The following is a 72089-nucleotide window of genomic DNA, read 5'->3' on the forward strand; positions in this document are numbered from 1 at the left end:
TTTTAGTAGAGACAGGGTCTCACCGTGTTGGCCAGGATGGTCTCGATCTCTTGACCTTGTGATCCACCTGCCTTGGCCTCCCAAAGTGCTGGGATTACAGGCCTGAGCCATGGCGCCTGGCCCCTGTTTTTCTTCTTAATGTGTATCAGATCCAATCTATCATTAGAGATGCTGGAAAACATCAAAAGGAAACAAACAAACAAACAAACAAAAAAGCAGGGATCAGATGGTGCAGATGTAGCCAAAATGCTATAGACAAGGCAATCTCAAGAAACTCTGGATGCTGTTAATTAAGAAATTAACAGCTGTCCAGACTAAGAATTGGCAAGACCCCTTGGATGAATATACATAGGTAAGAAGAAAAAGAGCCACCTCATGATCACAAATAAGGACCAATAACTAGTCTACCCCAAGCAGGTGTGGTGTCTAAATGCAGCCCTGGACTCAGTCTTAGGGCTCTGGAATGCTCTCGCTTCAGGACCAGGATCTTCGATTAGAAGGTTGGAAGGTTACCAAGGCAACTCCCAGATCATCTTCTAACCTTGGGCCTGCTCCAAGCCCCAGACTCTTAGTCCAGTTTAGTCATACATTATGGACAGATCCCTAGACTGTACTTGACCCCTCTGAATATTGACTATATTCTGACATTCGGTTCAGGGCATTATCAAAAGTCTTAAATGGCCTTTTCCTATACCTAGAAGAGTAAATTTCCCATTCACTCATCCTTTTTTTTTTTTTCATTCATCTGTCATACATTTGTGGAGAGCCTCATGTCCCAGGCACTCTTCCTGGTGCTAGGGATGCAATGATGGTTGAAATGGACAATCCCTGCCTTTGTGGAATTTAGAGGCTAAGAAGAGAAATAGAAGTTAATTAAAAAACCTCCTGACCCAAATGTAAATTCATGATGATAATATGTTAGTAAACATTTGCTAAAGACCAGGAATTATGCTAAAATGGATTGCCGAAATGGCACTCAAGCCTCTCCACTGTCCTGGGAAAACTAAGGTTCAGAGGGATGATCCAGCTTTGCCAGCTGGGATTCCAATCCAGAGTCACCTGATGCAAAAAGTCCACACATTTGACTACTTTCTTATATCTCCCTTGGCAAACGATAGATCTCATTTCTTTTCCAGTTTCTGTGAGGTCTAGATTTGGGCTTGTGGAAGTTCTACTTTTTCATGTAGCCTTCGACAAAAAATATTCCAGCACCTAAAATGTGTAATTCTTTGGGGTCGGGCAACTTATTACAGACAAGTTTTAATACTGAGAAGCAACAACAATTTGCTACGTGAAGGATACCTGAAAACCAGATTACTAGCTAAGCCAAAGTTAAAACAGTGTTCCGCACAGACATTTCCGAATGTTTTGGATTATTAATACAGCAATGGCGCTCTCTGATGACTGCTGGTGTGTATTACATGTCTCTTGAATGGGGAAGAATACATTTTGGATGTTGTGGAGGCCTCCTATTCCACGGTTTGGATAAATAATAAACTTCCCTTCAGCTTGGTCATCTTCATTCCTCATCCCCTTCCCCTTTTATCCCTCACCATTTACTTCGATTCCAGAGGGAAGGTCATGGATACAGAATGCAGCCTCTTGTCAATGTTCAGAGACCCAGCAACCAAGACAGAGGTCCCCATGACAGACAGTGAAATTGTCACAGTGTGAACCAAGTGCAGACAATCTCCAGGATCACTTACCCATTTAAGTCACCACAGATTCATCCATTATCTCCTGCTAGAATGCTCCTTCTTTTCTGAAGATTATGGCCACACATAATCCTACCCACGCACTCTGTGATGCTATCCCACAGCTTTAGGAAACAGACAGGAATTTATACATTCTCTTTGAGCTAAGAACTATTGTGCTAAGAGCTGGAGACACAGTGATGAACAAGTCATGGTCCCCATTCTAAATCTTACACCCTATCAGGGGACTCAGGTGGCCAATTTGTCTGTAAATCATTCACTTCCAATTATAATAATTGCTACAAAAAATGAGGCTTTGAGTGTCTGTAGCATGGAGGAAATAGCTCATTGGATCTAGGGGTCAGAAGAACTTTCCCTGAGGAAGGAGAGTAAGGTGTGGGGTGCCAAAAATGGAGAAGGGACTAGTCAGAGTGATCAGGGGCTTGGAGAAGAAAGAACCTGGGGCTGAGGCAGCCTGAACTGGGCTTCTCCTGGGGCTAAAGGTGAGTGATCAGTGTGGAGTCAACCAGTAGGAACAGACATTAGGTAATCTCAAGGATGGTGAGCTATTAAGAGAGAATGTTTGTCATTAACTGACCCATTGTGAATGATTGAGCTGGTGTTAGAGGATGCGTATAATCCAACACCTGAATGTTTCTTTTGAGGGTTAAACTCTCTTGGCCAGGTGTGGTGGCTCACACCTGTAATCCCAGCACTTTGGGAGGCTGAGGCAGGTAGATCACTTGAGGCCAGGAATTCGAGACCAGCCTGACCAACATGGTGAAACCCCCGTCTCTACTAAAAATACTAAAATTAGCCAGGCATGGTGGTGTGCACCTGTAATCCCAGCTACTTGGGAGGCTGAGGCAGGAGAATTGCTTGAACCCAGGAGGCGGAGTCTGCAGTGAGCCAAGATTGCACCACTGCACTCCAGCCTGGGTGATAGAGTGAGACTCTGTCTCAAAAAAAAAAAAAAAAATTAAACTGTCTTGAGTACTAAATATTGGCGTGGAGAACATCCTGGATCTTTGCCAATTCTGCATCTTCCCAGGAGCCAAGGATATTGCAGAATTTGCTATTTACATCCCCTCTACTGCTTGTGTAAGATGAGGAACTAACAATAGCAGACATAATTGCTGAGGTTGGGAGAGGGAGTTGAGCTAACAATAGGCAAAAGATGAAGGGAAGAGAGGAAAATGGTGGCAGCTATGGGATTCCAGTGGTGAATTGTGGCTACTCAAAAAAATCAAGATATAAAGCCTTACCTATTGTGGGATACCAACTAGCTCTCAGGATACCTCAGGCTAAAATGCAAGATTTAGATCCTCAAAACCTGGGTTCAAATCCTACTCTTCTACCTCTAGGTATGTGATTAGGTTAACAAACTTTCTTCTGCCTCCATTTCTACGTCTGTAAATAGCAATAATAGTAGTATGTATCTGCTTTTTAAATTATTGTGAAGAAGTGCGTGTAAAGTGCATAGCATCGCGGCTGGCACTTTTCAATTATTCAATATTGGTTTATTATTGACAATATTTAATATTTGGGAGGAAATCCACACACACACATAAGAGAGACTTAAGGAAAACTTTTATTTTCTTCTTCACACTTTTCCGTTATTTTCCAATTTTCTAAAATGAGTATGCATTGCTATTAAAACCAAAAGGAGGGAAACCCACAAATTTCTGAACAATATAAGTTTGACTGTTCCACTGTTTCCGGAATTTCCCGGAACATGTTGTTCAAGAAGGACGTGGGAGTGTACGCTAAAAGCACAGATTGCTAGGTCTCGACCCGTAAATACTGGATCAAAATCTTTAAGAAATAATTCTGGTAATCTATACTTTTAATCAGCTCCACAGATAACTGTTATAATCAGGCACTGCTGGGACGTGTTGATTGAATGGGAAGTCAGCAGAGAGTGGGCGGGGAAGGCCGGGCGGGTTGCAGCGATCACGAGGCCTGCGCCTACAATTCCCATATTGCCCCGCGAAATCGCCACGAGCAAGCCCGAGATCTGCCGGGAGTTGTAGTTTCCCTCGGCTAGGCCGCTACCTATAAAGAACGCCGGAGATGGCCACAGAAAACTTCCCGCCCCACAATGCAAAGGTCAATGGTGATGCCATCTGGGGAGCGCCTGGAATCCAACAGGCCGTTTCTGCCGCGTCCACCACCACATCTGCTGTACCACAGGGGGCCTTCGCCGCCGCCGCCGCCCCCACCACCACCCCCGCCGCCATCGCCACCGCCGCCGCCACCACCACCACCGTCACCTCCGCCGCTGCCTCCTTCGCCACCTCTACACATTTCAGGCCTTCTGTCCTGGAAAAGAAGCTACAGTCGGTCTCCCTTGTGGGCCCGGGGCGCAGCCATGGCGGACGGCGGCGGCGGCGGGGGAACTGGCGCGGTGGGCGGCGGCGGAACGGGCCAGGCCTCTGCCGGGGCAGCGACTGGCGCTACTGGGGCCAGCGGGGGCGGTGGCCCCATCAACCCGGCCTCGCTGCCTCCTGGCGACCCGCAGCTCATCGCTCTCATCGTGGAGCAGCTCAAGAGCCGGGGCCTTTTTGACAGCTTCCGCCGGGACTGCCTGGCCGACGTGGACACCAAGGTAGCTGCGGCCGCCTGGGCGTAGGGGAGCGGGGCTGCACGTGAGGCCGCCGGGTGGCAGCTTTGATTTTCCAAAGCCGAGAGCAAAAGAAAAGATAGCTTAGAAGTCTCAGCAGTGAGGTGTTACACCAATTGGGGCAGTAGGGAGAGCTTTCTGAGCGATGCACACGTGGGTTCCCGCCTGATCATTTACTACTAGTTGTGATTTTACCCAGTTGCTTCTCCGAACTTGGGGTTTCAGTGTGGGTTTTAGAGCCTAGACCGTGTCATTCCCAAGATGGAACTCTTCTAAAGTCCTTAATAACAGACTTCGAAACCAAGTAGATAAGCAAGCGTGCTTTAGAATTTCCACGTGTTCCGTACTCACCACTGAGAAGCTGGCGTTAAACACAATGATTTGAACACACAGTCATCACCATTTTACAGCTGTTTATTCCTTTTCTCTAGCTCATTGTTTTGCAGACTAGTACGGCGTTGAATTAATTGTAGAAACAGCACCCTTATTTTGCACTTCATCATTGATTAAAGGAGATTTGGTGCCTAGTTTAGATCCTAATGCCATAGGTCAGTCCCACCAGTAAAACACTATTTCACTTTACCTACTCGTCAGGGTGGTTTGGATTCAATGAGATAATGGGTGTTAAGTATCAGACATACAGTAGTTGCTGGAATGTTCATTTTCTTCCTTTTCAAAACTCGTCTAACCACGACTATGGTTGTAGGTTGGGAGACTCTGTCACTGGACTCCTACAGGGTAGTGATTTGTCCTGCCAGAGCCTGTCATGGAAACATTTTGCTTACCTCACAGCAAGACCATGAGCTTAGAATTAGACCTTAAGATAGGGAAAAACGTAGTGTTTATTCGTTGAACGTTTATTGGCCTCTAGGTGCCAAGCTGTGTGATTACAGGAATAAGTCACTACCCCATCCTCAAAGCTTATAGTCTAGGATAGAAAACTGACATGTAAACCAGGTGGTAAATACGGATGTAGAGGGAGAAAGTGGTATACACTGTTCCTTCTCCAAGATGAAAAGCCCAACTAGAAGTGCTGTGCTTGAAACAAAGTAATTTAATACATATACATCCCAGATATGTATTGACAGAGCTTTCCTAGGACAAGTTCTCCGTTCATATTTCTTATATTCCGTTAGGGTTTGTGTGTGATTTTAAAACAAAAACGACTACAGTAGCCCGCCCCATCCAAGGTTTTGCTTTCTGCTGTTTCATTTACCCAATTGTTGCGGTATGGAAGTACTTGCATTCAGGTAACCCTTATTTTACTTCGTAATGGCCCTCAAAGAAATTCATCCGTAGTGTATATAGGGTTCAGTACTACCTGAGGTTTCAGGCACCCACTGGGGGTCTTGGAACGTATACCCTGAGGGGGAGGGGACTACCGTCTTGAGCGGCTGTTGAGGGAGAGTGGTTGGAACCTTCCCATGTACAGCTCCTTAGCTGTTCCTTCTGAGAATTCCAGGTTGTTTTAATTCTTGAAGATAGTGTTTTTTCAGTCATATCGTATCTGAGACCTTTGTTGCTTTAGCCCAGTGGTTCTCAAAGCGTGGTGCTTGGATTAACATCAGCATCACCTGAGAACTTGTTAGAAATGCACGCTTTGGGCCCCACCCCAGATTGCTGAAGTATTTAGGGGAAATTGAACAGATGTCTGTAATTTGCTTTGCAATGCATCCAAAAACAAATAGAACTGATAAGTGAACAGGTGGAGGGGTTGGTAGTACAGTAAAACGTTATGAGTGGGCTCATGAGTTCCTTTGACTTCTTGAACTGAGATGATTCTATATCGCCTGGGTTTCTTACATGTTTTGGTGGTGATGTTCACTGTCCTTTGTCCTTTTTCAGTAAACAGTTCGTATCATCTCAAACCAGGTGAGTTATTTTGAGTAGAAGGTATGGTATCAGGATTTATGCTTACAAGGGACAAAAATAATCCTAACTGCTTTATGCAAAGGTGAGAATCTGTTGTCTCATGGAATCCAAGGAAGGATTGAATGAACAAACTCTCCCAGAGGGTAGGCATGCGTTTGGAACCAGATATTCCCCATTCGTTCTATGTCTCTTATCTCTGTTGATATCTGTTTTACTGTTGCTTCAGAGTGGAGTCATCCATTTGGTTACTAGTATCTCTTGATTACATTTTACAGCTTCTTCCTCTAGAGAGAGGCTGTCAGCTCCAATCTGGGAAATCCCAGGGAATGTCTGCATTGTCTTAGCGTGGCTCAGGCACCCACTCCTGTGGCACCCTCTGCCCTTGTGAAGAGAGGAAGACAGTTACTAGAAAGCAGGCGTTACTAGGCAGATAGCACATGGTATCTGTGAATTTTACTCCTCTGCCCCCATTTCCTTGCCTTTCTCTTTTCCAGGTTTAGTGGAGTCTTTGAGTTTGCTCTCTCAGCCTTTTGGAAGAGGCCAGTCATGGAATTGAGGCCTGCTGGTTCCTTTGTCAACTTCATTTCCCTGACTGTTAGCAAACTTTGCCACAGTAATGCTGCATAGCAAACTGAATCTCAGCAGCTTATAACCAGCACTTGTTCACATGTTCATGGGGCGGCAGGTCTACCAAAGTTCAGCTGAGCTAGGAAGGCTTCAGCTGGTGGCTTGGCTGCAGGCTGCCCAGGTGTGGGTCCAGGCTGTGGGTTGATGTCAGGCCTGCTGCGTGTAAAACTTCTTAAAAGTAAATGGAATAATGTAAGTAACGTGCCTGGCATTGTGTCCACCCACCATCAAGTGGGCATTTATGTTAACCATTAATTCCTGACTGCCACACTGCATGGTGATCTTCATGCACAATGGAAGTGTATTTAGACTTAATAACATTTCTGTGAAAAACAATGTTCTGAGAGACTGAGTTCAAAACTTTGGTGCATATAACTTCTGACCTTGCCTCCTCTTTTTAATATTTTAGCCAGCTTACCAAAACCTGAGGCAGAAAGTGGATAATTTTGTGTCAACACATCTGGACAAGCAGGAATGGAATCCTACAATGAACAAAAACCAATTGCGAAATGGTCTGAGGCAGAGTGTGGTTCAGTAAGTAAGCAGAATTTAAAGCTTTTGAAAAGGCAGTCATCACAAGTGTGATGTGAAGGGGTGGCCTGCCCCTCCACACCTGTGGGTGCTTCTCGTTAGGTGGGACGAAAGACTTGAGAAAAGGAATAAGACACAGAGACAAAATGTAGAGAAGGAAAAGCGGGGCCCAGGGGACCGGTGCTGTGCTTACAGAGGACCCACACCGGCCCCGGCCTCTGAGTTCCCTTAGTATTTATTGATAATTATCTTTACCATCAAAAAGATAAGGGAGTGACTGGACAATAGGATCATTGTAGGAAGGAAATCAGCAGTAAGACATATGAACAACATCAATAAGTTTAAAAGAAAATGCTGTGCCTTGAGATGCATATGCGAACCTCTCCATAAACCTTTTAGCAGTATTGCTCCAGCAAGCCCCACCTTATTCCTAAAGGCGGTTTTCTCCTTACTCAGTAAACAAAGCACACAAAGGGTTTCACCTGGAGATGTTCCATCTCCCAGGGACGGGCAGGAGGCAAATGTTTTTCTTTTTCTCTAGATTTAAGAGAATGGTGATGACCTTTAACCATAAGCAGCCTTTAGGCACTTGTTTAACAAAGCACATTCTGCACCGCCCAAAATCCTTTTAACCTTAAGTCACCACAGCACATGTCTCTTGCAAGGACAAGGTTGGGGGCAGGGTCACAGATTAACAGCATCTCAAATACAGAACTAAATGGAGTCTCTTATGTCTACTTCCTTCTATATAGCCACAGTCACAGGCTGATCTCTCTTTCTTTTCCCCACATTTCCCCCTTTTCTTTTCAACAAAACTACTATTGTCATCACGATACTGAGATTACATACTTCACAAGGTAATAGAATATCACAAAGCAAGTGGAGGCAGGATGAGTTCACAGGGCGGTGTTAAAATTGAAATTAAAATTGACAACGAAATTTTTGGGCACGCATAGTCATTGATAACATTTTATCAGGAAATAGGGTTTGAGAGCAGACAACCTGACTGGCCAAAATTTATTAGGTGGGAATTTCCTCATCCTAATACGCCTGGGAGCACTACAGGAGGCCGGGGCTTATTTCATCCCTTCGGCTTCAACCGTAAAAGGCGGCACGCCTCCTAGGGGGTCGTTTATAGGCCTACCCTCAGAGCGCATTCTCTTTTTCAGGGATATTCCTTGCTGAAAAAAAAGAATTCAGCGATATCTCTCCTATTTGTGTGCAAAAGGAGAAAAGATATGGCTCTGTTCTGTCTGGCTCACCGGCGGCCAGTTCAAGGTTACCTCCTTTGTTTCCTGAACACCGCTGTTATCTCGTTCTTTTTTCAAGATGCCTAGTTTTCGTATTGTTCAAACACGCGTCCTCTACAAACAATTTGTGTTCATCACAGGGTCCTGAGGTGACATATATCCTCCTCAGCTTACAAAGATGATGGGATTAAGAGATTAAAGTAAAGACATAAGATATTACAAAAGTATTAATTTTGGGGAACTAATAAAATGTCCATGAAATTATCATATTTTATGTTTTTCTGCTGTGGCTTCAGCCAGTCCTTCAGTTCAAGGTCCCTGACTTCCTGCAACATTCTCCTTCCCTTTCCTTCTATATAAATGTGCCATGGCGATGAAGGCTTGTTCGTTCTCTTGATTTTGGCGCAGGATTCTTCGACTGGTCCGGCACACTAAAACCGATTAAACAGAGACACATAATTCCAAAATTTACTGCAGTAGAGTTTCCAATAGACTTAATCCAAGTCGTGGGGTTTAATCCATAAAGATTTTTTGCCACTTGATCTAACGCCTCAGCTCCAGGCACAATATTTAAGTGACTCTGAGAGGCTTCAAAAATTTGTTCTTTTAATTTAGAAATGTATCTTCTCTTCCCTGTAAATGGCGTCTTACCATGTCCCAGTGATGTCTAGACTCATTATAAACTTGGGGTGTAATACAAAAATCTGACGTATTCCAGTCACACTGTAACTGGAAACGATGTTCCAAGCTCATGAGCCTATCTCCTATCCAAATGACAGTTTGTCTAAGGTCATTAATTTGATTAGCCAATTTTTGATCGATACCAGATTGTGAATTCCACAACCTTGTGGAATTCTTTTGCCAATTGTCAACAAAGCTTACTGTCTGAACAGAAGAGTGCAATGCGACTCCTGCCACAGCGGCTGTAGCTGTGACTGCAATCAATCCTATAATCACTGCAATTAAAGTAAAAATGAATCTTTTGGATCTATTTTAAATGCCTTTTAATACTTCAGTCAAAATATGAATGGATGGCGAGGCCTCCCATGGTCGATCCATGGACACAGGGATCCACACGCCTTCTCTTGCTCTCACAAGCAGAATACGGTGCTGCCAATCAAAAGTCGAATCAATGCCAAGTAAGCAATCTGCAATTTTCACATGTTATAGTTTGGGAGTCTGGTTTAATAACTATATTTCCTATGACTGACATATAAGGGGGTTTTACACAACTTAGTAAAGGAACTGTTAGACTGGAATTTAGGTTGATAGAGTAAAATGCTTTATAATCTCTTGTTTCTATAGTTTGGTTCCTAGACCAAATTCTAAGGTGGTATGAAGCCACAGTAAGCCTCCATAATTCTGGATGTTCAGGACCAAAAACCGGACTTATTATTTTTGGTCTTGGAGTAGAGGTTCCTTTTTCTCCCCATTTCCAAGGGTAGAAAGACTGAAATTTCTTGTACCTATGTTTGTCTAAATTTTCTGTTAAGTCACTATCAACAGTTGGACTCACTAGTGCACTGGGACAGAATTGAGTTTGTCCTGTGCAATCGTGGTAGAATTGACCTCGAGGTGCCCAATCTATAACAGTTCCAAATGTGTTGTTTTGTAAAATCACGGCACTATCGGCCACACATTCTTCCCAAACTAAATCTTTTGTTTCTATGGAAATCTCCTTGGGGCAAGGTCTTCCTTTTGGCCTAAAATTTAATGATCTTTGATAAGAGAAGTCTTGTAAATAGTTTACCTGTGGTTTGAGTGACATACCGCTTACCATATGATAAGTAAATCTGCTGGTGGGATTGAGAGTAGGTACTTCTACCAACCAATTTTGGATAGCAGGCATTAAACATCCTGGTGCTCTCCCGAGACATATAGGAGGATAACGATACCCAATGGAAATATTTATCATCATTCCTTCTTCCTCCGGTTTTGCAGGGCAACGATCATCTGTGGGACCAGCTACCCACACACTATTATTAACATATACTTCAATGGGATTATCCATCCAAGTGACTGCCCGAATTAAGGGCGGGAAAGGCACATAGGCCCAGTAGGTATAATTAGCTGCAGCTGCTCCTGCAGGCATGGGGAGACTTACCACCGTTGATACAACCATTAAAGCTGCAAACAGCATTTTTTCTGAGGTTTGTGTCACCTTTGTGCTAGCTAGGCTTTTTCTAGCTAACAGTGTCAGCTTCTTTAACTGTGCCCAGGTTGGCAGCTCTGCCTTCTTGGTGCGTGGTGACTTCATCTGTTTTTCTAATATCACCACTTGTTTCATCCTGCGAGTCAATGGTGTCCCATTGTGGTGATTCTGTCTCCGTGGAGGCGCTTTTCTTTGCATCTCTGATGGGTTCATTGTAGAACTTCAAATGTCTAGTGGGTATCCAAACAGGAAGCTGATTTTCTCCTGGTGAAACACAAGCAAAACCTCTTCCCCAGGTTATCACCTTCCCTATCTCCCATGTCCTATTTTTGTTGTCTTTCTACCAAATCAGTTTTCCTTCATGTGGACTGTTCTTTTTACCCGTAAGATGTTGTTCTGCAGAAGTAGTAGTCTGATCTCTATAAATGTTTAAAAAATTTAAATTATAGAGTGCTAGATTAAGCTGCATCTGAGGAGAGGTACACTCCTTACTGTCTCCCCCTTTTTTTTGTTTAACTGAGTTTTGAGTGTTCTATTAGTTCTTTCAACTATGGCCTGTCCTTGGGAATTATAAGGAATTCCTGTTGTATGTGTAATATTCCACTGATTTAAGAATTTTTGGAAAGCTTTACTACAATAACCTGGTCCATTGTCAGTTTTAATTTTTTCTGGAACTCTTATCACAGCAAAACAAGATAATAAATGTTTTTTAACATGGGAAGTACTTTCTCCTGTCTGGCATGTTGCCCATATGAAATGTGAATAAGTATCAACTGTTACATGAACATATAATTTTCCAAATGAAGGTACATGGGTAACATCCATTTGCCATAATGCGTTAGGAGATTAACTCCTGCCTCTTGGGTGGGCAGGTGTAGTACTTGACACTGGGTACAATGTTGTACAATATTTTTTGCCTGTTTCCACGTGACATCAAATTTGTTTTTTAACCTTGCTGCATTTACATGAGTCAAAGCATGAAGTTCTTGTGCTTTTATGAATGCAGAGGATACCAGTAAGTCAGCTTTTTCATTTGCTTCAGTTAAAGGTCCTGGTACATTAGTATGTGCTCGAATATGAGTAATATAAAATGGGAAATTCCTTTTTCTTACAGTTTGTTGTAACAAATTGAACAGCTGGTTTAATTGATCATCCATGCTATATTTAATTAGAGCTGTCTTAACATCCCTTGTAGCCTGTACTACATATGCAGAATCTGATATAATATTAACAGGTTGATTAAAATCTTCTAACACTGTAATGACTGCAATCAACTCTGCCCTCTGAGCTGATTGATATTGAGTTTTGATTACTCGCTCCTTTGGCCCTGTGTAAGCCGCTTTTCCATTGCTGGAACCATCAGTAAATACTGTCAGAGCATTTTCTAAAGGTTCATGTCTGGTAATTTTAGGTAAGATCCAAGTAGTCAATTTTAAAAACTGGAAGATTTTTGTTTTGGGTAATGATTATCAATAATTCCTAAAAATCAGCAAGGCCAATTTGCCATGCACCAGAATTGATAAAGGCTTGTTTAACTTGTTCCTTGGTTAAAGGAACAACTATTTTGTTACCACACAATTTTATTATTCGTAATCTTGTCTGACCAATTAATGTAGCTATTTGGTCCAAGTACAATGTAAAAGTCTTAATTGTACTGTGAGGAAGGAATGACCACTCCACAAGATCAGTATTTTGAACAATGATGCCTGTTGGAGAATGTGCAGTGGCAAAAATTAAAAGTTGGAGTGGAGCTAAAGAATCTATTCTATTTATTTGCGCTGACTGAATTTTTTCTTCCACTAATTTAATTTCTTTAGTTGCCTCTGGGGTTAATATTCTTTTACTATTTAAGTCTGGATCTCCTCTAAGGATAGAGAACAAATTTGACATGGCATAGGTAGGAATGCCTAGAGTTGGCCGAATCCAATTAATATCGCCTAACAATTTTTGAAAATCATTTAGTGTTTTTAACGTGTCTTTTCTTATTTCTATTTTTTGTGGCTTAATTTTTCTATTTTCTATTTGCATCCTCAAATAATGAAAAGGATCAGAGGTTTAGATCTTATCAGATGCTATTGTTAGTCCTGCGTTGGCAACCTCTGCTTGCAGAAATGTGTAACAGTCAATTAATTTGTCTCGTTTCTGCAGCACATAAAATATCATCAATATAGTGAATGATATAACAATCTGAAAATTTGTCTCTAACTGGTTGAAGGACTTGGCCTACGAAAGTTTGACAAATAGTTGGACCATTAAGCATTCCTTGAGGTAATACTTTCCACTGAAACCTGGTGGCTGGTTCTTTATTATTTATGGCTGGTATAGTAAAGGCAAAATTTTCACAATCTTGCTCTGCCAGAGGAATGGTAAAAAAGCAATCCTTAAGATCAATTATAATTAAAGGCCAGTCTTTTGGGATCATGGCCGGAGAGGGCAATCTAGGTTGGAGAGGCCCCATGGGTTGAATTACAGCGTTTATGGCTCAAGTCCATTAACATACGCCATTTGCCTGACTTTTTCTGAATTACAAATACAGGAGAATTCCAGGGTGAGAATGAAGGCTCAATGTGTCCCTTTTCTAATTGTTCCTTTGCTAATAAGTATAAAGCCTCCAGTTTTTGCTTTGGTAGCGGCCACTGATTTACCTATACCGGTTTTTCTGCTTTCTAAGTTAATGGAATGGGTTTAGGAGGCTCTACAGTGGCCGCCCCTAAAAAGGATACCCTATTCCTTTTCTTTGTAGATTTTTCTCAGTCTTAATTGGGACTTTAATGCCTTTTTCATTTTTTCCTAATCCTTTCCCTGGTATATATCCCATCTTAGTCATGATTTTTTGACTCATGGGGCTGTATAATGGAGCGGGCATAATGATTTCTGCACCCCATTGTTGTAACAAATCTCGACCCCATAGATTAACAGGAATTGAAGTAATCATTGGCTGAACAGTACTTTCTTGATTATCTGGCCCTAAACAATGTAAAATCATTGTACTTTCATACACTTCTGAAGCTGCGCCTACGCCGACAAGTCTTGTTACAGCCTTTTGTTTAGGCCAATTTTTTGGCCACTGATTTAAAGCAATTACAGAGATATCTGCTCCTGTGTCTACCAACCTTTCAAACTGTTTTCCTTGAATAATGGCCTTACACACAGGTCTGCTCTCAGAGACCAGACTTGCCTAGTATGCAGCCTTTCCTGCCAGATCAGTGCTTCTGAACCTTCCTGTTCTTTTTATCTCACTGTTTCCAATTTTAATATAAGGTAGGAGTAATAATTGAGCGATCCTGTCTCCTGGACTGGCACTCCAAGGAATAGAGGAACTAATAACCAATTGAATTTCGCCTTCATAGTCTGAATTAACCACACCAGTATGAATTTGAACTCCTTTTAGATTTAAACTTGATCTTCTTAAGATTAGTCCTACAGTCCCTTCAGGCAATGGGCCGTATACTCCTGTGGGGATTTTTTGTGGAGGCTCCCCTGGAAGCAGAGAGACTGCTTGTAAAGTACACAAATCTACTGCTGCACTGCCACTTGTGGCGGGGGATAATTGCTGTATTGTGATAACTGTCTTATTCCTTGAGACACTTGCGACAGTGGGGGTTGTTGTTCCTGAAAACCCTGAGGAACAAAGGGTTGAATTTGGAACGCCCCAGTTTGTTGCGGGGCCTGAGGCTGGCCCCTCCTCTCGTTTCCTGACAGTGGTTGCCTATTTTTATCAAATTTAGAACGACATTGATTACCTTAATGTTTTCCCTTTTTACATCTTGGACATAGGCCAGGTGGCCTTTTATCTGTTGTTGTAGTAGCTTGAGTAGTTACGTTTGGCTTATTTGTGACTAGGCAATTCTTTTTTAGATGACCGATTTGACCACAATTATAACATTTTCCCCCAAATGTTTTCACTTGTCCTCCTAAAGCAACTCCTGTGATTGCCTGAGCCATAAGCATAGCTTTATGCATAGCTCCTCCAATTCCATCGCATGCTTTAACATACTCTGAGATTACCTCTGATCTTGCGGGAACCCTTCCTTTTAATGGCTTAATGCCTGATTGACAATCCGGATTGGCGTTTTCATATGCCATCAACTCCACTATGACTTTACGGGCATTCTCATCGGTAATTGACTTTTGAGCAGCATCTTGAAGTCTTGCTACAAAATCAGGGTATGGCTCTTTAGAGCCCCGTCTTATCGTATTAAAGGAAGGGCAGGCGGTTCCTGGGTCTTGGATTTTCTCCTAGGCCCTAAGGCAGATAGCCCTGATTTGCTCAATGGCCTCATTTGGCATTATTGCTTGTTGGTCAACAGTGCTCCAATTTTGACCTATTCCTAATAGTTGATCTGCATCTATGTTAATTGGAGGATTGGCAGTCCTATTTCTTCGGACCTGTACTTGTGCCCCATCAATCCACCAAGTCTTAAATTGTAAAAATTGAGAGGGTGAGAGTGATGATTTTGCCAGAATCTCCTAATCATAAGGAATGAGTCTATGTCCATGAGCAATGGAATCTAACAATGTTCTCATGTAAGGATAGTTGGGTCCATACTGTTTTACTCCTTCTTTCATCTCTTTTAGCATTTTTATAGAAAAAGACTGATATCTGGCTTCAGCTACGGGAGGCTCTCCCTCTTGGGCCCCTTCTCCAGGTGGTCTTGCTTCTAATATTACTGGGAATTGCCACGCCTCAATATCTCCCTGTTTTCTTGCCTCATCAATAATTTTATGTATTGCACTACCTTGTGTACTAGGCGGTGCTGTAGGATTAAGTCTTATGGTGGGCGGCTGAAGATATGGCACCCTGCCCTGTGGCACTGGAAATGCTCCTGGCTGTCCATACAGATTTTCTGGAGGCTGCCGATACTGCAGTTCAGCTGGCGGCCAGTATTGATAGGCTACTGGCGGCTGGATCTTACTTTCTACCTGCTGATATTGTGGACACTGTATTTGGATTGGCATTGCCGTGACAGAGACTCTATCTTTTTCTACTTGATCTTTTTTTGGAGTTTGTACTTGTTTAACCTGCATTTGAGGTTCTAAGGTTGCAGGCATCTGAGCTGTTGTAAGAGGAGTTGGCCCTCGTGGTTTAGACTCTGATGGCTCTGTCAATTCTGGATCTTTTTCCTCTAATTTTAACGTTTCAGGATATATTACCTCCTGTAATTGATTATTGTCAACATTTTGCGTTGACCGAGCCATTACCGGCTCTGCTACACATTTACAGCGTGAACTTTCTTTTCTTTTCCGGGACTCTATCCTTGCCTCTTTTTCACAATTTACTGCACAGCTTTTAGGGACATCGGAAACTGGAACGCTATCTTCTTCTGTTTGCAGCGGTTCTAAAGCTACTTTAATAATGACCCAATCATTCCATACTGTAAGTGGAATGATTTTACCTTCCCTACTTGCTTGTTTTAATTCTTTGCCAATTTTTTCCCAATCTTTTAGATCTAAAGTTCCCTGTTCTGGAAACCGTGGGCAAAACTGTTCTATTGTTTGAAAGAGTGTATTTAGATTTTTGGTAGACACTTTAACTCCCCCTCTTTTTAAGAGAATTTTTATAAAGCTGCGATAAGAGGCATATTTACTTTTAGTTTGCCCCATTGTTACCCTAGGTTCTTCCAAGCGCACAAGCTTACCGCAAGGCTGGCTGTAGACGTACTCAGGAGTCTCTCGTCGACTTGTCCTCAATGACCACGCTCCAGCGTACCTTCACCTTAGAGAAAAGCGCCTCCACGTTGAGCGCCAGAGCCAGATGAAGGGGTGGCCTGCCCCTCCACACCTGTGGGTGCTTCTCGTTAGGTGGGACGAAAGACTTGAGAAAAGGAATAAGACACAGACAAAATGTAGAGAAGGAAAAGCGGGGCCCAGGGGACCGGTGCTGTGCTTACAGAGGACCCACACCGGCCCCGGCCTCTGAGTTCCCTTAGTATTTATTGATAATTATCTTTACCATCAAAAAGATAAGGGAGTGACTGGACAATAGGATCATTGTAGGGAGGAAATCAGCAGTAAGACATATGAACATCAATAAGTTTAAAAGAAAATGCTGTGCCTTGAGATGCAGATGCGAACCTCTCCATAAACCTTTTAGCAGTATTGCTCCAGCAAGCCCCACCTTATTCCTAAAGGCGGTTTTCTCCTTACTCAGTAAACAAAGCACACAAAGGGTTTCACCTGGAGATGTTCCATCTCCCAGGGACGGGCAGGAGGCAAATGTTTTTCTTTTTCTCTAGATTTAAGAGAATGGTGATGACCTTTAACCATAAGCAGCCTTTAGGCACTTGTGTAACAAAGCACATTCTGCACCGCCCAAAATCCTTTTAACCTTAAGTCACCACAGCACATGTCTCTTGCAAGGACAAGGTTGGGGGTAGGGTCACAGATTAACAGCATCTCAAATACAGAACTAAATGGAGTCTCTTATGTCTACTTCCTTCTATATAGCCACAGTAACAGGCTGATCTCTCTTTCTTTTCCCCACAGTGATGCACAAGAAGGTTGAGGTCTCTGTTTAGTCAAGGTTGATGGGACTTTATATCAAGTATCACTTAGGAGTTGCAGCAGTCTGCTCCTTTATTAAGGTTAAAGTAAGCAAAGTACTCAATTGAAATTCCAGTTTCTGCAGCCTGTGAAGGCCTGTGTGCATCTCTACTGGGTGCATCAAAAGACATTCCAAATTGTGAGACATGTTCCCTGCTCTTTGAAGTTTCAGTGTCGTCCAAACATATATGTATGAGTTTTATACCAAGATATCAGGGTTTGGATCTTGGGCAAGAGGAGTTGGATCTTAATTCTCACAGGTGAATGTGAGTTAAATTCTTTGAGTCCACCAGGACTGCCACCTCTAAAGAGTAATGGTGACAGCTTTCAGGAAGGCATAGTCTTAATAAAGTATTGTACTTCACAGTAACAAACTGAACCTTAGTTAATAAAGGTGCTATTGATAGCTTATCTGAGTGACTTTTCACTGTCACTGGGCACAGAAGTGGAGGTGGAGGAGGGTACAGAAATGGGAGAACACATTAGTGATTGCCTGGGGTTAGGGATGGGAGGAGGAGGTGAGTGTGACTTCAAAGTGGTAGCATGAGGGGGAACTTGCGATGGTGCAGTTAAGTATCGCTGAATTGTGCTGTGCTCATGTGCAAACTCGTATGGTAAAGTCACACGGGGCTACACACACAAATAAGTGCAAGTGTAACTGAAGTCTAAATAAGGTCTGGATTGGACCAGTGTCATTTTCCTGGTTTTGATACTGCACTGCAGTTATGCAAGGTGCTGACATTAGAGCTGGCTGGGTGAAGGGTGCGTGTGGAACTCCCTGGACACTTCTTCACAACTTTCTGTGAATATGCAGTGATTTTAAGATTTTTAAAGTTTTTAGAAGTGTTTTACTAACAAGCTAGTACTTCCAATATGGCTGAATGCTGGGAAGAAGCCTGATAGCAGAAGATGCCCAGTGCCTTGTCATTCTGGAGTCAGTACCGAGTGCCTTTCCCTTTCTCCAGAGAGCAGACTGGTGGCACCAGGCTCTTTCAGAAAGAAGGGGACAGTAGCTGCCCCTTGCTGAGCCGCTCTTTATTACATGTCTGGCACTGGTCTTTACATGTAGCACTCATCCTCACGAAAAGCCTGTTTCACAGCCAAAGTCACTTGTGTTTACCCTATCTTGAGTAAATCAAAACACTGAACATTTTGAAACATTTGGAAAGTTGCCATGATTGTATGAATGCTGTTAACATTCCTTTGATTTCCATAATAAGCATGGATGTCATTCTAGAGGTATGCATGTGGCACTTCTTGCATTTCTTCAGTAGGAATTGTAATACCGAAAAGTGCACAGAAGTTCAGTAAAACAGATAATTAGAAAATCCCTTGATCACCCAGGTCGAGAAATGGACTCACACCCCCTAAAACAGCCTAGCTCCGGACATACCTTCCTCCTTTCAGAAGTTTGCCATATTCCTGACTTTTATGCTAATCATTTCCTCTCTTCATAGTTTTTACCACCTCTGTGAAGTTGGTTTTTTTTCCTGCTTTTTGATTTGACTTAGAATGTGTTTAACCTGAAAACATGAACTTGGCTTTAATACTGGTACATTTCTCCACAATTCTTGCTAGCATTTTGAATTTGAGGCAAAATCTACTGAAGCTTTGAAACACAGACGTTCTGCTTGCCCCCAGGTGCTCTCCCTAGATGGACACTGCTGGCCTTCAGAGCATTGGCTCACTGGCCTGGCTGTTCTGGCCCAGATGCTATAACCCAGTGCCACAGCCTAGAGGGTTTAACAGGAAATTAGCCTGTACTATTGAACTGAATTATGACGAATAACTCTTTTAACTGTACAATATTTGTTCATTCCATCTTCCACGTTGGGCTCCTGACAAGATTTTATGTTTTCCTCAAAAGCTTTAAGAATCTCCAGGAAAGTGAGTTCCACTCCCTTGGTACTTGGTTTCCCCTGATCAGGGGTATTGGTCAGTTGGGGATGCTTTAACAAGGCGCCATAGACTAGGTGGCTTGTAAACAATGGAAATTTACTTCTCACCATTCTGGAGGCTAGAAGTCCAAGACCAAGATGCCAACATGGTCAGGTTCAGGGGAAGGCCTTCTTCCAGGCAGCAGACTGCCAACTACTTGTTCTTCTCATGTGGTGGAAAGAGAGCTCGCTAACTTCCTAGAGTCCCTTTTGTAAGGGCATAAATTGCATTCACGGAGGCTCTGCCCTCATGACCCAATCACCTCCCAAAGGCCCTACCTCCAAAGGCCATCACATCAACACAGGAAGTCTGGGGGACACAGGCATTTAATTGATAATATCAAGCTTTTACATCTAGTAAAGGCCCCTGTGAATCCAACTCAGGAAGTGCTTTGGTAAAGTTGGAAAAGTATTGGCTTGTGACTGAAGAGAGGTGGCTTTGCTTTGTAACTGACCCATAGCCGGATGCTAACTTTGCTGTATTTAACGCTGCTCATCACTAAGGGCAGATACTGTCTAGTGCCTGGTCTACCTGAAAATGTGCCCTTCAGTGTTCTTAATGGTGGTGTATTTACATCTAGGCTTCCTGTCGATAAGCTGTTAGTTACCATTGAATCCAGGAAGCACTTTACACACTAATCATCTTTCCCAGTTCACAGCCTGTTTCTTGTCTTCTTTGTCATGATGTACATTTACTCATGTCTTTCCTTTGCTGTACCCTGACAGACCATTTGCCCACTTGCTGCCTGGCCTATTTTTACCCAAAGGCTTAAATGGCCTCTGAAGTCTCAAGTCTACAGGAAAATAAGTAAAACCTGGCCACATGCTTGTGATGGTATTGGAATATTTCAATCCTTTGAGAAGAACACTTCACTTTGAACCTTACAGGCTGTTTTCCAGACTGTCCAAATATGATTTATTTCCTCTCACCATCATTTCCAGTACCCTGTCCTAAGTGTTTGAATACAGACATTGATATGCCCTGATTTTTGCTCTACTTCAGAAAGTATTGGGGATGTAATTTAGCCCTCTAGGAGCTTGGAACTAATTTGTTTGTCTATTTCTTGTTTGCCTCCAAGTTGCTTATTATATGTTACAGGTAGCAGCTACAGCTGAAGGCCATGGTGAATTGCTGGTGATGTAAATACTCCCAGCCCTGACTGATTGGCCTTGTTTAAATTTTGAGGATTAGTAAACAGGTTGCTGCTGGAGCTACTTCTGCTTAGCCTATGAAGAGAATAAATGTTGAAGAAAATGGAGTCAAATTCAGGGCTCACTGGCTTTGACAGTACGAGGAAGCTTTTCAGTGCCACACGTGTCAAACTCTTTCTCACCATGCTGTCATTTGTTTGTTGTTTTGGAGCAGCTCACTTAGTTTTGTTTTTGGTTCCTTTGTACAAGGTTGGGTGATTGTGGGTGAGATTGTGCAGTAGGAATAACAGCTGCTGGTTGAGAATTGCCCCTCAAAAGTGAAAATAGCTTGAGCTGTATGTGGTAAGTGGATTGACCTCTAAACTCCCTAGAAGGGCTGTAGCTTCGAAGGTGGACATTTATTGGGCTCCCACATGACATTTATTGGGGCTAAAGATGAATCCCGAAGGAACTAAATAACAGAATGATCTGTTTGTCTCCACAAGGTCAGGCATGTTGGAAGCTGGAGTAGACAGGATTATTTCTCAGGTGGTGGATCCAAAACTTAACCACATCTTCAGGCCACAAATAGAACGAGCAATTCATGAGTTCCTGGCGGCCCAGAAAAAAGCAGCTGTGCCAGCACCCCCTCCAGAGCCCGAAGGCCAGGACCCTCCAGCTCCGTCTCAGGACACTTCCTAAGGTCCAGTATCCTATCTTCTGTCCAGGAGTATGCATCTCTGGCTTGTAGATATGTCAAATGGATAGGAATGGGGTAGGCCGTAATTGAGGATCATTCAGAAAGTATTTACTGCAGATGGACTTCACCTACTGTTATAAGTCACTTTTTACTGAGAACTAACTAGTAGCATTTTCCTGTGTCAGTGACTTTCTGTTCCACCAGAGCTAAACATGTAAGCTATGGATAGATGCTTCATTAGAAATCAACTGGAATGATTGACGTGCATAAAGGAGATGTAAATGAAAGTCTTATTTTGCTGAAATGTTTAAATGAGTCTCTCCCCTGGACATGAGTTAACTTGGGCTTGCAATTGTATTTAAAATCAAGCAGTGCCTTCTGAAGTGGTATCCTAATGGGATTCAGAGTCTGCTTTGAGTGTGACTCGATTTCCATGAATTTAGAAGGAGTTTGTTTACCACTATCGATTACCATGGGATTCTTCTGTTAGGAACACTCCCCCTTTTTAAATTAAATTTGGAATTAAATGTAATTTTAAACAGCTGTAGATGTACAAAAGAATGCTTTTTGCAGGTTTTGGGAGACATTAGTATGAGCAGTGATGAAGCTAGCAGTGGACTTTTAGCCATTGTTGGTGACTGTTGGGGTATATTTTATCCCTTCATTCTGATTTGGTGTTCTCTTTTTGAGATTCTCTGAGATGCCTATTATAATCAGTAAGTGAAGTGAATTAACTAGGGCGTTTTGAGCGTCAGTGATGAACAACGCAAGAGCATCAGGATTGTCTTTTTGTGCCTCTATTGAGAGAAGCCCTTGAGTCCAGTATGGAGTGTAAAACATTCATTTTAAGTCTTTCTTTTTAGTTGTAAATTCCTTTAGGAACATAAAAGTGAATATAGTCTCTTATCAATAAATAACATTTTGATATGATTATCTTTCCTTTTTAGAATATGCCGGACACCTTTTGAAAGCTAATTTTTGGTGAAGAAATGGATTCAGTTACGTAAGAGTGCAACTTCAGACTGAAGATAGGCCAAGGTTGTCACTGATCTCAAGATTTCAACCTTGACCATGGGCAGTGACCACATTAAAAGGGGAGCAAGTTCGGCAGTGGGAGAGTTGACCGTGTCACCCCCTGCATTGTGCTGCCATTTGGCCAGCCTGTCCGAGGGCATGACACCAAGTAGACACTACAGAGAGAGAAACACTACAGCAACCCAGGGTTGTCCTGAAACAGACTTTTATACTCGAACATGGAGACTACGCATGGACTTTAGGGTTTGTGCTGTGGGATAAACGGAAGCTACAGTGAGAACATAGCCAGTCCCAAAGACAATTTCAAAGAACAATGACAGTAAAGGTTAGCTGGGAGTAGTCTTTGACAGTGCTTATTTGATACTGTCTCTCAGAGTTCGCAAACCGGATTGTACAAGTCATTAGCGTCAGATAGCTTTAAAGTTGTGACCTTCTTGTACATGAATCTTCTAGCCAGTTTCCTTTCCTTTGTAATAAGTAACGAAACATGAAATCCTAGAATGTGTGAGAAGTTCAGACATTAGGCATAAGGAAACTCGTTTGCAGGCTCTCTGTCCAGGGCTGCTTCCTGTCCTGGAGGGGCCAGTGAGTCTTAGGTATGTTTATTTTATTCTCACATTTGTGTTTTTTTTAGAAAAGTGAATGGTCAATAAATGGCTTATCTTTCATAATAAAATCAATTTGATACTCTTACTCTGAAGCTTCAGCTGAAGCTTAGACTTCAGGTCTGTGAAGGGCAACATTTGTCCTCTGCCTCTGTGCAACACACATGATCTAGTGGCAGTGAAGATTGGTACATATAACTTGGAACTATGAAACTAGTAGGTGTAGCTAGAAGCAGGCTGTTTCTCTCCTCCCTGAGCCATTACTGACACTGGTCTTTAGTTGAGGTAGTCCGTGGTGTGTGTGTTTGTCAACCTTGAGTGTGCAGAATTAGCACCTGGGGATTGGGGAAAATGCATATTCTGATTAAGAAGTTCTGGGGTGGGACCTAAGAGTGTTTCTGACAAGCTGCCAGGTGATGCTGATGCTGCCAGGCCTCTGAACATACTCTGTATAATAAGCCTTGGATAATATATCCAAGATTATGTCAAACTAAGTCTGTGGTTCTTGGTTGAGTGTACTGCTGCATATTGCTGCTAATCTGATCAAAATTTTAACCAATTCAGTTGGTTCCCTGTTAAGACAAAGGCTCCGCTTCCACCTTTACCATGAATACCCCTATATTAGGACTGCAGTGCCATATTCAGCAAGATGCTTGGTAGCATGTACCCTAATTTTAAAGCAAACTGGCCACATGTTTAAGGCAGGTGCCAGTTATATATCTGAAGTGTTGTCTGTTCCCACCTGGTAGGTGCAGTTCCATTTCAAGCTGCCTTACAGTTGCAGGAGTCAACAAAGTTCTTAACCCCAGAAAATGGGCCCTCCATTCCTCTCTACTACTAGGCAGACATGGAGTGGCCAGAATTGCCAGTACTGTGCTTGCAGAAAAGCTGCTCAGACTAACTGGAGTGTCTTCTCTTCAGGACCACATAGCTTTAATGGGAAGTTCCTTCCCTGTGAGGCGTCCTTCTGGGAGGGAGATCTCCACGCAGCTACTTTGTGTTGACCCTCCCAACATCTTGCCTATCCCGCACTGACCTCAACTAGCAACAAAGAGGGCAAAAGCCCAGAGAAAGCTTCACCCTTTCTGCCCCCAAATGCTCAATTAACTGCATTTTATATATGTTTTTTGGCAGACAGTTTTTGGTTCATCTCAGTTCTCTTACTTTGCTGCTGCTTTTACTAGAGATGACTGGACCAGTTGATGAGAAACACCCTAATTTTCACAGAATGTTAAATGTGCCAAATACCAAAGAGTTTCTATTTTTTTTTAAATCATTCTGTTATATCCACCAAGAGTCACCTAGATTAGAGATTATTTCATTTGAGAAAAATGAAGCAGGACATGAGATTATAGAAGTAACTGGGCACATCATTACTGTTGGGACGGATGATGGACTTTTTGGCTCTTAGCAACACTGAAAGGGAAGACGTGCCTAGATTGGTTTGGGTAACCATATTCAGATTGGCATACACAGGAAGGTGAGTCAAGACAATAGCACTAGAAGGGTTAGGGGAAAGAAAGCCAGCCTCTTCCTCCTTAGGAACTGGTCAGCAGGTAAGTCTCTTTGCATCCTCAACTGAGTTCTCATGTTTTAATTGGGTTTGTGATATAGAATCTAGAAAAATTGTGTATGTTCTGAGATCCAGAGGAAGACAAGACCACCAAAAAATTCAACCTCTTAAACACACCCTTGCTTAGCTGAGTCCTGAACAAATTAGCTGTCACTGACCTCAAGCCAGTTAGCCCTCTCTCTCTCTAGTTGGGAAAACTGCTATTTGCAAAAGCCCAGTAAAACACAGTTAATACATGAACAAGTATTACCAACACTTGCAAGCAGATTGCGGTCATGAGTGTCTTAAGAGCCCCGTCGTGTAAGGTGGGGGTCAGCCAAGGCGGGAAGAAGGGTATAATTTTGAAGCCCAGTTCTTTTGTCTGGGATGGCGTCTGTGATTGCTGCTGGAGATCCTTGTTTCTGGCATGTTTCCAGTTACCACCTTAGATATTTGGTATTGCCAACTCGTCTCAACCCAGTCCTGATTGTTTTAACTTTGGCCTTTCGTGAGGTTTGTGGCTCCTGTAGCAAAATTTAAGGAATGGTTTTATCCTGTTTCCATCATTTTGCCTTAGCCTCTATTTACTCATCAGGTGGGTGGAGGGTAAAGGTTTCTGTGCATTCTGTGTCAGCCACTAGCACCGTGAACTGAGTAAGTGCTGACAGATCCATTACAATAGTGGTTCTGAACTTACAATCCCCAACCAGCAGTATCAGCATCACCCTGGGACTTGTTAGAAATGTGGCCCCCACCCCAGACTCAGAGATGTGGAGGGCCCCAGCAAGCCCTCCAGGTGATTCTGGTGCACGCTAAAAATCACGATTGCTTAGGAAACATTTTAATTCATAGTTGTGTGTGTGTCTAACAGCTCCTGAAGGGCAAGACTAGTATGTCATTGAAAAAAATTCTTCCATAGTCCCTTGGAAGTGCCCGGAACAAGAGGAGAATCAAATATGGGTGAGTACTAGAAGTCTATCTTAGCCTTTCTGACTGCCAAATATATGGTGTATTTTCCCCACAAAGATACTCATCCTGCCCCATGGAAGATGATGCCAAAATACCATCTAGTCACTGCATCCAACCCAAGGTTCAGGACATCTGTACAGTGGGGACTAGGCAGCTCCTCGGTTAGACCTAAGAAAACTCAGGTTGTCTGCCCAACATCCCACCTGATAAGCAACAGGAATAATTAGAACAGGGAGGAATGAGAAACCTTGCCGTTCCTGGCCCATAGCAATTCCAAAATCCCAGTAGGCAGCTGCTGTGAGGCCACTTCACCTAGGCTGGCAGATGTTGCCTGTTTAGGACTGGGTTCCATTCTTTAGCAGGGGTCTCCCCATTCCATTGTCCTCTGTGGCCTCTGGCTTCACCCTCTGCTAGGTTCCTTCATTTCCATTATCCTCCCTTTCCATCCTCCTTTTCAGCCACACCCAAAAGAGACATGCAAGAATTTGTTTGACATTGTGCAGCCTTCTCAATCCTCATCCTCCAGGAGATTGGAGACCCAAGGAATATTTTAAGTTTTCAACAGAAACTTCTGGAAACCGGGCTCGTGAGTTTGTTTTGTTTTTGGCAGAATGAGCTTCACAAATGTAGTAGGAATTTTAACCTGGTTGATTCCAATCAGTAACATGGGCCAGAAGCCACACTCAGTTCTTTTTTGTGACTCAGTTCTCAAATCTGCTGTATTTCTTCACTCCCTTACCCTATGCCTCTCTAGATTTAAACTTTGAGTCTAGATTTAAACCTGTGGGGCTTCTGTGAAAAAAAAAGAAAAAACCAGACTATTTTCCCCCTGAGCCATTTTGTCCAGCTGGAAAATTTGCTTGGGTGCCTCCTCCTTAATCATCACACTGAGGCCTTTGTCATCCCACTGTTCTCTGCATTTGTTTCTTGTTGTTTGGAGCCGAGTCAGGTTACTTATTCAACATTATAGGTCCTCGAATTATCTGGACTGTCCCTTAATTTCTGCTGACAAACTGGAAAACTTGTCTGTGGGCTCATTTCTTTCTTGTAAGATCTTTCCAAATACAGTCAACCACCCATACCATTGGCATTCTGCTTTCCACCTCTTCCCTTACAGCCACTGGCTCATTAGGTGCGTGACCTGCCCCGAGTTACTGCTGCCCAGTACATACTGCTTCTACTATGTTGGTTTATTTGCATTTTTGCAGCTTGCAAGTAAAAGATGTCCTGACCGATTGTCTCATAGCATTTGTTTGATTTACCCATTAATGATCCTCCAATTGGTAGATGTTTTCTTCAGCTGACAGATCAGGTTTGTACTTCCTGCTGTATTTAAAATTAAGCTTTTTACATGTGAATAACTGAAGATGCACATGTAGTTTTTAAAAAATAATAGACTGTATAAACATTGATATTTACCCGATTTCCCCAACGGTAATGTTTCGCAAAAAGGTGGTACAATATCATAGCCAAGATTGCTTTATTTAAAAACTGATGGCCTCTGCCTTTATTTCTGGCTATGTGCACATCAAGATGTCTTTTGTGAGTTTGCAAGTGCTATTATTGAGACTACTTTTGTGTTAAGGTTGGTCAGGAGGTTTTGTTTTGATTTTTTGTGTGTGTGTGTGTAATGGTTTGTTCATATGTAATATATGGCATAAGTGTGCCAAGCAATGCACTTTGCCATAGGACTACAGCAGTGGCCAGGACAGACGTGGGCCTTTCCCCTAATAGTGGATACATCTCACTGGTTTCTGTGAAGCTAAGGGAAATAGTGTTTGAAATGTCAAAATGCCACAGAGCAGACAGGAAGATCAAGGGAGAAATTCGTTGAATTTATCAACAAGGGCAAGAGCAGTTTGAGTGGAGAGCTGGGGGCTACTGCAAGGTGGCAGTGGGCTGAAGGGTGTGAGAGAAGGGGAAAGGGAGGGGTCCCTCTGGCAATTTGATTATTGTGAAAATTGTCAGAGTCAAAACAGAGTCACTTATGTCAAAAACCCATACACGGCCAGGCGCAGTGGCTCACGCCTGTAACCCCAGCACTTTAGGAGGCCAAGACGGGTGGATTGCCTGAGCTCGGGAGTTCAAAACCAGCCTGGGCAACATGGCGAAACCCCATCTCTACTAAAAAAAAAATTAGCCAGGCATGGTGGCAGGCACCTGTAATCCCAGCTACTTGGGACGCTGAGGCAGGAAAATTGCTTGAACCTGGGAGGCAGAGGTTGCAGTGAGCCAAGATCGCACCACTGTACTCCAGCCTGGGGTGACAGAGTGAGACTGGCTCAAAAAAAAAAAACAAACCATACACATAGAGCTGGGGAAGGCCATGAAGGGAGAGGTTCTCATGCCAGAATGCCTGATAACAAAAACTATCACAAGACTGCAAAAACCACAGCTTTGCACAAAGGCCACTGCAGCCTTATTACCACACAAATTCTTCTGCAAGGACAAGAGCCCAGCAACCGCCTGTCCAACCTTGGACTGACACCACCCTTGTTATTGGTCCGTGTTGTTGTAGCCAAGGATAATTATCTCGATGCAATTCTCTCATTTTTTCTCTAAAAAACTTTTTCTTTACCTGCCCCCGAATACACACATAGTTTACTATGGCATGCGTATTCCCGTTGCAATGTCCTGAATCATGTTATTTTCTTTTTGATAGACTGTTGTTTAGGTTGACACTATCCATTTATTTAACTAGATAAGCTTGTAGTGGAAACACGTTCAAAGGGTACAAATGGGTTTAGCAGTGAGAAGTTTCTCATCAGTGTCCCTCCAGTCTCTCAGATACCCTCCCCAGAAGCTGTTACCAGTTCCATCCTTTTCTCCAGAGACTTCAGTGCCTGTAAATTTTTACATACGCCTTTAGGTGGGACACACTTCACCTCTGTCTCTGGTAGAAGTTCCTATGGGGGACAGGATAGCAAGTCCAGACTTTGGGTGGCCAGCAGTTCTTAAAGATAGGAAGGGAGGGCACTGGGGAAAACAACAGCAGCCTTGCTGAGCTCTGGAGTCCGTGATGAGCGATGATAAGAGGAGAGCACCCAACATGAGTGCGTGCCGGGTGTCCACCCCAGCCCCCACACTCCAGGGCTCCCTGCAGGAGCTCTAGCTATGCACCACAGAGACAGGCTGTCATCCCCACTGACAGGCACTTGTCAGTGACAAGTATTAAAGCTGAGAGTCCAAACCAGGGTTCACTTCAAAGCCTATTCCCCACCCCCCATTTTTAAAAGAACTATAAGATACACATCACAAAATTTACCTCTTAACTATTTTTATGGATACAGTTCAGTGGTGTTAAGCTCACATTGCTAAGCAACCATCTACCACCGTCCATCTCCAGAACTTTTTATCTTCCCAATCTGAAACTCTGTACCCTTTACACAGTAACTTCCGATCCCCTTCTCCCTCCAGCCACTGGCAGCGACCACCGCTGTGCTTCCTGTTGCTATGAGTTCGACTACTCGAGGCACCTCATATAACGTGGAATCATACAGTATTTGTCTTTTGTGATTGGCTTGCTGCACTCGGCAAAATGTCCTCAAGGTTCATCCGTGTTGTGGCAAGTGTCAGAATTTCCTTCCCTTTTAAGGCTAAATATATTCCATTGTATGTATGTGTCATATTTTGTAAAGCTAGCTTTTAACGACAACTCTGATCTAAGATGCCCAACTGTTAGTAGACAATAACTTTTTGAAAGCTTTTTTCTTTGAAATCATTTCAAATTTACAGAAAAGTTGTAATACAGATAAAAATGACTTTTTCCTGAGCCATTTGAAAGCAGTTGCCGACCCGATGCCCCATCACCCCCAAGTACAAACAAGGATGGCCTCAACACAGCCACAACAAAAGCATCGGGAAAGCAACGTGAGCGCGTCGCTACCATCGAATCCTCAGACCTTATTTCCATTTTGCCAGTTGTCCCAACTACGTCCTTTTTAACAAAAGGATCCAGTTCAGAATCACACGTGGCATTTAGTTGTCACGTGTCTTTTGTCTTCCTCAGTCTAGAACAATTCCTGGGGAATTTTTTAAGACTATGGGCCAGATCTTTTGTAGAATATCCCTCAAGTTGGGCTTGCCTGAGGATTCCTCATGATCCAGTGCAGACTTTAGACCTTTGGCAGGAACGTCCCGGATGCGACGCTGTGCTCTTCTCACTGCGTCCTGGCAGGTGCATTGATTTCTTCCTTTGCTGGTGAGGTTAACTTTGATCAGGTGATTCACGTAGATAACGCTTTTGCCCCTGTGTAATTAATTAGTGTTATGCAGGGAGGGACTTTAAGCCTTTGCAGGTATCTTGTTCCTCATTAAACATTCACACCCATCAATATTTCTTGGTTGGATAAAGTATTACTATGATGGTGGCCAAATGGTAATTTCCCAGTTCTATCATTCCTTCTACATTTATTAGTTGACATCCTACTGTAAGTAAAAGCTTTCTCTTGTCTCCGTGTTTGCATGTATGTGTGTACATAAGTATGTATGCGTGTATTTATTCTGAGACAGAATCTCATTCTGTCACCCAGGGTGGAGTGCAATGGTGCATTCTCGGCTCATTGCAACCTCTGCCTCCTGGGTTCAAGTGATTCTTGTGCCTCAGCCTTCTGAGTAGCTGGGACCACAGGCGCGTGCCACCACATCTGGCTAATTTTTGTATTTTTTTGGTTGAAACGGGGTTTCACCATGTTGGCCAGGCTGTCCTTGAACTCCTGACCTCAGGTGATCCACCCACCTCAGCCTCCCAAAGTGTTGGGATTACAGGCATGAGCGACTGCACCGAGCCTTCCATGTATTTATTCACCTATTTGTTTCTGTCTGTATGGACCTATGGATTCCTATTTTATCCAGTGGGTTCTAATATCTGGTGTTACCGTTTTTCTTTTGATGCCCAAATGGTCCCAGATCTGGCCACTGGACAGCCCCTCCTTCCAGCTGGGGTTTGCATCATTTTACATCTCTCCATCTGTCTTGAGCTCTTGCTTACTTTCTGGCACGACAAAGTGCTGCAGGCTCATCTTGTACTTTCTCTACCCCAGCCCCGGATCTGCTGTTGCTCCAGGGAGCTTTGGTTCCTTTGACTGGTATTTAAAAATCAGTTCTGGGTGCTGGATGTGCCATTGTTCCCAGGTCCTCTTGAGGTTCGTTCTAATTGCCTCCCATCCTTTAATTCTCTTTTTTCCAGCAGTCTCTCATCATCCTCTATACATTTATATTGGATCAGTCTCCTCTATACAAAGCCAGTCTCTGGTTACCACCACCCCAAGCCACAAAGATGTCCCCTCACCCCGTTTGGGCTCTGACACCCCTTGCTGGTCCACTGCTGGCCTCCATCTCCATGGACACTACCTTGCCCAGCCCTACCTGGTGACTCAGAAACCAAGGGTAAGCCCTTGATTTGATCACTACTTAAGGTCATACAGTATGAGCTGCAGAATCAGCTAGAATCAGCACCATGTGACAGGTGACAGGAGGCTCAGCTGACTTAAGGCTTGGCCACAGAGGAAACAGTGGGCCACCACCTGGGCAGGGTAGAACAGCAGAAAGAGGGGAGGCTATGCAGCCAGGCTCATCACACTGTCTTCTGGTCTCCCCTGCCCCTTCTGCTTTAGAGGGCCCCTGTTGTGGCTCATTGTCAGCCATTCGGTGGGACCCTACCTGTCTCTGATGCCTGCCCAGGGCTTACTCCTCATACACCAACTTAGACCATCTGGAACATACCTACCAAATTTGGTGAAAGTCCATGCAACCATTTTCACAAGCTGTGGAAACCCACAGAAACGTATTTGTATTCCATAAGTTATTAATAAGCTAAGATTTTACTGGTTTCCATTCTCAACACAAATCTCTCCATAAACACTTGGGCCAGGGGTGATAAAAACACAGGGTACATTATTGGATGAAGCCCCCATAAAGGGAGTATTGTAATACGGCACTCTGCTTTTCCTCATTAAGTCTACGCTGGGAACGTCTTGTGGTTTGCAGTTGTAAAATAGGGCTCATTTGACTTGGAGACCCAGGACCACTTCTGTCCTGCCTTGGCCCAGCTTCCTACTTCCCCACAAGTCCCCGAGGAAGATGTTTGCACAGGAGATGCTGGTAAAGTGGCTCTATTATCAGTTGAGACATTGGCCCCAAACCCTGATACACAAGTCCAGGGGGCAGGCTGGACCACACAGGGTGTGTTTGCCCAAGCCAGTTCCAGGATGACGTGGCCTTGAACCAAAGCCAGCTTTAAGAAGGCAGCTCAGCCTGTGAACCCTGTCTAGACCCAAGTCTCGGAACTTACCCCTCTGGTGAGATGCAAGGCCTCTCCCACCTGGGGCAGAAGAAGAGAGCAAGAAAGATGGGCAACAGGAGAGGGGCATGGTCCCTGAGCCCATAGTGGAGCCAAGCTGAGGCCTGGAGCATGTCAGGTGGCGGAGGAGGACAAAAGGAGATGGAGAAGGCCTTTCCAGAACCAGTAGAGTTTAGTCACACCACTTGCCTCCTAAGTGGAAAGAGAGAGAGGAGGATCCTTCCTCCCCAGCCCCCCGAGGGAGCAGGGCCAGCTCTTGTGCCCACCCTCGTCTCACAAGATGGTCATCAAGAGGGGCTGCCCAGGAGTGTTGAGCCTGTGCATGACACCACCAGCCCTGTGGCCCAGCCAGGGCCCTGGGATGTGGCCGACCCCACCAGGGCTCGTTCTCACAAGCAAGTAGGATCTCCTTAGTGGGATCCATCCCTGGGGGTGTCAAGGGGAGGTGGGAGCTGGCCTTTCACAACCTGTCGAGGAAAGAGGAGGTGAGGAGGTGCATGGTTCCCAGCGGCTGCTTTGAGGAAAGTTTTTCGTTGTCCTCTTTGGGGTCTGACTGTGGACTTGTGGCCCATCTGTGAGGAGGAACATAGCCACATCCTTGAGGGATCAGGTCACCCCCCTTAACCTCTGCCTCTTTCATCCTGCAGCTTTGCTTGTTCCCTGGGCTCTGAGGCATGGTGGTGCTCTCATGGCCAGGTCCCTTGGGAATAGAAGAGGGATGGGATGGGATGGGACAGGATGATTGAGGGAAGGAAGGAGGGAGGGAGAGGAGGGGATATAAGACAGGGTATTGGAATGGAATGGGGAGGAAACAGCAGGCAACAGGGACCTCTACAAAACCAGCATCACTTTCTCATCTCTTTCCACCATTTATGAATTGAGATGATGCTGCCAAGCACTGGCACGTACAGGGCACAGAATAAGCCCAGGAGTACCAGGAGTTGTTGCTGACTCCTTTGACCATCGTGACACCCCAGAATGCAGAGCAGCCATCATCACCCATTTCACAGGTGGATAAACTGAAGCCCAGAACTGTGATGTTACCTGGCCAAAGTTGCCCAGCCAGCTGAGGGGTGGCACAGCCAGAGCAAGAGCTTGTTCCCTGCGGGAGGCCACATGAACCCAGCTCAGGACATGGACTTTATCTTACAGGGAACTAGAGCAGGATCCAAAAGATGTGGGAAAAGGGGAAAGAGAGGTGGAAAATAGTGGGCGTGGACACACCAGGGGCATGGAAGGGAGAAGAAACAGGAGAGCTGGGGGAAAAGGAGGTTGGAGGCAGGCTTACCTGTTGGAGAGGGTGCACCTGGACACTGGTGGAAAGCCAAGGCCCCTCAGCCATTTGGAAGATGTGCAGGAGGGAGGGAGGCAGCGGCTGCCTGAGTCGGAGCTCTGGAGTGAAACCCCCCTGCGCTTTTATCCTCAGCAGCCAGGTGACCTTTGGCAAGTCATTTGGATTCTCTGAGCCTTCACTTCCTCGTCTGTAAAACGAGGAAGATGGTAGTACCTGCTTCACGAGGCTGCTGTGGGAATTAGCGAGATGATGTCACTCACATGCACAGCTCAGAGTCACCACCCAACCAACAATGGCAGTTATCATTGATGCGAAGAGTGAGGCTGAGCCCATGGCAGGGGTGAAGGCCCAGCCTTCCATCCTCACGTGCACTGCGGGGTGCACTCCATGTTGTCATGCCAGCAGAGGAACCAGCGAGGCTCCACCTATGTGGCAGGCCAGGAGGAAGACACCCTGAATTCTTACTAGAGGAAAAGTTTCCACCGGAAGAGCCTCTTGGCCTGACAGCCAGGCTCCTTCCTTCACAAGATGGAGGAGCTGGGTGATGTGTCCCAGCTCTGTCACTTCCTACCATACACAAGTCATGGGTCCTCTCTGAACCTCAGTATCCTCATCAGTAAAATGGGCTGCTTTGAGGATTATAGAGAATCCTCAAACAAACAGTATTGGTACTAATTTTAATCAGGGAGGCAAAATTAAGTGGAGATAGCCCAGACTCTGATCTCAGCTAGATCAGGGCCAAAAAACCCCAGCTCCCCCAAAAGAAGCTGAGCAGCCATGGGCAAGAATCTCAGCCTCTGTTTCCTAATCCTTGTGGAATAAACAACTGAGATGGATGCAAAGCCCTTAGTTCGGTCTGGGATGTAGTAAGCACTTTTAAAAATGGTTGCTGTTATTACTGCCTGTCTGTTTCACTCAGCTGGAGCCAGCCCCTGGCCTGACCTTGCTTCCTATCTCATGATGCTCATGTCCCTAACTTTCCAGCCCAGTGTGGCCTGAAAGCTGTCTTTGTGGGGCAGCCACCCAAGCCCAACCGCAGCGTTTGTCCCCTCAGTGCCACTGCTATAAACAGGACTGAGGCAGTGTAAGTAAACACCCACTCCCTGGTGGCCCTGGAGGCCACCTGCCTTGCAGGAGGTCAGTTGGAGGGGGGCAGCTGGTTTGATGGAAACAACAAGAGAACCAGGGAAAGGGCGCACCACCAAAGACCCTCTGCGAGCAGAGCCACGGTGGGGGTGCTGAAGCCAGAGGGCATGTAGCCTGCGCCCCTGCTTCTGCCTCCCACACCCCTGCTGAGCCTGGCCGGCACCCTGCCCTGGGTTCTTTGCTCTTCTTCCAATTCAGCAGTGACCCCCTCCAGAGTGAGCACTTGCCTCTCTGTGCTCACGGCGTGCCTGTCCTCCAGGTGAGGTCACAACGCAGCATTGGCAACCGGATGACCAGGCACCTCACATGCACTTTTGCCTTTAATACGCCATCCCATGTGATCACAGATCACAGACAAAGAAACGGAATCTCCAGGAGGTAAATGGTTAGCCCCAAATCTCAGAGCTGGTAAGACACAGGGCTGGGATTGGAATCCAACTCTGGCTCCAAACCTCAGCTCTCACCGATGCTTCTCGCTGGAAAATCACTTCTGCCAGCCCTGGAGCCAACCCTCGTAGCTTCCCAGGCTCCAGTTTACCCCTCTTTGGCCAACACCCCCAATGAAATAGAGCATGTTTATGGAATGACTCTACGAATGGATACAGAAACAAGAATTTGAGTGGGAAAATACTCTGAAGGAGGAGATGGATGGAGTACATATCAGGACTCTGCACGCTGCTTTACAGTCATTCATTTCACCCCCAAACCACCCAATAGGGCGAGTGTCCTGATTTTCATTTTACAGTGGAAGAAACAGAGACTAGAGATTAAGAAATGTGCCCAAAGGTCACACTTAGGAGGCTGATGTGGGGGCCTGGGGCTGGAATGCTGGCACCTCACTCTGCCATGGTCAGGAGCACAGGATGAGACTACTCGAGTACAGGCCCCAAGTGCCTTCCGCTCTGTGCGGCTGACACCCCGTGAGACCTGGCACAGCATTGGTGATCACAAGTTTGGCCAGTGAATGAACACACAGGTAGATAAAGTGATGACCAATTAGGCTTCTTGAACTTCCAGAAGCATAGTACCTGTGTTAAAAGCATGGACCCTGGAGTCACATTGCCTGGATTCACAATCCTGGAAGCCCCCTACCAGCTGTGTGTTCTTGAGTGAGTTACTTCATTCTTCTGTCCCCCAGTTTTCTTATCTGTAATATGGGGTTATAGTAGTGCCTGCCTCATAAGGATAGGAAAATCCAATGAGTAGTCAGTATTCGTAACACCTTAAAACATTTCCTGGCACAATTCATTGCTGGCACAAAATAAGTGTCAATAAGTGTTTGTTAAAATCTCTCTTACATATTTATTTAAGAATTTATAACTCAACTCTATAGCTGTCTCAATTTGTTTTTGGAACAAATCATGATTGAGTGTACCTTTAAAATTAGGCATTTATCTAAGCTAGTAGCTGACCAAGCTGATATAAACATGGTCTCTTGGTTGCTTCTGGATTTGGATACATTTGCACAAAAACTCTTCATTTGTTTCACATAGTAGATAGACATCAGGACTCCATCATGAACGTTTGGTGGGGTGGGGCAGGGGTGGGTGTCGCCAGTTAGACTTGGCCTGTGAGTCAAAGCTTTGCTATCTTTCTCTTTAAGGTGAAACAACATGAAAGGAATAATTTTAAATGCCAAAGCTTCTAATATTCTGTGTTGCTAGGGAAAAACATAGAGCAGAGCTTCTCAGAAGCCCCAGGGTGAAGACAAAAATGGAAGTGACTAGTAGGTGCTAGAAAAATGTCATTCCCAGGAGGACGTTCAGAGCATGGTTGGGGTGTGGGGTGGCCTGGGGAGCTGTCCCACCATGAGAACAGGGGAAGGACCTGCAGACCTTGCCACAGGAGCCAGCAGAGACCCAAAGCAGCACCCGCTCATTGATCCCACACAGGCACATCATCTTACCTCTGGGATCCCAGCCCTGGTGTGATTAAGTGCCACCCCAGCCTTTAAGGAACTCAGGATCAGATGCAGAAATGAAATACCGCAGCAACACCTCATGGGCACACTATGGCCCTGCTTCTGCTTCTGCCATAAAAGGATGAAGAAGATGTTCTCAACCAGGATCTTCTGAGGGAGAATATATTTTTTAAAAAATTGAAAAAATTATTTTGTTAGAATGATTGGGCTGGAAGGTAAGAGCCTAAGAACATGTGCACATAAAAACAGAAAAGACAAAATGGCACAGGGACTGGGAAATAAGGAGACAAGGAAAGGGAGGTATCTTTTCCCATGGGGAAGGGAAGGAGAGTGAGGACTGGCTAGGAAATGGTGGCCAGGGAAATAAGGGCACTCTAGAGGCCCTGCGGTGAAGGACCAGAGGGACAGCCTGCTGGGAGATGACCAAGGAGAATATGGGTACAGAACTTTCAGAAAGGACACCTTTAGGCTGTATGTTGTGAGGCATGCAATGCAACCCCAGGCCTCTGGCCCACTTCCTAAAACATGAGTAAAGTCCACTCTGATCACCACTGCTTATGTGTGAGTAGATGGTTTTGAGGTCACTCAAGAGAGGCTGAGTTTTATTTTAAAAAATTAATTTCTGCCACATGCTGTACATTATTCTTTGTGCTTTCCATGAATTGATGCATTTAATCCTCACCACAGTCCTATGAGGCTAGGCCTATCATTATCACCATTTCCAGATGAGGAAAGTGAGGTGCCAAGAGGGAAATATCCTACCCAAGGCTCACAGTGAGTGGATGGCAGAGCTGTGATTTCAAACCTGGGCAAAAAGGATCCCTGCCCCAGGCTGCTCACATTAGAGGGCCTGATACTGTTCCCCCTCTGGACATGCCTCTTTCCAGGCAGCAAGGGCCAATGGATGTGCCCACCTGCATCCCATTTCCTCCACCCTAACTGGATACTTGGTACCCCAGAATTCTCTACCCAGATGGATCTGTCAGGTAAGACCAGGGTGACCCTATCAAAGTACGGTGGGAGGGAGGGACACAAAGCACTGCACAGAGAAACTCACTGTCTTAGTCTGCCTGTGCTGCTGTAACAAAATACCACGGACTGGGTGGCTTCAACAACAGACATGTACCTTCTCTCAGTTCTGTGGGAACTGAGAAGCCCAAGATCAGGGCACCATGGCTGGGTTCTGGTGAGGGCTGTCTTCCCGGCTTGCAGACGGCTGCCTCCTCACTGTGTCCACACATGGAGGGAGAGAGAGCACACATACAAGTTCTCTGGCATCTCTTATTAGGATACCAATCCTATACAGCATCAGGACCCTACCCTTATGACCTCATTTAAACTTAATTACATCCAGAAAGTCCCCATGTCCGAATACAGGGATTAGAGTTTCAACGTATGAAGGGACACAAATATTCTGTCCATAATACTTGCCTCTAAAACACGTAAGTGTCTAGGTCAGTGGTCACTGATTTGGGCTCAAAACCTAATAGTTGATGGAGGTGGTAGCCCTAGAACTATGATAGCTGAAGCTGAAAGCTACTCAGGATCTCATTTGGGGGAATAATGTCTGAACATGAACCAAGGGAGCCAACTTTGGACCCCAAATGTGGGACACCACTGCAGAAACCACAGAGATACAAAAGAGTGAAAATCTCAGCAAAGCAATATGAATGTCCGTGGAGCTCTGCAGGACTGGTGTTCAACAGTGCCACCTTGTGGTGAAGAGAAGCAGGCGCAATGGAAGGCTGATTGCAGTTTTTCTCTACATCTGGTATTTCAGAAATAAGACTAAGTAAGGCCCCAGGGGCTATTGGAAAATTCAAAAGCAAGATATTAAACTTTATAATAACAGTGTGTGAGGGGGAGAGAGGACTCAGTGATTAATTAGAATAAAACAGAGATATGACTAGATTTCATACCCCAAGCTATAGGTCAGACCAGTTGTACAGGAAATGAATGTATCTGCAGAGCTGTTAAGCTCCTTGGTGATAAAAGCTTTTCAGCTGTTCAGATTGGCTGATCTTAATGTATCTTAATGTATCTGCAGCACGTAAAAGCATAGGCACACCTAAATATCCACAAACTAGAAGGCAAGACTTTAGGGTTCTCTCACAAATGAAAATGCCTCAAATACTTTCTAAAAAGTGAAAAAAAAAATAAGGCCTACCTGTGGTAAATTACCATGTTTGGATTTGCGGGAAAATTGGGATTTTTTTTAAACCATCTTAATACTCTGTTGAATTGTGTACTTTTAAAAAAAGTAGTAGAAATGGAGAACAGGTTAGCTTTTTAAGAATCAAGAGCAGGAGGTCTGTGTCAAAAGAGGAAATCTATCCTTCCTCATTTACTATTTGTTTTTTGCAATATGCTATTTTTCAGTCATTTTGCATATACCACTTCACGTCATCTCTGCCTGCAGTTAGAGAAATTGACCGAGAGATTACAGTGATAGATCTGGGATTCCCATCCAGCCTTGTCTTACTGCAAAGCCACAGCTGCCTTGGCGCCGCTCTGCCTGTCTCTCTGTAAAGGAGGGAGGCCTGCAGCGAGCATGGGTGAGAAGCGCCAACTGCATGCTGATTTCATATGTCTCCTAGGAGAGCCATGGCTCTCAGGCCCACTTATCTGATACTTCTCAATTCAGAATGCAGGAATGCAGGGATCTCAGCTCTAAATCTGTCTACAGACAATCATCAGAGAATATTTTCTGTCCAGTTTGAAAGGATGTGTGCACAGGGCATGTGACCTCAGCAAGAAACTCTCCTCTCAGTGCATCTGCAGAGAGCTCAAGGACAGAATGACCCAGAAGGCAAGGTCCCCTGTGGCCTGCGTGCCGGTGTGTGGGCGGCAGCTCTGGGTCCGGGACAGCTCTGAGGAAGGATGGCGATGTGACTTTATCAAATGAAACCTCAGTCTCCCCTTCTGGAAACAGACTTTAATCCTCAGGGGACACCAACTCAGTTGGCAGGGACTGCTCAACCTTGGCTGTGGTCTCCCTGAACTCGTGAAACATTCACCACAAATGGGCTCCACAGTCAAAAGGATAGACACTTAAGTGCCCCTAAAATTCCCCGGGGGCCAAACAAACTTTGGCAATTGCAGCATTTCATTAGATGGCTTGCTCTCCGCAGTAAAAATAACCCTTTTATTTTGTAGCCAGATCTTGTTTTTCCCAAATTGCTTTTGCCTTTCATTAAAGATCCCAAACTAGAAGAGTTCTTTCTTACCTCCCAGAGTGGAAAAATTCTTGGTGGTTTTTCCCCAGAGCTGGGACCTGTTCACGAGTCCCAAGGGCCCCATTTCTCCTGACCAGGTGATGCTGGGGTATTCTCTGGGGAACATGTTCTTGAGGACTTCCCTTCAGGAGGTCTGGGCACACAGCTCAGCACCAGCCACTCATTCAGAGAGAGGAGGGAGGAGGAGAGACACTCTTGAAACAGAGGATTTTGCTGTGGTCTTGTAACCATTTGACTCTTTTTAAAAATAGTCTGCTCAGAACAAAAGAAGGAACACTTTTCCACTATTGTTTAGGAGGCTCACCAATATATTATTTCAGGATTCTGGGCTATGTTAATGGGATCTGAGGTACAGTTGAGACAGCCTGGGCGGTGACATCAGTGGGCTGCCCAGCTTTCACTGTGCTGGTGAGCAAGCAGGAGGAAGGCACAGCCACCACCTGCATGTGCCCTGGCTTGCGAGTTCTCTTTCCTCTTTTCTCTTTTCCTTCTAGATTTGCACCATCCCTTCATTTCCCTAAAGGGTAGAAGAGCAATTCCAAGCTTGGAGACATTTCTCCCTCATGCCATCCCCATTGCCCCCTGCTTTGGTTTGTAACAGATTTTAAGTGAATGGTTCAAATATCGCATGCAGAAGAATTCCAAATAATCAGGGAGCTACTTAATGTAGCCATCTTCAACCAGGAAGAACATGACTCCCACTCCTTAAATATTGGCCACGTATAGTGACTTCCTTCCAAAGAGTACATATAGAAAGGGGGGCAAAGAGTCACTTTACAATGGAGAAACGACAGACACTACCTCAGCCAGGTGATCAAGGTCAACATCCACAGTGATAGGTCATGCTGATAGTCTGTACCCTTGATAGAATGTGATGTGAATGGAACTTAACCTCTGTGATTCTCCACCCCCAAACCTATTACCCCAGTCTAATCATAAGAAAAATAGCAGACACGTTCTAGTCGAGGGACATTCTACAAAATATATGACGAATACTCCAACAGTGTCAAGGTCATCAAAACAAGGAAAGTCAAAGAAACTCACAACCAAGAGAAGCCCAAGGAGACATGGTGACAAAATGTGGTGTGGAATCTAGATGGGATCCTGCAACAGAAAAAGGACATGAGGGAAAAACTCAGGAAGTCTGAATTAACATTAATTCCTAACATTTACCAATGTTCGTTCATTAATTGTGACACATGTACGATAATAATACAAGATTTTAATAGTGGGACATGTGGGAAGGCGTCTGTATTGTCTTTGCAATTTTTCTGTAAATTGAAACTTTGCAAATTGTTTTTTTTTAAAATCAGTGGTTTGATTTCATCTTTGCCTTACTTCTATCATATCTTTTTTTTTTTTTTATGAGACAGAGTCTCATTCTGTTGCCCAGGCTGGAGTGCAGTGGTGCAATCTCGGCTCACTGCAACCTCCACCTCCCAGGTTCAAGCAATTCTCATGCCTCAGCCTCCCAAATAGCTGGGATTACAGGCGCCTGCCACTATGCCCAGCTAATTGTTTTTTTATTTTTAGTAGAGACAGGGTTTCACCAGTTTTGGCCAAGCTGGTCTCAAACTCCTGAACTCGTGATTCAGTCGCCTCAACCTCCCAAAGTGCTGAGATTACAGGCATGAGCCACTACACCTGGCCACATCCCCTTCTTACCAGCCTTGGCATCTTGATGATGATAAACTTATTTTGCTCTCCCACTTTAGGGGTATTTACATAAGATGTGAGGTAGGGGTCTAACTTTATTCTTTTGCATGTGGATATCTAGCTATCTCAACACCATATGTTGAAAATAGTCTTCTTTCCACATTTAATTATCTTAGCAAGTTTGTAAAAAATCAGTTGACTGTAAATTTGAGGGTTTATTTCTGGAGTTTCAATTCTATCCCATTGATCTGTATGTCTGTCCTTATGACAATATTACACTGTCTTGATTGCTATAGCTTTGTAGTAAGTTTTGAAATCAAGAAGTATGAAGCCTCCAATCTTGTCCTTATTTTTCAAAATTGTTTCAACTACTTGAGGTCCCTTGCATTTCCATACAAATTTTAGGATCAGTTTGTCGATTTCTGCAAAGAAGCTAACCGGGATTTTGATGTAATTATTTTGAATCAATAGATCAGTTTTGGGAATATCACTATCTGTATTAGTTTGCAAGGGTAGCCATAATGAAGTACCACAAACTGGTTGACTTAAACAACAAAATATTATTCTTTTAAAAATATTATTTAAAATATTATTCTTATTTAAAGTTCTGGAGCCTAGAATTGTCAGGTCAAGGTGTTGGTACAATTGAGCAATGTGAGGAAGAATCTGTTCCATGCTGTTCTCCTTTCTCTTCGGATGCTTTACTGGCAGTATTTGGTGTTCCTTGGCTTTTAGATGGATCAACCCAATCTCTGCCTTCTTCTTTGCATGGTGCTCTCCCTGTGTGCATGTCTGTCTGTGTGTCTAAGTTTCCCCTTTCACCAATTATACTGGATTAGAGCCCACTTTAATGATCTCATCTTCACTTGATCAGCTGCAAAGATCCTATATCCAATAAGATCACCTTCACAGGTACTAGGGGTTAAGACTAACTTCAACATCTTTTTGGAGATCACAGTTCAATCCATGGTACCATCTTAACAATATTAAGTCTTCCAATCCATGAATATGAGATGTCTTTCCATTTTTTTAGGTCTTGTTTAATTTCAATCAACAATGTTTTATAGCTTTCAGAGTATGTTTTGCACTTTTGTTAAGTATTTTCTTGGTGTTTTATTGTTTTTGATGTTATTATTGTAAATTGAAGTTTTTAAAATTTTGTTTTTCTTTTATGCATTACTGCTGTATCAAAATACAATGAATTTTTGTATATTAATCTTGTATCCTGCAACCTTGCTGAGCTCATTTATTAGTTCTAATAGTTTTCTAGTGCATTCCTTAGGTTTTTTTTATCTGCAAGTATGGATAGCTTGCTTCTATTCTGATGTGGATGCCTTTTATTTCCTTTTCTTTCCTATTAATTTTCTTTTGTCTTGATTTCTGTATCAAATTTTCTTTTTCTTCATGTGGTACACATTTGTGTAAGCCATCCCAAATTATTTTTGGAACAAGGTAGGATCTAAATTAACACACTTAAAAAATAGAACTTATGCTCTATTAATATGGTCTTTTTTCTCTCAACTAATTCAGAGGTATTGAATTTTGACAATAATTTTTTTCTGTGAAGAAATTTTAGGGAAAAAATTCCTGATGTTCTAGTAATTTAATTATCTACAAAAATGTTGATAGCAACCATTATTCTTCAAAATGCTGCTTTGGAAGAAGGATAATATATAAGTAGATTTCACCCTGGAAATAAAACACTAAATATTTAAATATATATTATAATAGTATCATGTTATCATATTATCATTAAGAAGGCTACAGAAACTCCAAGTTCATGAAGTGTTCTCTGGCACATGGTGAGTGTAAGTTTATTGTTTAATTTTAATCTTTGCCTTTCCCCAGAGACAAGACTGTGTCTGACTTTATCTCTATCCCTGATGCTGGTACTATGCCTAGCATGTAATGGGTATTTATCAAATATTGATCAATTTTAATTCAACTGAGCCACTTTTGCTATCTCTTGCTTATTAATTATATTTTAATATATTTTTAATTTGAAATTATTTTAACCCTGACAACATATTAATATTTCTACATCAATTTTAATGGTGGCTAAATTGACAATACCACAGGGTATGTGGCACTTCTGAGCTGTGGGACTAATAGATAAAAGGATCAATCATCTCCTGCTGCTTGTCAGCTCTGCAGTACCTACTCTGGTTATTCTCAAAAGCTGCTCTGGCCTCTCCACCATGGGACTTGGATTGCATGAATTGAACTGAGGACTTTCTTTCTTGCCCAGAAGAGTGGCAGAATGGCCCAGTTCCTGGGACCCTGGTGCAAGGAGCAGACTGCCCTGTACACTTCTATGCTACCAAGCCTCATCATTGCTCAGTGTGAGGCCTCTCATTATTTATTGCCTTTTCTTCCCATTCGGACTCTCTATTGCTTGACAACAAAGTACCCTGATATGGTTTGGCTTTTTTCCCCACCCAAATCTCATCTTCAGTTGTAACTCCCACAATTCCCACTTGTCATGAGAAGGACCCATTGGGAGGTAATTGGATCATGGGGGCGGGTCTTTCTTGTGCTGTTCTCATGATAGTGAATAAGTCTCATAAGGTCTAATGGTTTTATAAAGAGGAGTTCCCCTGCACAAGCTCTCTCTCTTTGCCTGCCACCATCCATGTAAGATGTGAGTTGCTCCTCCTTGCCTTCCACCATGATCATGAGGCCTCCCCAGCCATGTGGAACTGTAAGCCCATTAAACCTCTTTCTTTTGTAAATTGCCCAGTCTCAGATATTCTTTATCTCAGTGTGAAAATGGACTAAGATAATAAATTGGTACCAGTAAACTGGGACACTGCTGAAAAGGTACCTGAAAATGTGGAAGCAACTTTAGAACTGGGTAACAGGCAGAGGTTGGAACAGTTTGGAGGGCTCAGAAGAAGAAAGGAAAATATGGGAAAGTTTGGAACTTCCTAGAGACTTGTTGAATGGCTTTGACCAAAATGCTAATAATGATATGGACAATAAATCCAGGCTGAGGTGGTCTCAGATGGAGATCAGGAACTTATTGGGAACTGGAGCAAAGGTGATTCTTGTTATGTTTTAGCAAAGAGACTGGTGGCATTTTGCCCCTACCCTAGAGATTTGTGGAACTTTGAACTTGAGAGAGATGATTTAGGGTATCTGGCAGAAGAAACTTCTAAGCAGCAAAGCATTCAAGAGGTGACTTGGGTGCTGTTAAAGGCATTCAGTTTTAAAAGGGAAACAGAGCATAAAAGTTTGGAAAATTTACAGCCTGACAATGCAATATAAAATAAAAGCCCATTTTTTGAGGAGAAATTAAAGTTGGCTGCAGAAATTTATTTGCATAAGTAACGAATGAGGACCCAAATTTTAATCACCAAGACAATGAGGAAAATGTCTCTAGGGCATGTCAGAGACCTTTGTGGCAGCCCCTCTCATCACAGGCCCAGAGGTTTAAGAGGAAAAAATGGTTTTGTGGGCCAGGTCCAGGGTCCCTCTGCTGTGTGCAGTCTAGGGACTTGATGCCCTGTGTCCCAGCTGCTCCAGCCATGACTAAAAGGGCCAAGGTACAGCTCAGGCTGTTGCTTCAGAGGGTGGAAGCCCCAAGCCTTGGCAGCTTCTATGTGGTGATGTGCCTGTAGGTGCACAGAAGTCAAGAATTGAGGTTTGGGAACCTCTGCCTAGATTTCAGGGGATGCATGGAAATGCATGGATGTCCAGGTAGAAATTTGCTGAAGGGGTGGGGCTCTTATGGAGCACCTCTGCTAGAGCAGTGCAGAAGGGAAATGTGGGGTCAGAGCCCCCACACACAGTCCCTACTGGGGCTCTGCCTAATGGAGCTGTGAGAAGAGGGCCACCATTGTCCTCCAGACTCCAGAATGGTAGATCTACCAACACCTTGCACCATACTCCTGGAAAAGCTGCAGGCACTCAACAGCCCATGAAAGCAGCCAGGAGGGAGGCTATACCCTGCAAAGCCACAGAAGCAAAGCTGCCCAAGACCATGGGAACCCACCTCTTGCATCAGCATGACCTGGATGTGAGACATGAAGTCAAAGGAGATCATTTTGGAACGTTAGGATTTGACTGCCCCACTGGATTTCAGACTTGCAATGGAGCCTGTAGCTCCTTTGTTTTGGCCAATTTCTCCCATTTGAAATGGCTGTATTTACTCAATGCCTGTACCCTCATTGTACCTAGGAAGTAACTAATTTTTTTTTTATTTTACAGGCTCATAGGTGGAAGGGACTTGCCTTTTCTCAGATGAGACTTTGGACTGTGGACTTTTGAGTTAATGCTGAAATGAGTTAAGACTTTGGGGGACTGTTGGGCTGGCATGATTGGTTTTGAAATGTGAGGACATGAGATTTGGGAAGGTCCAGGGGTGGAATGATATGGTTTGGCTCTGTGTCCCCACCCAAATCTCATCTTGAATTGTAATTCCCACAATTCCCACATGTCATGGGAGGGACCCAGTGGGAGGTAATTGAATCATGGAGGTGGGTCTTTCTTGTGCTGTTCTCGTGATAGTGAGTAAGTCACATGAGATCTGATGGTTTTATAAAGAGGAGTTCTCGGCCGGGCGTGGTGTCTCACACTTGTAATCCCAGCACTTTGGGAGGCCGAGGCGGGCGGATCATGAGGTCAGGAGATCAAGACCACGATGAAATCCCGTCTCTACTAAAAAAAATACAAAAAATTAGCTGGGCGTGGTGGCGGGCACCTGTAGTCCCAGCTACTTGGAGAGGCTGAGGCAGGAGAATGGCGTGAACCCGGGAGGCGGAGCTTGCAGTGAGCTGAGATTGCGCCACTGCACTCCAGCCTGGGTGACAGAGCGAGACTCTGTCTCAAAAAAAAAAAAAAAAAAAAAAAGAGGAGTTCTCCTGCACAAGCTCTCTCTCTTTGCCTGCTGTCATCCAGGTAAGATGTGACTTGCTCCTCCTTACCTTCCACCATGATTGTGTGGCCTCCCCAGCCATGTGGACTATAAGTCCATTAAACCTGTTTTTCTTCCCAGTCTCATGTATGCCTTTATCAGCAGCATGAAAATAGGCTAATATATACCCCCAAAGTTAGATAATTTATCATATTACAATTGTGTGGATTTGGATTTGCAGGACTCAGCTGGTTGATTCTCTTGATGAATGTGGTGCCAACTGAGGTCACTCCATGGTAATCAGCCTGTAGGTGTGCTGGGCTGGCCTAGAGATCCCAGGATGGCTTCACTTACATGTCTGCTGACATTGGCTGGTGGGGGCTGGCTGCAAGGCTGGGCTCAGCTGGGACCACAAACGGAGCTCCTGAACACGGTTTCTGCAACCTGGTGTTATTGGGGCAGTTGATTACACGGCAGCTTCAAGCTCCCAGAGACAGTGTCCTAAGAGAGGCGAGGTGAACTGCCACCCTCTTAAGGCCCAGGCCTGGAAACTGACAAGCACCACTTCTGCTGTATTCTATTGGTCAAGCAGTCACTAGCCTGCCCAGGGCACCCCACCTCAGCTCTCCATGCAGGGATAGTCAAGGAATTTGGGATCATCTTCAATCCACTACAATCCCCATTCTCCACTTGCAGTCCCTTCCCCACAGGCAGCCTTTCTGTGCATCTGATGTGCATCCTTGAATTTGAACATAGTATCTAACGTAAGCTACCTGAATCTGTGTGGACATCCCCTTCCTTGCTTCTGACTGATAGATGCTTCTCCAAGGTGTGCACCCACCACATTTACTTCTATCTTCCCCAGGGATGGGTGCCTGAGTGGCCAATGCCCCTGCCAGAAACAATGCTGAATGAGCACCTCCCCACATGCTCCTTTTGGACAGAAAGTGTCTCTGTGCCACATACCGAGGAGTGGCATTGCTGAGTCATGGGCAGAAGATTTACACAGTCGACTTGAACCAGCACCGTTAGACAGCTCTCCAGAGTGGCTGCACCCTCTCATACTCCCTTGCAAAGAACAAGGGTTCCTCTTCCCACCCCCCCACTCCAGCCAACTGTTGGCATTAGCTGACTTTCTAATTTTTGCTAACCTGATGAGTGTACAGAGTAAAGTTTCATGTTGAACTTTTAAAACAAAGGGGGAAAATACAGAAGGAAAAGGATAGGAAGGAAAGCAGTTAGGAGGGAAGGAAATGGCAGCTGGCTAAGTGGGAAGAATTGGAAAGTCAAGTTTCCAGTTGGACTGCACAGTACCCTATGGAATCCTAGAGGCCATCAGAGCAGCTGCAGGTCACCTTGCGGAAAAGTGCAAAATACAGTTAGACATTTGGAATTTGGCTTCCTGGCAGCCTGGCTGGAAGGTGTTGGTTCCACAGGGCCAAGGCTGGCTGTGCCTGCCTCCCTCTGGGTCCTGGAAGCTGAGGGAGGGTGGACCAGCCTCCAGCCCCCAGGTTCTTATGCTCATGAGATTTGCTCCTCCCATTTATCTCTCAGTCCTTTCCCGGTGGCCAGAGCGTCCATCTTTAGCGGGGACCTGTACAGTATTGTTTTAATCTTCAGCTCTCTCTGCTGCCTCTCTGTTCCCTTCCTCCCTTCCTCTTCTCCACCACACAGAACAGATGTGGAAAAAACCAGGCCTTTAGGAACATCTGCTGAGACACCAGCTGCCTTCCTCCCGGGCTAAGGAAACTGTGACCTCTCTGATTATTGGGTTTCATCCAAGGACCTTAGTTCTCTGGCCAGAATATTTGCATCGAAGTCAGCAAGGTCTTCTAGCTATTTAAGAGAATTTGCTAAATCCCTGAAGATTTGTACATATAGAAGGAAGGGAGAGATGCTATTTTTTAAACATTGGCTGCAGTTGGAGCTGGCTGGCCCACAAGTGCAGAATTCCCAATGCTTTCCAGGAGCATGCATCACTCTCGGAAATACCTGGACACATAGGAGAGGTATAGGAAAAATGAGTTGAGTTCTGATTAAGAAAGGAACTGCAATTTGGAACTTGATCAGCGGCTGCATGCTGACTGCTAGAGGAAGAAGGGTTTGTTTCTGTTTTTGTTTCTTTGTTTTTTTGGGAGGGGACAAAGTGATTTCTGAAAGAGAATGAGAGGGCCCAGAAGTAAAAATGAGGCAGAGGGAATTGGAGGAGGAAATGGCCAGTGATAAATTCCTCCTAGCAGGAGTTCCCTGCCCAGATGGGGACTTCAGTGTAGAATCATTTACTTTGGGGATGACACCTCTTGTTAACTGCAGACCTGCAGGAAACATCTGCTAAACTTGACAGCTGTGTGCTGCTGGTGGTCATTGAAAGACCAGCATTAAGTTGACAGGCAGAAAGAAAAAGACAGTCCCGGGGGAAGAAAGGAATGAGATGGAGTGCTCAGTGTGAACAGGAAATCAGAGCCAGGGACGACCAGTAAAATATAAGCCCTGGGGGAATCTAGAAACATCTTGGAAAGGTCCCACAGCTTTTCCATAACATGTGGACTGGGAGGCTCTCGGGAAGGACCCCAGACTGGTGAACTTGGGAATATGCAAGCTGAAGGCATCTGAGATACACATGAGTGGGTGCACACACGCACATGCACACACGCACATGCACACACCGCAGATCCCCTAGAGTAGTGGTCCTCAACCTTGGCTGCACATTTGAACTGCCTGGGGGCTTTAAAAAATGCCAGAGTCTACTACCCTCACCCCAATGCCACCAAACCAATGACATCAGAATCTGTGGGAATCAGACCCACACATCAGGTTTTCAAAGCTCCCAGGGCTGAGCAGCATTGTTCTACAGCCTGACAGCTCCAGCTGCCTGGAGAACAGATGCCATTTACAGTCTCCTGCAACCAAGGACTCACCTGAACCATCGTGCCCCTCCATCACACACACTACCCAGGCCTTCTCCCTTCCTTTCTCACCACCTGCCCCACCCCCTTCCCAACAGATCTCCTCCCACAATCACAAGATAAGACACAGGCGCCCAGTGGAATTTAAGCCTGAGAGAAACCACAAATAATTTTGTTTAATATAAGTATGAGCTGTGTAAAATTAGTAGATGCCATGCAACGTACTCATACTAAAAGTTGTGATTTCTCTAAAATTCAAATTTAACCAGGCATCCTGTGGTTTTAGTTGCTAAATCTGACAATCCTAGATAGAGACAACTTAAAAACAAATAGAAAGTATTCTTCCTCGACAAGGAATAGAGATCTGGTACCACCACTAGCACCAGACCCAGAGTCAAAGCCCAGGGCTCCTGGACTGAGCCCCTGGGAGAATCAGCAAAGCTTTTCGCGTTCCCTACACGTGCTGTTTGCGCGCAGTACTGCAAGTTATCACCACCAGAGGGCGCAATCTGAGCAGGGGCGGGGAGCCCCCAAGGACCAGACCCCAACCGGCAGATGCTTAGAGAGACAATGAGGGCACAAACCCCAAAGGAGCATTACCGTTCAACTGGTGGGGTCCAGGGACATTTCTTCCTCTTCTGAACGAAATGATCCTGAAGACACCTGAAATTCAATGAGAGAGAAGGGTGAGCCCAGGGTAGAATGGTGAGACTCAAAACCTGGCAGGTTTCTTTTACAGTGATTTATTGCTTTGATTTTTTAAAGTTGCACAAATAAAATAGTCAAACCATTCAGAATTAAACGTGGAAGTCCTCCTTTTAATGTCCCTATTCCACCTGCCTCCCATGTGTGTCATGGATCTTCCTAGATCTACTTCCATGCACGTGAGTGTGTGTGTGTGTGTGTATGTGTATGTGTGTGTAATTTGGGTTTGTTGGTTAAATTCTTTACACAAATCCCATCAGAACATGTATGTAGATAATTTCTAGAAATTTCTTTTTTCATCTAATAAATTTTGAGGAGGATCACTCTGTGATATACGCAATATTAATTTCATTTAATCTTCACAATGACCCTAGGGAGTAGGGGCTAGTGTTATCGTCCATTATACAGATGGAGAAACTGTGACACAGAAAAGCTAAGTGAGTTGCACAAGATCACACAGCAAGTAAGTGGCAAAGCTGGGATTTAAACCTAGGCCATCTGGCTTTGGAGCACGAATGCTTAATCACTCTTGCGCAATACTTGGCTTTAACCACTGCATCAGAACCTAGCCTAGAGATGGACCATAGTATATTTATAACCACTCACCTTTTGATCCATATGCGGGCTGTGTCCAGGGTTCCACTAGTATGAAAAAGGATGCAGAGAAGAGCTTTGTGCAGCAGCCAGAGGGGTTCTTGCAGGGTAGTGCCCAGCTGTGGAGTATGCACAGGTTACATTCTAACAAATACTGTTAGATTTTATTCCCAAGAGGTTGAAACTTTCCCATTCCCAGCAGTTGTGTTAGTGCGCCCATCCCCCTTGGTGCCATCGAAGGCACGCAGGCAGAAGGAACAGCCTGTGGATATGGGCGTGGATATGGTTTGTGGAATGGCAAGAAGTCCAGTGAGGCTGAAGTTTGGGTTGTAGTTGCTGGTTGTGAATGTGATCTATTTTATGCTCTGCAAATTTGATACAAAATACCATGATATTTCATTGTAGTTTTTATTTGCATTTCCCCAATTACCAGGAAACAATATCATCTTTTTGTGTGTTTATGAGCCATTTGTGTTTTTTCTTCTGTAAACTTCATGTTCATATTTTTACACTTTCCCAATGGGATGTTTATCTTCTTGGTTTGTAGGTGCTCTAATATTATGGGATGTTAGTCTTTTGTCAGTTACATCTGCTACAACTATTATCTCATGGCGTGTTGCTCTTACAAACTCAAGTTTTAATGATAGTAACCTGTATTGTCAAATGCGACAAGAGGCTTTCTCAGTCACAGCTGTGGAATGTGTAACGAGACAACCTCTCTGAAGGGCAGCTTGGTAATAGATACCAAATGTGCTTTAAATGGTGTACACTTGCTGATGCTGGTATTCTATATCCATTCTAAGGAAAATCAGGGATATAGACAGCAAGTTAGCTCTAAAGATGATCATTCCAGTTTTGTTAATGTAACAATTTGAGAACCTTTACATGTCCAGCAATAGGGCATTGGAAAAATCAATCACATCTTAATCATTGGCAGGAATATAACGTTACCATGAAAAAAGATGCAATAAAACTGTGTTTTTGACTGTACTAGTAAATGAAAAAATTGATAGCATGAAAGATTTTGTCCAGTATTATTCCATTTTTGTAAAAATGTTTAAAGTTCAGGCTGACAAGATATGCCCCAAAATGTTGATAATGATTTTTCTCTGAGTGGGGCTATTATGGAATAATCTTTCCTGTCTTATTTTTGCTACTCTAAATTTTTTTTAAATTTCTACAAATAACATTAATTACTTTTATAACAAATATATATATTTAAAATTATATATACATATGTATACACACACATATACATATATTTATACCTAATTTTTTCTTCTGACTATTGGTGGTAGACAGCTCCCAGATGGTCCACAGGCCCTCAATGAACCTTACCTCCTGTTATTCATGCTTTCGTGTTTCGTGTCCTCTTTTCTCAAACTGAATCAGAGCTGGTCAGTGTTACCAGTAGAATACTGCAGAGGTGATGGTGTGTCACATCCAAGGCTAAGTCATAAAGGCATTGTGACTTCCACCTTTGCTCTTGGATCACTTGCCCTGGGGAAGCAGCTACCATGCTGTGAGGCTACTCACGTAGCCTTGTGGAGAGGCCCACATGGAGACAAAACAAGACCTTTGCTGCAGCCGGCACCAGCTTGCCAACCGTCTGAGTCAGCCACCTTGGAAGTGGATCCTCCAGCCTCAATCCAGCCTCCAGATGATCACTGTCCCAGCTCATATCTAGACTGCAACCTCATGAGAGATGGAGCCACAGCACCCAGCTAAGCTGTTCCTGAATTCCTGACTCACAGAGACTGCGAAAGATAATATATGTTTGTGTCGTTTCATATCACTAAGTTTTGGCTGTTACGTAACAGTAGATAGCTGATATAAAGTTTAGTACCAGAAGTGGGGTGCTAATGGAACATAAATCTACCAATGTGGGAGTGTCTTTGGAATGGAGCAGAGGGCAGAAGCTGAAAGGACTTTGAAGAAACTGTCAGAGAAAGCCTAAAGGGCATTGGAGAGGCCAGTAGTGGGAGGGGGATGTTGATAAGGGTTTATAGGAAAGTGAGAACAATGCATTGGAGACTGGAAGAAAGGTGATTCTTGTTATGGAGAGGCAGAAATTAAGCAACACTGCAGCAAGATGGAAAGCTCATAAATTGAATGATCTAGCTAGGGAGATTTTTAGGCAAGCCCAGGTATTGGGCTCTTCCACTAAAAGTATCTTGCTACAAACACAAAAGAATCAGAAAATACATCCCTGCTGTTGGCCTCTGGACACCATCTCACTCAGCAGCATGAACCATGCCCACTGGCCTCCTTGGAAATGACTGATGCAGAAGGTGGAGAGCTGTTGTGCTTGCTGGTTCCCAGGATGGGTCTCAGAAAGCTTGGAACTGAGGTGGAATCATGTTGATGTTCCTCCCAGAGTATAGAGCAGTTAGAGTCTCGGTACATTTCTGGAGGGAGAGGGGTGAAGAGTGCTCAAGGGAAGAATTGAATCAATGCTCCCAGCACTCAGCCCTGCCCATGGGAAGTCAGGTTGCACAGAGGCTAACCTGAAAACTCAGTCACTCTGGACCAGATCATATCTAGGGTATACTTTGGGGTGCCTATGCCCCTCAGCAGGTGGGTCTGAACAGAGGCTGCACACTGCAGGTTCCTCCCATGTTTTTATTCCTAAGGATGGAACCACTCACATGCAAGATACTCACACACATGACACTCACACACATGCCATCTCTCCTTGGGGTACCTGATGGTCTGAGCTTTAAAGTAATTTACCTTTATTTACCTGTAATGAACATTCGTCCTGCTTTCTTCTTGTCCAGTGCTTCGAACTTCTTTTCTTTGGGGAGCTCCTGCCTCCTGAGTCCCTGACTGTCTAGAGGAGCCAGAAACTCTAGTTCTCAGAAAGGAGGGTGCAGGCATGTGACCAAACTCACCAGATAGATGCACCTGCACCAGACTCAGATTCAGAGCCAGGGGCTCCAGGATGAAGCAAGTTCCCATGGGCTCCACCCTGGCAGGGAGGTGGCACTGGAAGCCTCTTTGTGGTTGCCCTGCTCAGGGCAGGCTGCAGTGTTGTTTCCTGGAGCTGCTCTGCAGTAGGTGGCACATTCGGGCCATATTCCAGAGCCCAGTTCCCAGGTTGTTCAAGAGATGCTGGGGCCTCCAAGTAGCCAGTGATAAATCCCATTTCTGCTTAAACTCAACACCAGTGGTTTCTGTTGTTTGCAACCAAGCCTGCTTGAGGCCTTCTACTGGAACTGCACCTCTGCAAGGGAGACATCTGGTGTGATATAGAACAGCGACTGTGGGAGGAACGCCACTCTACCAGACACAGCTGGGGGTAGAACAATCCCAGACAACTCTTTGGGTAAATGGACCCCTAACTAGGGCAATGCATTTTTTAATGTGCTTTTAAAATCACTTGGAATGCCCTGACCTCCCCACCTCCTCCTCTGTCCCTCTCGGGTCTACCCTCCACATCACGGCCAGTGTGATCTTTCTCCACAATGATCTGGTGGTGCTACTCCCCATGTGACACCTGTGCTGGGTGTCTCTGTCCCCACTCCATCTTCCTCCTCCCTGCTGTGCCCACCCAGCCGTGCCATGGGGACCATCACTCTTGCTGTCTGGCTTCAAGTGGGGTTTGGCCAATGGGAGCATGGGCAGGCCCTCAGAGGGCAGGAAGGATGGACTTGGACATCTGTTACCCCCGCTCCTTCCCTGCCAGGTTACCACAGGTAGGCTGTGTCCCTTTACTGCAGACTCATATGTTCCTTCTCCACAGAGCTACCCTCTCTAGGTTCTGATAGCCACTCCCTGGCCTCCTCTCTTCGGGTCCAGGGGTAGACACAAGTCCCCAAAGAGGCAGTAGCACCTCACAGCTGTGTCAGTCCCAGGCATGTTCCATGCCCTGCTGGCTTCCCTAATCCCGTCCACCCCTTTGCAGATAGCGTCTTTATCAACCCACACTTCAGTTACACATCTGAGTGTGTCATCTGTGTCCTGCTGGGGCCCTGGCTGAGAAAACAGCCTTCACTCGATGTTTAGGTTTCAGGCAAGACCCATTTCCTTCAGGACTAAGCTGAGCTTTCAAGGCCCTATGAGATCTGGCCCCTGCCAGCCTTTCCTGCTCATCCGTCCTTCCCTGACTATGCCAGGCTTTCTCCCTCCCTGCCTTTGCCACTCCGCCAAGGCCCTCACCCAGGAGCACGCTCACTCTTCTTGCCTGCTGCCGCAGAGCCATCTGCTCTAGGCAGCTGTGCAGGCCGAGTAATGCCCACCACAAAGATGTCCACCTCCCAACCCCTGGAACCCAGGAATGCTACCTTCTATGACAAAAGGCACTTTGCAGGTGTGGGTAAGGATGTGGAGAGGGCGAGATTGTCCTGGATTATCCAGATGGGCCTTAAATGTCATCGCAAGTGTCCGTAATGAGGGAGGCTGACGGGCATCTGAGTGCAGCAGGGAAGACCGTGTGATGTGGGGTGCAGAGGTTGCAGGCGTGCATTTTGAAGATGGAGAAGGGGGCTGCAGGCAAGGAATGCAGGCAGCCTCCCAAAGCTGAACAGGGCCGGGAAGTGGACTCTCCCCTGGAGCCTCCGGAAGAGACCAGCTCAGATGACACCTGTAACCAGGGAAACAGATTTCACAGTGCCCACCTTCAGTGTCATAAGAGAATACCTTCACGTTGCTTTAAGCCACTAAGGTAGTGGTAATCCGTTACAACAGCCATGAGAAATTCAGATGCCTTTCCCAATCCCAGACTGGGAAGGCAGATCCCTCTGAGTTTCTGCCACCCGTACTCACTCCGAGTGGCACCTGTCATTCTGTATCAGACCTGCAGTTTACCTGTTGATCTTCCCACCAGAGCCCAAGGCAGGGGTTGTGCCTTTTCATGTCTGTTTCACCAGCACCTGCAGAAAGCCCAGCACACGGTGTGGCATAAATGAAAAGTTGAAGGACAAATTACATACTTGGCATTGCCACTCACCAACTGAGATCGCACGCAGCAGGGAGGCTCACTTATGATTTTCAGGAATCTAATAAACTCTTCCTGGTGACCCATCGGACACCAAAGTGGGCTCCTTGGACACTGGTTGTTGGTTTTCTATGATGCTCCACTGGGACTGAGTTGGAGCTGGACTCCTGTCCTCCTGTGACCGAATTAATTCCTCTGATACAGCCCCCATCCTCAGGGTCCCAGGGACCGTGAAATTTGGGAAGTGTCTCATATGGCATGAAAAGTGGAGCAAAGGGCCTGGGGGTGCGCACGCCACCGCTTTCTTTTCTCTCTGCCCCATTTTCTCCTTTCTACTGCCGCTCCCCGCCCCCCCGACATTCAGGGACAGAGACTGAAGCTTTGTCCCTGCCCAGAGCTCCCCTATCACGCTCTGGCCGAGGCTGCAGGGTGTGCAGGCTTCTCTGCACACTTTGCTCTCTCGGTCCCAGCATGGGGACTGGGCAGGAGGCCCACAGCTGCTCAAGGGGCTGGGGTAAACTCACACAGCGGCTCTTCCGCCCTCTCTGCACTCCTTTTCTGAACACCTCTCCTGCCCATCCCCCCTCTCCTGGCATCCAAGTCCCCAGTTCTGCCACCCCACTCAACTCCAGAGACCTCAGCCAACACTTCCACCAAGAATGGGGTTGCAACCCGCAGGGCTACCCCTTAAGGCCCTCTGGTCCAGCCCCCACACCCCTAGGTCACCAGAGGACTTAACGGCTTGAACCACATCCCTCCGCAGCGTTCCTCAGTGAGCTTCCAGCAGGGCCGCCGTCTCCTGTCCCTTGCACTAGCCTGGGAAGTCTTTGAGCACAGCCATCAGCAACTTCCTCTTCATGTTCCCAGGGCCTGGAAAGGGGCCCTGCATATCAATTTGCTGAAATGTATCAGGGTAGGGGCTGCGGGCACCATTCAACTCTTAGCAAGGCAGCTGGGGGACCTGAGGTCACAGGACAGAAGACGTCCTCAAGCTGAGTTGCTGTTTCCTTCTGTGTAGAATATGGCTCGGGAGGAGTCCTGCTTCGAAGGATTGAGAAGAGATTGAAATAAGAGCTCCCAAGGCAAATTGAGAAGTGGGGAATGTGCTTCCATTGAGAAAAATGAAAGACCCTCTCGGAGGCACCTCCCCTGTGACTGAAAGAGGAACCTCTGGGCAAGGCAGAGGAAAGACATTTGCGCTTTCATAGTTTGTAGTGGGAATCAGCCAAAACAATGCTAAAAAGGATGGTATTATTGAGACAATTGGTGAAATCTGAATAAGGTCTGCAGAAGAGATAATACTATTGCATCTATGTTAATTTTCCTGATTTGAACAACTGTATGGATTATGGAAGATAATGACTTGTTTTTAGGAAAGACCCACGGAACTATTATAAGGGGGCATTATATTTCAAATGGCTCAGATCTTAAAAGTATGTATTTAGAGACAGAGCAAAAATTATAAAGCAAATGTGGTAAATTGTTAACAACTGAGGAATCCTGCTAAAAGGTATATATTAACAGAAGGTTTTTGTGCCATCCTTGCAACTTTTCAACCAAGTTTGAAATTGTTTCAAAATGAAAGTTTTCAAAAACACTTAAAAACATTTGCAATACGTTCATTCATACTGTTTGAATCTTGTTCGGTGAGAAAACATTCATGCGTTACTAGAGTGTTACATGTTTTTTTTTGTCTGTTTTGTTTGTTTGTTTTTTCTCAAGACGGAGTCTTGCTCTGTCTCCCAGGCTGGACTAAAATAGCGCGATCTCGGCTCACTGTAACCTCTGCCTCGCGGGTTCAAGCGATTCTCCTGCCTCAGCCTCCTGAGTAGCTGGGATTACAGGTGCACGCCACCATGACCGGCTAATTTTTTGTATTTTTATTACAGACGGTGTTTCACCATGTTGGCCAGGCTCCTGACTTTGTGATCCGCCCACCTCAGCCTCCCAAAGTGCTGGGATTACAGTCGAGAGTCACCGCGCCCGGCCGAGTGCTGCATATTTTTAATGATTGAATGGACACAGCGTGATGGTTAATTTTATGTGTCAACTTGATTGGGCTCAGGGACGCTCAGGAGCTGGCAACGCGGGAATACATCCAGCATTAAAATAAGTGCAATTAAAAGTAAAAAAACAAAAATCCCACATTATTTCTAGGTGTGTCTGTGAGGGTGTTTCTGGAAGGGGTTAGCGTGGATCCGTGGACTGACTGAGTCAAGATCGCCCTTCCTAGTGTGGCGGGGCGTGCTGCAATCTGCTGAGGGCCTGAAGAGAACAAAAGGCAGAGGAAGGGTGAACACCACTCTCTCTGCTTGAGCTGGGCCGTCCGCCTTCTCCTGCCCCCAGGCATCGGCTCCTCTGGTTCTCGGCCTTTGGGCTTGGACTGACCTACTCCACTGGCTTCCCTGATCTCCTACTTGGAAACAGCAGGTCGTGGGACTTCACAGTATCCTCAATCATGTGAGCCAATTTCTCATAACAAACCTCTTTCTGTCCATCTATACATGGCCTATTGGCCTGCAGGGCCCAGAGTAATCTACACAGTAGGCGAAACCTTGTGAGCTGAAAATCACAAACTGTTAAATATTATATTTGTCATTCTACTTATTATTAATATGATTGCTATAATTATTGTTGTTGACATTGTCAATAGTTTGAGTCGTGACTGGCAAGGGGTGGGTTGTCTTCGTGGTGGCCGGGCAGTTCATTTTCCCGCCTCTGCATCCTGGATCCGGTCCCCACGGCTGCTCCCGGCAGGAGCCATGGCCGTAGGAACTCTCGACGGTCCGCAGCTGGCGTTCGGTAGTGACCCTTTTTTTCCACTAGAGGGCGCGCGCGACGCCTCGTCCATGCCGCCGGACTCCACCAAGCCTGAGCTGCGGGCGCTGAGCCGCGGGACATCCACAGACCTGGGCTGCAGGGAACCTGGCAACTGCAATGAAGGCAATCTGGGGTCTCTGGAACCCAACTCAATTCTCTGCTCCCTTTTATTCCCCCGCATAGTTGGCTGTTAGCTTGAGGATGGCAGTGAAAATGTGTACAATTCAATAATTAATTCCAGACTGGATCTGAGGAAGCACAGTGAAGTTAACCAATGCAGACCGCAGACTCCACACCATCAAGGAGGGCTGCCCAGAGGTGGCAATGGGCAGCCCATGGGCCAGATTTTGCCCCCAGATATCCTTTGTTCAGCCTTCATGGTGTCTGAAAAACAGAATGCAGAGAGTTTAACATTGAGAGCTTTTTAAACTTGGGAGAGTTCACGTAACACCCAGATTTCTGGTTTTTTTTTCTTATAAAATAAGGTAAAAGACAGCCACATCCCGCCTTGACAACACCTCCCTCTCTCTAGAGCCGTGGAGCCAGCCATTGCTCCCCTTGGACTGGGCACACACGCTCCAGCTCACCACAGTCCTCACCCTGGCACCATCTCACTGGGTTATGTCTCCTGCCTGGCCCTGCAGGCATCTGGCTTTGCCACCTAGACCACAGGAAAACCTGAATTATCCAGATGCCCTGAGAATGGACCAGTTCCCATCAATTACATTTTCTGGTCAACTGCCATTTTTAAGAAAAAATTCTTGACATTGCAAGGCTTTCTGGGAACAAATTTTTAAAAAATTATGTAAAACGTTGCCATGCCTCCCTGTCATCATTACAACCACTGTGGAAAAGGAGGCACACGCTTGAGGCTGTGTGACCTTAAACGGTCACCCAACTTTTCTGTGCCTGTTCTCTTGCCTGTAAAATGAGGACTTTAATAGCCTCATCAAATGCTTTGAGACTGAGGAAGACACTCCACGTCAAAGCACTTAGCAGAGCCCCTGGCACATAGCAAAAGCCAAGTAAGCATTTACTATTATTAGTAGTAATTACCGGTTGAGCATCCCTAATCTGAAAATCCAAAGCCTGAAACACTTCAGGTCCCAAGCCTTTCAGATAAGGTATACTCAGCCTGTATTAATCACATAGGGTAGCTGAGTACACGAGGAGACTAGTCCATAGTTCTCAAACTTGGATGCATATCGGAGTCACCTGAAGGTCATGTGGGCACAGAGATTGCTGGGCCCACCTCAGAGTTTCTGATTCGGTAGGTGTGGGCTGAAGCCTGAGAATGTGCATTTTTATCGAGTGCACAGGTGACTGTTGATATGCTATTCTGTATGGTCACACTGACTGCCTCAGTCCATGTTGTATTGCTATATAGAGTGATACCTGAGCCTGGGTAATTTACCAAGAAAAAAGCTTTCTTTGGCGCATGATTCTGATGTCTGGAGAAGTTCACAGTTGGGCATCTGCATCTGCTTCCATTCATGGCGGAAGGTGAAGAGGAGTTGGTGTGCCAAGATAACGTAGTGAGAGAGGAAGTGAGTGGGGAGCCGGGCGCTAGGCTCTTTAACAACCAGTTCTAAAGGGAATTAGCCAAGCAAGAATTCACTCCAAGGGAGGGCATTAATCTATTCATGAGGGATCTGCCCCCCTGACCCAAACTCCTCCTATTCACCCCACCTCCAATATTGGGGATCAAATTTCAACATGGGGTCTGGAGGGGACAGACATCCAAACCATGGCACTTACTAATTTCAAAAGTGTACCTACACATTGACTTGATTATCTGAAAAAAAGTCAAGTATTTAAAGAGTAGACATGTATGAAGTACTTAGAACAGTGTCTAGTAAATAAGTGTTATAATTATTAGTCATAAAATTGGGGGATAATCAGGAAAATCTAAAAACTAAAACTAAAGAGAAGGATGTAGGGAGAAGCAGCTTTGGGCTAAGAGGCTGCAGGGGTCACCCTGTTTTAAACCCCTCTACAAGCCTATGGAGGAAGAACATGTAGGGAAAAGAGTTCTCAGAACTGAAGAGCCCGTGCTAGGTTGCCCAGGTATGAGGTACCAGTGACCTCCCTAAAGCCAGGTCTCTCTGCCTCCGTAGGAGCTGGGGTCTTCCCACTCCTCCATGTTCCTCTGAGCTATAGCTAATTTGAGTTTCAACACTTTATCTGGAAGTTCCTCTGTCTGGAGTATTCTACAAAAGGCCTGCATCCCCTGGGGTCCAAGAGCAGAATTCAGGGTCATGATGCAGTCACGGAAGGACAGCTGTGAGGGCCCCATGGGACAGGAAGGAAAGGAGGTGTGCAGGAGAGCCGAGGCTGCAGGATGCGTGTCACAAAGGAAGGCGACCGGGCCAGGAGCTGCACAACTGCAGCTGACCCTGTTCTGGGGCAGGTTCCCCACATCACGTGTGTCCCTGACCCGCCCCAGCCCTTCACCTCCAGGGTTAGTGGAGGGCAGAGGCTGAATGGGCAAATGACCCCAAGTCATCCCCAAATCTAAATGGACCCAGGGTTTTGGAGGAGCTCATCCTAGACCCCCAAAAGGCTCAAGCCTATTTCCAGGGACCGCAGGATCAGATGTGCCCCAGGTTCGTTCTGCCCCCTGGCCAAGGATGGGTGTTCACAGCAGGTAAAAACAGAGCCTGGGTGTCACACACCATGCAAGGGCCCCTCACAGCATGGGACACAGCCGACATGAGAAAAGAAGGGGGCCGTCATTGGCCGAGATGACCTTCCCCACGGGGCCACGTGCCAACCAGAGATTCAAGACGTCTAACAACTTGGAATTTGAACCCGGCCTTCCCGGCACATTTGTTAAGGGAGCCCTTAAGACCTATTTTACTTAACGGCTGTTAGCTCGATTTGAACTCTGAACTGTTGAGACCTGTGATATGTGGTCCCCTCTTTGTACTCCTGCCCATGCCCTGCATTTGCAGGGACAGAGCTTCCCACCAGCGCCAAGAACACTGCTGGCATTCAGATATTCATAAGATATTCACCGAACAGACGAACTTGGGGGTCCGGGGTTGGGGGATGGAGCGGCTGGGGCTGGTGGCTGTGAAGCGCAGGATTTCTGCCCAGGGTCATGAAAATGTTCTAGAGTTGATTCTGATGATGGTTGCGCAGCTCTGAATACACTAAAGGTCCCTGAATTGTACACTTTAAGAGGGTGAATTGTACGGTATGTGAACGAGAGCTCAATACATTATTAACAAAACACAACAACTCCAGAAGCCTCAGAAGCGTGCTGCCGCACCGTGACAGCGCCACTTAATGTCCAGTGCTGCGTGCAATTCCTCCTGTCACATATACCTCTGATCCTTGTGACAGCTCTGTGATGCAGGTACTCTCCTCTTCACCTTTTAAAAAGGGGATCTGAGGCCCACGGTGCTGGCTGACTTGCCCAGCCTCGCCCAGGAAGCTCAGTAGCAGGGCTATATCCAACCCAAGTACCTGTGGCTACGTGCTGCCTCATGGCGACATCTGGATGAAAGGGTTGTCCCCGTGCTCAGCCAGGAAGAAGCCAGATGGTGAATTTTCACGAAGCTCCAGAATGTCTCAACCCCATAGGAGGAAGGCTGTCATCTTCCCACCACAAAACCATGGATATGGTTTTGCATTGGTTAAATTTACAGATAGCATTCTGTAACAAGGCTACTGCCCTGGGCAGAGTCCCGAGTGTCCTGGGAAAGGGCCCAGTGGCCTGACCGTCAGCCCTCCGGGAAGATGTTTACCTGGTGCCTGGATGGAATGGCTTGGACACAGGTGTGCTTGTCATGTGGCAGTGAACCAGCATTCACACCAGACCCTCATTGCTAAGGAGTGGGGAGCCCCCTGAGCAGGTGCATCTGAGGATGCTGTCTGTTTGGATCTGGCTGGATCCTCTTTCTCTTCCAGCATCCAGATTCAACTGAACCTAATCTTCTTCCCTCTACCCCCTCCCTGGGTTTTCCAGAGCTCTTGCTGCTAATTGTAGAGGATTCTGGGCATCAACAGTGTCTCCTTGCACTCATTTTAAAATCACAGATAATAAACTATCGATTTCTAAATAAGCTCCATTTTTCTGCAATAGTCTTTGCAAAATGCCTGCCCAGATCTATTATAATTGCCTGGAAGGCTACTTTTCTGTATTTGCGAGGCCTTGTTGCTCTTGCACCCTCTCTGTGATCTCCCGGAAATTACTCCAGGTTCTCATTAAGTATGATCAAGGATGCTCCTTTAAATGAGAGTAGCCAGATAAGGCATCCCTTTGCCCTTTCCTCCTTCCTCCATTCTACAGCCAGGAATCCATAAGAGACAGCTGGAGCTCTAGCAGCCATCTTGAGCCATGAGGCAAACTAGAGGATAAAAGCAAAGGCTAAGCCTGGTGAAGCAGAAATTGTGAAGGAACACGAAGCCTCATTGGCCATGGAGCCATGACACCAGCCCTGGACTAACTACTTGTGGAACGGTTTTAAATGAGAGAAAAATCAGCACAATTGTGTACATCTGCTGCTCTTTTAGGCACTGCAATTTGTTTTGCTTGTTTTTAAACCTCTCATAAACGGAATCATGCTGTGTGCCCTTTTTTGCGTCTGGCTTCTTTCACTCATTTTCATGTTTGTGGATTCTTCATGTTGCTGCATATAGTTCTTGATGGACACATGGGTTGTTTCCAGCTTGAAGTCATTATAAACAATGCTGCCTTGAACATTTTCACACGTTTCTTGATGCACAGATGTACACATTTCTTCTGGGAATATACCTAAGAATAAATAGCCAGATCACGGGACAGGCATAGGTGCAACCTTAGTAGATACTGCAAAGAATTTTCCAAAGTTTAGTCATTTGACATTCCCACTTGCACAGTATGAGAATTCCCATTGCTCCACTTCCTCGCCAACACTTAGTATTGTTTGCCTGTTTTATTTTAGCCATTCTGGAAACTATGCTGTGGTATCACCTTATGGTCATTGGCCATTCAGATATCAACCTTTGCAAAGGGCCTACTCAAGTCTTCTGGCCAGTTCTTTATTGAGTTGTAGGCTTTTTCTCTTACTAATTTGTAGCTCTATTCTGGCTATGACTTCTTTGATGAATATATGGATTGCAAATACTTTCTCTCATTCTGTGACTTGTCTTTTCACTCTCATAAGAGTGTCATTTGATGGGTCAATTTTCAAGTAATAAAATCCATCAACAATTTCTTTATGGTTAATAAGTTTTAGTCCTAAGTCATCTTCGTCTACTCCTCTGTGTCTTTCTGGAAACGCTGTAAACGTTATAATTTTACCTTTCATATTTTGATTTGCAATCCATCTCCCAAATACTTTTGAATGATCCATCGGACACCCATGTAGGTGAGAAACCTGTTTAGAATTGTCTGACTAGAATCTAACTCAGCCTTACACACAAACACCAAGTAGTTTTTGCTGTTTAATACACACTGAGTTTCCCAGAACGTAACTCCTGTGTAAATTTAGAGAAGATTACATTTTGTTTTATTTGGAACTTTACCAAGATTTGAATCACCGTTTCAGAAAAAATACCGCTGACAAGGAAGCTGCCCGAGGCACATGAGTCCCCAATAACATGCCTGTGCCCAGCCACATCCTAGGGAATTCTGTGCTTTATGTGCACACACACTTCACTGGCTCTCAAACTGTTAACTATTAAGGAAAAGACGCAACAATCTTCAACTGATTTGTGTCTAACTTCCCTTCAATCCCAACACATTCTTTGTAACTTGGAGAATGTATCTGATCACTTCAAATATACTCTCTTAGGCGGTCCTGCCCAGTGCCTAGGTATTGGCACATGTATTATTTTATGATAAATATCTTACTATAATGTCTCTTTCCTATTACAACCTGGGAATTATATGAATTTGGGAAGGGAGTATATGTATAAATACATTTTATTTAGTGGCAAGATGGTAAGGGAATTTTACAAAATATTTGCTATATGAAGGAGCCACGTGGTCCATGTCATCGGCTTTGCCCAGAGGGCCTCACATTCCAAGCTGAACGAGCACATGGAGGTGTTTTCCTAGCCACAAGGGCAGTTCTTTTCCAAAGTGGAGTTCCCCTGGGGCCAACAGTATTTCTTCTCATTAAATTTGTCTCCCACAACCCCAGGACAAACAACAGGTGAGTGCTCAAAGCCACTTTGCCTGGGTCCCCCATCTACCTGCCTGAAATCACAGGTGGGCCTCCTCTGGTTCTTTGTTGGGTTTAGTTTCACAGTTACAAAGGTCTGAGATCAAGTCCCAGCTCTGCCCCAATCTAGCCATGTGGCTTTGGGTGGTGTGTCAACCCTCTGCCAGCCCATAGCATACGCTTGTTAAATGAGTCAAAGAAAACATATATGGCATAGTTATGAAAGTCACAAGGTAGGCACAAGCGTGGATGTGTGCTGAGTGCCTCCTATAAGCCAACTCCTGCGCCAGTGCCTCAGAAGGAGAATCTACTTCACCCTCACAACCCTTCCATGAGTGCAGGGACCACGATTCATCCCCATTTTACAGATGAGGAAAGCAGAGGCATGGAGAGGATCAGTAAACTGCCCCAGGCTACACAGTTGGTAAATGGCACAGCCAGAGGTGAACCCAGGCAGTCTGACTATCTCCCATTAAATGATAGCTTGGGCCGGGCACGGTGGCTCACGCCTGTAATCCCAGCACTTTGGGAGGCCAACGCGGGCAGATCACTTGAAGTCAGGAGTTCAAGACCAGCTTGGCCAATGTGGTGAAACCCTGTCTCTACTAAAAATACAAAAATAGCTGGGTGTGGTGGTGGGTGCCTGTAATCCCAGCTACTTAGGGGGCTGAGGCAGGAGAATCGGTTGAACCCAGGAGATGGAGGTTGCAGTGAGCCGAGGTCACACCATTGCACTCCAGCCTGAGTGACAAGAGCAAAACTTCATCTAAAAATATATATATAAATAAAAAAATAAAAATAAAAATAAATGATAGCTTTTAGGGGAAGAAGTGCCCAGAACAGGGAAGACACTCAGAAAACGGCAGCTCTTGGCTACTATCATGTGCTCATTGGTTGCATAGTTCTGAACACCTACATGGATGGGTCCTCCCACTGCCCACCAAAAACTAGTTACATGCCCTTGACTTAACTGCATTTAATATACACCACAGTGGCTGTTAAACAAGTTGATTTCTAATATCCCAACTACCTAAATTTGGCAGTGTTTGTCAATAGAACAAACACTAGTGAATGTCATGTTAATTTTAATGTCCTTGCCTGTGCTATAGGCAAGTCTGTGTTTGCGTTGGAATGCATGCCGATATTTACCTAAAATATCCAATCCCATAAACAACAAAAAGCATACTATGCTGAAAATATTTCCAAGCCCCAGGCCATTCATGCCTGGAAATACTTGACACCATGAAGCCCGTCTACCCCCCTGAAGGCTGGTTGTAACGGTCTCTAGATCCTGAAGAATGTTGTCTGCTGTAGACCAAGGTCAGGTATGGTAAATATAGTGGCTTCCAGCACAAAATAGACTCCACTTCCCAGCAGGTGTGGCTGCTGAAACTTTCCATTTTTGAAAACGGTTGCGGGCTGGGAGGATTTTAGGGAGCTTTGTGTGAGGTGGTGTCATGGTAGCCGTCCAGAAAGCAGCAGGACCCTGGAGTTTAAAGCTGGCTTTCAAGTTGAGTCTCTGCTATCACAAAGTAGGCAAGAGGCCTCAGGCCCTTGAGCTTTTGCTTCCTTATCTGTCAAAGGAGAAGGTTGTACTAAGAGAATCCCTAAAGCACCCTCAGGTCTGGACTTCCAGGATGCCACAGCAGCCAAGAAGTGTCCTGCTCCCCACGATTTTAAATCGGTTGGTGCTGGATCTCATTGTGAACAAGTCAGAACTTGCTTCTCTCCTAACTGTGTGAGTTAGGTCCATCACTGCACTTCTCTGAGCCTCAGTTTCCTCCTTAGTATGATTAGGAGTAAAAATGCCATTCTCACAGGGTTGTTGTAGAGGTAACATTGGAAAGGCCTAAACATAAAATAGATGCTCAAAAAATGTCGGTTTCTTGCTGCCACGCATTTGCCCACCTTCTATTTTCTCCATGTTCCCCACTCTGCCGTCAGACCAACCCCACCTGTACCCCATGCCTGCCCATCCTTTCTTTCCCCAGAAGTCTGGAGAATCTACATGTTCACTTCCTCTATCCCAAACCAGCATCCACTCCTGCACCAACGGTCACAATGGAGACCACCAGATAAATCGATGCAATTACTTGTGTTACGTTTGCACTAAGAATTCTAATGGGAGTATTTCAGAGCCCAGAACAGAGAGGAATCAGTCATTTAAAGATGGCAAGGTTGAATGAAAATTTCATTCTTTGATGATGCTAGAAAAAGAAGTGTTCATAATGGTTTCTCTTCTCAATGTGCATCATGCAAATGAGTAGCTGGTCCCTCCATATGACTTGTTTGGTTCCATGATCTGTCTCTTTTTTCTCGTGGCAAAATAACCCACTTTATTAGATCCATCTCAGGAGCTTTACCAGTGGGTAAAGTCTTAGAGCCGGGATTCTTGTTTGCTTTCTCCTGTCAGCCACCCCAAATTCTTTTGGGAAGTAGGTGGAGCATAAATGAAAAATTGGTAAACAAAATTCTTTCTTTGGTCTCCTACGGACAGACTTCGGTCTCTTTGGGCTACTTCATGGCTCCCGAGCTGTAATTATTGGTTGCTTTTTTCAGTGTCCCTCTGAACTGAGTCTTTAGTTGTTCTAAATTCATTTGGGCTCCTTCTGGACCCAGGAATTAAAGGTGACTCTTTATTCCTGTAAGTCAGAGATGGCCTCGTCTAAGGAAACATTCCAGGGCTGTTTGCACCACGTGTGGTGAGGAGGGCCAATTAAAGCTACCCCCAGCATCCTCTGAGTGAAGTTTGAGATGGCCTTGGGAGACAGGAAGCTTCTTTATGAGTCCCATCTTCAGCCTGCAGGACTTTTCCTTCCTGTAGCCCTGAGCCCTGGGGCCCTGGAGTCATGAAAATTAAGACAGAGCCCACTGGGCCAGAAGAATGGGGGTGGTTTTATTGGCCACCAAGTACCCCTAACATCATGGGATTTGGATAATGCCCTGAACTACTCCAGACTTCTGAAAGCAAGAGAGTCTCCAAAGACTCCACAAGCTCTACTTTATCATAGTTGATTCTCAAACCCCTTTCAAAATTCCTAGCTACCCAGCACACTACCTTGTGGGGAACTGAGTGGAATGTGAGTCTGATTGAGAGACATTGCAACCTTTGGTCTTTAATAATAATAATGGTAACAAATAATATCTATTGAGCACGTTGCATGCATTACTTCACTTCATCTTCACAACAACTCTCGGAGGTCAATACCATTATTATTCTCACTTCACAGAGGAAGGGACCAAGGCTGAGAAGGGGGAAGATAAGTTCCTCAGGGTCAGTAAATGACAGACATTCAAACCCAGCCCTGACTTGCCCCAGAAGCCTCACTTTTAACAACCGCGTGAGTTTTCTGCCTGCTTTGCGCTAACACTGAGAAGCTGACACTTCAGGTCCTGGTACCCACGTCAAACCTGGAAGACCCTAAGTGCATAGGCCAGATGGGAGGAGACACAGAGACCCCAGTGGCTAGAAAGGCAGGCTCTGGGGCCAAATAGCTCAGGTTGAAGATAGCCCCAATACTTACCAACCGTGTGGCCGTGGGCAAGTTACTTCATCTTCTGTGCCTTTGTGTTCCTGGCATGCATAGGAAAAATCATCTCTTATCAGATTGTCGTGGCGATGGAATGAGTTATACAGATAAAGCACACAGACAGCATTTGGCCCATTGGATGAGCTCCATGAACACTGTTTTCGTCGGCTCTACCATCTCTGTCCCCCACCCCCTCAGCACACCGACCTGGATATCCAGTAGGCAATGCAAATTTAGCAGAGCCAAAGCTGAACTCCAGATCTTCCCTTCCAAGCCTGCTTTTCTCCCAGTCTTGCCCATCTCAGCACCTGACAACTGTACCCTTCCAGTGGCTGAAGTCAAGAATTTTGGAATCATCCTGCATATGTCTCTTTCCCTCACACCTCATATCTAACTTATCTGCAATTCTTTTCAGCTTTACCTTTAAATACATCCAAAGTCCAACCCTATCTCACGACCTCCACTGATACCATTTGGTCCAAGCCAACACCATCTAGAGAAGCCTCTCCCCTGGATTCTTCCAGAAGCCCTGTCTGGCTGTGCTCTCTGCTTCTGCTCTTGCATGTGACACAAGAGGCATCAGGTCACCCTACTCAAGACCCCATGTGGCTCCCCATCTCACCCAGAGAAGATGTCAACGGTCCAATCATGCCCACCTGCCAACAGCCGATCCCCTACCATGCCCCCTCTTGTTTATTCCTCTCCAGCCCCATGGGTCTCCTGGTTTCCCTCCTAGAGACTTTGGCCCTGTCTTTCTTACTCCTGAAAACTCTTTCCCAGATATCTGCATGCCTCATTCCTTTACCTCCTGTGGTCTCAGCTCACACAGCACTGCATCAAAACTGGTTTCCCTGTCCATCTTAAGGGAAACAAGTCCTAAGTTGTCTTTTGACTGTGTGTGTCACAAACCAATGAATAATCAAACCTACCCCCACCCCGACTCTGCTTTCTTCACTTCTTCCTGGTATAACCAGTGGAACACGCCATCCTCAGATCAAATGCAGGAGAGGTAGAAAGGAGTGGCAGAGTGCTTGAGAAACACATCTGATGGAAATATGATTCCTTTGGTTATATAGGAAGATATTATACAGATAAATATGCTGTATGGCTTTTGCTGAATAGCACATGATTGGTCAGGTCCAAATGCTGTTTTGGACCAAGTGATGCTGAGAAAGGCATTTTGGAACAAACTTGAGAAGTGCTCAACCTCCTTTCCAAAATAACACCCAAGATAAGGTTGGAAATGCAAACTAGGGCCTCTGAAGGAAGAGGTCAGATTGAACGCAAACATCTGGTTGCCGTTCCCCAGGAAAGCTTGCTACAACCATCATGATGGGATTTTCTTTAAAGACATAAACTTACAAGAAAAAAATGAAAGAGGTGAAAACAACAAAACTTTGGGAGGTGGAAAGTTCATGGATGAGAAGTAACTGACTGAGCAGCCCTGACGAAGGTGAATCCCAACCCAACAGGCAGGAAAATCCATGAACCCTGGATTTCAAGCAACCTCCATTATTTTATACTCTTTCCCCACAGCTTTGCTCTCAGTCCCAGCGGTACCTGTGGCCACGGATTCCTGGGTTTTTCTGAGCATTCACTGCATAAACCCACTGGCTTCAGAAGAACTCAGGAGTCTGTGGCAACAGGTACTTCTGGAACTGAGAGTAAAGCTGTGGGGAAAGAGTATAAAATAATGGAGGTTGGTTGAAATCTGTTTAGAAGTAGTTAAATACCTGGATCCCCCCCTCAACTCCAAACTGCTAAGTGTCTGCTCATTCTCCACTCTTCAAAAGACTGACCATTTGCTTTCCAAGGAGGGTAAAACATAGGAAATCTGGACTGTGTGACATCACATCTAGTTGAAACCAGGGATATCATACGTATTGGAAACAGGAGTATTCAGTGACTATGGACATACCGGATGTTGAGACTCCTCCTTCCTCCACTCTCCCTCCCCTATTGGACTTCCAGAATGCTTGCAGCCATGCCTCCGCCCTCTAGACAGTAGGTTGGAAGGATCTTCTCCGCAAAGTCTGGAAAGCCTAAGTAGAAAGATCTGAAGATAATCACTGAGACCCCCCCCAAAACTGGCACAACATAACACCGTACAATACAGCTCACAGTCAAGAAACTCCACCCATTCAGACAATCACAGATGAATACACATCTGAGGAAAACCTCTGTTAGGAAAGTCAGAGAACAAAGCAAACAAATAAGAGCAACTTGGGAGAAACAGAAATTATGCAAGAAGAAAACTTCTAAGAATAATCACTGACAACATTTGGGAGGTAAGAAAAGACATTGTATTCATGAAAGAAAAATAGAATGCCATGAAACAAGAACACTTATGGAACAAAAACTATTTATTGAAAATTAAAAATGTAGAAAAAGCAAAAAACCTTATAAAAAAGATTGAAAGATAAAACTGAGGAACATTTTCAGAAAGGAAGTCAGAAAGAGGCCGGGTTGCGGTGGCTCATGCCTGTAATCCTAGCACTTTGGGAGGCCAAGGCAGGTGGATCACGAGGTCAGGAGTTCAAGACAAGCCTGGCCAAGATGGTGAAACCCCGTCTCTATTAAAAATACAAAAATTAGCGGGCACCTGTAACCCCAGCTACTCAGGAGGCTGAGGCAGGGAATTGCTTGAACCCAGGAAGCGGAGGCGGCAGTGAGCCGAGATTGCACCACTGCCCTCCAGCCTGGGTAACAGAGCAAGAATCCGTCTAAAAAAAAAAAAGAAGTCAGAAAAACAAGGGATGGAAAGAAAAGAGAAAATAACTTGAAGATTGGCCCAAGAAGTCCAACATGCACATAAGAAGAGTACTAAAAAGAAAGAATAGTAAACATAGGGCAGAAGGGAGATTCATCAAAAACAACAACAACAAAACAAGAGTATTCCCACATTTGAAGAACATGAATCTGCAGATTGAATGGGAACTCTAAGATTGCAGCATACTAGATGAAAATATACTCACACCAAAGTACAATATTATATAAAACTTTCAGAACACTGGGAATACAGAAAAGACCCTACCAAGTTTCTGAAGGGAAGGAGAAAAACAAGTCACATGCCACAGTCAGGAATTAGAATGAATTCAGATTTCTCAATGGCACACAGGGAGAAAATCCCACAAAAAAGCAAACGAAAGACAGGACAGTGACTTCAACATTTCAAAGAAAAATTATTCCCAACCTAGAATTCTATATGCAGCCCAATTATCACTCATATGTAAGAGTAGAATAAATGTAATTCAGACAAGCAAACTTTCAAACAAAATTTTGACTTCTACATGCTTTTTCCAAGAAAGCTATTGCACGGTGTGCTCTACCAAATGAGGGAATAAACCAAGGAGGAAAAAAGGAAGAGGACAAGCCATATGTGTTAATTTCCTAGGGTTTTGTTGTTTTCCACAAGAAAGTCCAACAACTGAGTGGTTTAAAACAACAGAAATTATTTATTGTGTCACACACAATAAATAATTCCGGAGACTAGAAATCTGAAATCGTGGTGGCAGCAAGGCCACACTCCATCTGTGGCTTCTAGGGAAAGATCCTTTCTTGCCTCTTTCATCTTCTGTGGGGCCCAGGCATTCCTTGGCTTATGGCAACAGAACTGCAGTCCCTGCCTTCTCTCTTCACATGGCTGATGGCTGTCTTCCATCTGTGTCTTCACATGGTGTTCCCTCTGTGTGTATCTAGCTCTGTGTCTCTTTTCTTCTTGTAAGGACACAAATCATATTGGATTAAGGGCCCACCCTACAATTGCATGACCTCATTTCATTTAATTACATTGACAATGAACTTATTTCCAAATAATGTCAAATTCTGAGCTTCTGGGAAGGGTATGAGTTCTTGGGAGACAACATTTCACCCAGTACAACATACAGAAACAAGAGGTGAGAAGAAGTGCTGGGAAAAGGGTGAAGCATTAGCCCAGGCTGACAGCTGTACAGGAGTGGAGATGAACTAGCCCAGACCAAGCAGGTGAGATTTCTTCAGGAAGGCGAAATTGAGAGAATTTATGAGAATGGGAACACGGAAAGGAGATTTAGGAGATGAATTCATAAGTACAGAGAAAACTGAGCAAACAAAAATAGCAACAATAACAAGGCAATTTTTAATTCCAGGGAAAATAAAAGATTGGCTCAGGCATAGTTCTGCCAAGCATATAGAAAGCTCTGTAAGAAACAATGAATAATGGCCAGGTGCGGTGGCTCACGCCTGTAATCCCAGCACTTTGGGAGGCCAAGGCGGGTGGATCACGAGGTCAGGAGATGGAGACTATCCCGGCCAACACATTGAAACCCCATCTCTACTAAAAATACAAAAAATTAGCTGGGCATGGTGGCGGGCGCCTGTAGTCCCAGCTACTCTGGAGGCTGAGGCAGAAGAATGGCGTGAACCGGGGAGGCAGAGGTTGCAGAGAGCCGAGATTGTGCCACTGCACTCCAGCCTAGGTGATAGAGTGAGACTCCGTCTCAAAAAAAAAAAAAAAAAAGAAACAATGAATACTTCTCAAGCCAAAATTACAAAATAAATATAAGGAGAAAGTGGGGGGATAGGAAGTCTTAACGTAGATGTGGAAGGAGGAGTGATAAGCCATCTTCTATGGTGGCAAGTTAATGGGTAATACCAAAAATGAAAAAGCTGGAAGCAGCAATTCAACCATATGTAGAGATAGGGAGTAAATACTAAAAGAGTTGTAAACATCGTTCCTGGAGATGGGGAAATGGGAGGGAGGAAAACTGAGGAATGTAATTTGTCTTAACAAACCTTGTAAAACTAGTTGAACTACACAGATTAGAAAAAA

General features: G+C 44.9%; 1 protein-coding gene across 3 annotated transcripts; it reads left to right on the top strand.

The window, feature by feature from the left end:
- Positions 1-3841: 3841 nt before the first annotated feature.
- BOD1 (biorientation of chromosomes in cell division 1) lies at positions 3842-26018 on the top strand. 3 transcript variants are annotated; one of them, XR_004032711.1, is made up of 5 exons: positions 3842-4302; positions 7226-7350; positions 20867-21063; positions 22008-22691; positions 25124-26018. XR_004032711.1 is itself a non-coding variant. In XM_003273246.4 (4 exons), exons 1-3 carry the CDS (start codon positions 4066-4068, stop codon positions 21060-21062), a joined length of 558 nt encoding a protein of 185 aa, XP_003273294.3. In that variant the 5' UTR covers positions 3842-4065; the 3' UTR covers position 21063; positions 22008-22788. The 3 variants fall into 3 exon arrangements, 1 of the variants encoding a protein (XP_003273294.3); XR_004032712.1 differs by having other exon boundaries at positions 22008-22098; XM_003273246.4 differs by lacking the exon at positions 25124-26018 and having other exon boundaries at positions 22008-22788.
- Positions 26019-72089: the final 46071 nt, after the last annotated feature.

The sequence above is a fragment of the Nomascus leucogenys genome, chromosome 2 (assembly GCF_006542625.1).
Source record: "Nomascus leucogenys isolate Asia chromosome 2, Asia_NLE_v1, whole genome shotgun sequence".
Classification (NCBI taxonomy): Eukaryota; Metazoa; Chordata; class Mammalia; order Primates; family Hylobatidae; genus Nomascus; species Nomascus leucogenys.

Excerpts from the sequence above, each read along its gene's own strand:
- BOD1 (XM_003273246.4), top strand. The coding sequence starts at position 4,066 with ATGGCGGACGGCGGCGGCGGCGGGGGAACTGGCGCGGTGGGCGGCGGC. Across the intron at positions 4,303-7,225 it reads TGGCCGACGTGGACACCAAG|CCAGCTTACCAAAACCTGAG; the intron begins GTAGCTGCGGCC and ends TTAATATTTTAG. Across the intron at positions 7,351-20,866 it reads CTGAGGCAGAGTGTGGTTCA|GTCAGGCATGTTGGAAGCTG; the intron begins GTAAGTAAGCAG and ends TGTCTCCACAAG.